This window comes from Nansenia antarctica (genome assembly GCF_963989245.1).
Source record: "Nansenia antarctica genome assembly, chromosome: 2".
In the NCBI taxonomy this organism is placed as follows: domain Eukaryota; kingdom Metazoa; phylum Chordata; class Actinopteri; order Argentiniformes; family Microstomatidae; genus Nansenia; species Nansenia antarctica.
Genome location: NC_137675.1, coordinates 76538261 through 76600081, shown reverse-complemented (window position 1 = coordinate 76600081; position 61821 = coordinate 76538261). Strand labels below are relative to the sequence as shown.

The 61821-nt window shown below is 43.1% G+C and overlaps 1 protein-coding gene across 1 annotated transcript; it reads left to right on the top strand.

The window, feature by feature from the left end:
• Positions 1 to 10729: 10729 nt before the first annotated feature.
• LOC308150638 (prostaglandin E2 receptor EP1 subtype-like) lies at positions 10730 to 59977 on the top strand (the record flags this gene model as incomplete). The annotated part of the gene is made up of 3 exons (XM_080523447.1): positions 10730 to 10769; positions 57042 to 57958; positions 59720 to 59977. 3 exons carry the CDS (start codon positions 10730 to 10732, stop codon positions 59975 to 59977), a joined length of 1215 nt encoding a protein of 404 aa, XP_080379573.1.
• Positions 59978 to 61821: the final 1844 nt, after the last annotated feature.

Genomic DNA, 61821 nt, shown 5'->3' with positions numbered 1-61821 from the left:
CGGCAGCTGCGTTGCCGTGGGAACTGGAACTCCCCACTCCCGGCCTATCTCATGACCAGCGGTGGGCCATGGCGACTGTCCCGAGCTTCAGGGTTCACCGTTTCTTTTCATGTTCTGCCGTGTTTCAACAGAATGTCAAGGTTTTCATGTTGACAGTTGCATTCCCTGCCATTTAGCTGTTGAAGTAGGGTTTAATCTAAACCCTAATGAACTTTGACCCCCCCCCCCCCTTCACCTTGGACAGCAGTCACCCCACATGGTGCTTTTCTAACACCAGGGAGGCTCCACCCATTTCTATCGGAAGCACTTAAGAGGAGCCGATTGGCTGCTCCAGTTTTAACCTTTCACCCAAAGGTCCGGAGTTTTAAATTATGTATTTATATGTACTCATGCTTTTAGTCTATGGTTCAGACCGAAAACGCGTGTTAACACTTTTGATTTTGATACGGCACTTTTACGTAGACGACGTCACAGAGCACTTAAACATAATGCCCCACGTGATTAGGGCAGAAATGTCAACGTTAGTCCCCATCAGTTGAGAGAACAGGAAGAGGAAGGAACCTGGAGAGAAAGCACACCCTTAAAGGGAAGTCCTTCCCTAGTCACCTTAGTGTTCGACTGACCGGTGCAGTCACACATGAATAACTGTCCCCCCACTTAATGTGTCTGAATGTAGCTCAGGCACATACAGTACTCTTACACACATACACGGATACACACACACACATGCACACACACACACACACACACACACACACACAGACACACTTTCCTACAGACAACCGTGCCATTGAAATAATCATTATGTCATTGCATAGTTTGCTGTCTTCAGCTCTACACCCACATCAGCACGACGCTGGCTGCTGCTAACAGCTGTCGCTGAAACTGGCATTGTGGTTGCAGATGACGGGCCGCAGAGCTGTCGAACGTTACCTTTTTCAAGTTTGGATTGTCTGTATTTACAGTGTTGCCATTTTCTGTTCCTGCCTTGTCATTGAAACCCAAGACTTTGTTTTCTATTTATTATACATTTGAATGTGATGAACTAGGTCATTTTACAAGTTAAACGTTGGAATGTGTGAAATGTAGGTCAATGCACTTTTAAAGTGTGTGTGTGTGTGTGTGTGTGTGTGTGTGTGTGTGTGTGTGTGTGTGTGTGTGTGTGTGGTTTATTTGCATACATCCGTCTGGTAGCGATTCTAAGTGCGAGACAAAGTAAACACTAACACACGACCCCTCCGTAGCTATAATCTAGCTAATAGTGGGATCTGGTCTGTAATCAGTCTGGTCAGGACTTGATTGCATCTGCCATTCTCTTAAGGATGTGCCAAAGACTGTGTTTACTCCCTTCTCCTCCTCGCCTCGCCTCTGTAAGGGCTGACCAGCAAACCCATGTTGAAATTTCCGAATTGGTGAACATTTGGTCAGGGTCAAATGTTAGGGCTAGTTTTAGGTTCGGACCTGGTCACACTGTCCATGGGAGGCTGGTCAGGAAGGTCCCTTTGAGTCTCTCCCGCTCTGAACGGTTGTTTACACAGGGTCTGATCTCGAGGGTCTCAGCTCTGCACGCTATTGGACGAGGGACATATCGTATCGGTGCAGATCCACACCTACGTCCAGTGTCTCCCAGTATGAGAGCCACGCAGTTGACTGTTGAAGGGCTGACATACTTTATAGTACCAGAGCAGAGCTGGGTGTCCTCTGACAGGTACTAAGCGGCCTTGGCTATCGGCTCCCTCTGACTATGTATGCCCAGTATACAAGGATCACTCACAGCTAGCCGCTGTCAATCAGAGCTCTTTGAGATGCAGTACTTGCTGTTGGTGACCCACATCCAGACGCACGCACACCTTCTATGACCTCTCTGGCTGACCTAGGAACAGTTTGAGTTGCTATGGTCTGTTCTGAAGGTGTGTGTGTGTGTGTGTGTGTGTGTGTGTGTGTGTGTGTGTGTGTGTGTGTGTGTGAGAGTGTGTGTGAGAGAGTGACTCCAGTGTGTCTTCACATTGCTTCTGATAAGTGTTCAGACGACATCACCAGCAAAGTGAAGCAATAACTGAAAGGGTCCATATGAAAACATTCAAAAGTTTGTTCTAGCGTTGATATTATGTTGAAAACATGACTGTTCGAACATAACAATACCCCCCCCCCCCCTTATTGAATATACATATATACTATAACTATATGTACTTATGAAACTGTTGATACTATTAGAGGGATTGACAGTTATATTAACAAGCTAGTTACAAAACAAATGTGATCTTAATTCCTTTATCGTGATATCAGTTCAACCTTCTATGCTATGTATTTTTTTATTGCTCTGTGCATTTCCGTATTTGCAGTCCAAGAAGGTGGTGAAATCTAGATGATGAGTATTTTTTATTTTATCCGTTAGCTAGCTAGCTAGTAGTCTCCCTAAGCTGAAACATTGGTGCTCGTGAGAATGGGTTGGCGAGGTTGGGAGTGAGTGACTGAGTGAAGTGAGGAGAAACACTTTGTGATTGTCATGTCCTAAGATCTAAAATGGACTCTAAAAATACTGGGTCTTAAAGGGGACCACTTTTGCACTCAGATTGTTTCTGGACCAGTGTTCACATCGTGATGGGGTTAGCCGCTGGCAGGTTTGTGACTGTGTTACTGTATGAGATGTGAGTAACCGCAGGTGGTAATAGTCCCCTTTAAGATTGTGTGTGTATAGTGTACGCCACACAGCTGGTATAACTGGCTGCCGTGGTTGGTGTGTGTGTGTGTGTGTGTGTGTGTGTGTGTGTGTGTGTGTGTGTGTGTGTGTGCGCGTGCATGCGTCTGTGAGCGTGTGAAGCAAAGACAGTGATGAGATGGTGAAGTAAATATGAAAAAGTTGTTCTGTACACATAGGATTTGAGGTTCATGTGAATCAGCTCCTGAACAAACATTAAATGTGATTTGAAACTCAGCCACTTGTGGATTGAGTCTTTGTTGTCTTGTGTATAATCAGTAGTTGTTTCCAAACAAATTATTGGGGGAGAAATCATTTTGCTTTACTTTTAACATATAAGTTTACATTACAATTACATATTATTTCTTTTATACTTGTACTTTTATATATTATAGTATTTATATACTTATTTTCCAATATACATCTTTCTTTACTCTGTTTGGCCAGCAGGTGGCGCAAGATGACAGGTCATTCATTCATCCATAGTCCCCATCCTCTGGTCATCCACTGTTCCCTCTCTGGACTCACTGCAGATAGAATATCAAGAAACAGGTAACAGGAAAATGAACATAAAAGTGAATGATATACAAGACATTTGGATTAGATTCAACTTTATTGTCATTGCAGAGTACAAGTACCAGACAACGAAATGCAGTTAAAAAATTAGAACACTGTCTCATGCCATTTATTCAAAGAAACATTTTTGGTTGCTTGAATTATAAACATCTGATTCATTCATCCATGACTTTACCTCCTGGCTGGTGAAGTTATTTTCTGCTCCCAGAGACCATGGGAACCACACTTCCTGGATCAATTCCTATTAACCTCCATAACGACCCACCACCTTCACGTCAATGAGACCATGTACGAGATCGATGAACAAAGTAATAAGCTGCCCTACAGTACAGTGCATTCGGAAAGTATTCAGACCCCTTCACTTTTTCCAAATGCAAATGTTGCAGCCTTATTCTAAATTTTTAAAAGATCTGCATGAATCTACATGATACCCCATAATGACAAAACCAAAACAAGTTTTTCAACATTTCTGAAAATGTATTGAAACTAAACGTGTTCAAGTCGCGCAACTAGTTGAATTGAGTCCTTCTCAATGCAAGGATAGTTTATGTGATTTCGGAATGATCTCTGATTTGCATAGGAATCAATTACACACTGGATTGATGGCCAAAAGAAAAAGAAAAATGTAATTCAATCTATAACTTGAATTACATTTACACAACAAAATGTGGAAAAGGTGAAGGGGTCTGAATGCTTTCCAAATGCACTGTATATGACTGCACATGACAGCTGATAGATACTGTAGAGACTGTAGAGAGGCTGGTGGAGGCAGAAATCTGAGAATGGGCACATTGTAATCAGGGCCCCTGATTTCTATCTCCACCACCCTCCTCTGAGAGACATTCTGCAAATCTACTGTATCATGGTGTCCTGCAGGTTCTGCTCGTTTCTGTCCCCATGCCCCTGTAGTCGAGGAGGTTCCCCAAATGATGTATGTGATGTAGCTGTAAGACTCAACCTCCATTAGGCCACCGAGCTAAAGCCCAGGGCAGATATGCACCACCCTCCCCCCCCCTTCCTGTGGCTCTGCTAAAATGATCTCAGATGCAAACTTTGGGCTACCGGTTGGTTACTGTTGGTTTTGTTACATGGTGTGTGCGATCTTTTGTTTTCTTATTTGTCCGCTTATTTGTTGGCTTACTGACATTCCCTTCTGTGTTTACAATACATCAGAGCGTTCAGGTCAAAAAAATAAATCCATTGAGGAAATGCAAAACATTGAGACAGATGGAAAGCATCTTTTATAAATTTTTTATGGTTAGTGTTTACATGAAAATATTACTTTGTAGCTTCAGACTAAACATTTTTCAATGACAATCGCGTCAACTCTACCCTCTAACTCGTCTGTTGAGAGCAGTGTTTCCCACTAGATGAAGTGTAAGGAACTCAAGGAACGACCCCATGGGATGGGGACTGGAGACTGTTTCAAATAAAAAATGAAAGGGTCACTGACCTCGCAATTAATAGAAGTGGTTGAACCAAACAAAATGGGAGCCAAAACATTGAGCTGGGGGGTGTATGAAACAGGGTTACTGAGGCGATGCGTTGTGGCGTCACGATGGAAAAAGAACACTGTTATCCGTCCGCGGCACCCGCCCACACAAACACAGAACCCATGGAGACTCAAAGGGCAGGGGTCGTACTTTGAAATCTGAATCATACTAGGGGTTATTGTTAGTGTTAGGCCCACTCCAGTGGAGGCTGGTGGATGTTTGATACCATTCCTTATTCCATTCCATGCATTACAATTAGAGCCCGTCCTCCGATTTCTTCCTCCACCAGCCTCCGCTGCTGTTAGCGTGAGGCCTACTCCATAAAAAACATATTTAGTCATTGCGTAGGTAGCACCGATTTTCAGAATCATAATATTTATATATAATATTTATAATAATATTTATGAATCCTATATCATTAATCTGTTGACACATACCAGAATAAACGCTTGTATACACAGACAGCAACATATACAGTATCAGAATCAGAATCAGTATAAACACAAACGCCAAATGCATAAAAAACATGCAGTCACGGAATATGATTAATGCATACAATACAGTTTGCTTGTATAACACGTAGGGTTTGAACCTTTGAAAGAAGTGCCTACCATTAGGCCAAGTGGACATACTCAGAAGTATGATGGTTACCAACACACCAAGGCCGCCGTGGTAGGGGGCGCCATCTTGTATACACATGATATTTCATGTCTCCGTCAGGGCTACAATACATCACAAGAACATGACCCCAAAGCACCTCTGCTACTCTTGATATTGATATATGTTTCACCTAGAACATACAGTATGTATGTATGTATGTACTTTCTCACACAAGCAACCAGTGTTCATCATACTTAAAATCCATAGTGATATATCAGTTTGGCTATGACTTGGCTATTTTCAAATCCCTCTGCTATCATTGATGCTATGGATGACAGCTGTTACATGTCCTCCTATTTAAAGGGGAAATGTATGAAGTGTTTTTAGATTGAGTGCAAATTTAAAGACTTTCTAATGACTTTCAGATTTTTGTAAACCTCTGCATCAATGACACGTTTTTAAACGTATTTGTATTCTTTAGCGTTTCCTTAAAGTGTTTTTATTGATTTGTTGTTCTTTTTGTACTTTTCTGTATGTCTTTGTGCTTTGCGTTGTTATGATTGTGTATTTTGATTTTATTGCCTTTTATTTATTCTGATCTTAATCCATGTACAGCACTTTGGTCAGCGAAAGTTGTTTTAAATGTGCTTTATAAATAAACTTGACTTGACTTGACTTGAAGTAATTTCCATATCTAGGACGAGTCGAAAGTTGTTTACTAGAAACATTGGATACAGAGAGCTCTGCTTCGATGAACCTTCAGCCAAACTGCCACAACAGCCAAAGCTCACAAGTTGGAAGAATATTGAAAAAACTTGAGCGATTTCGTCATTATTCCAGATAATCATGGCCTTACTTTATTCCACAGCCATCTCGGGTGAGGAACATTACATCTCGTCAGTTTGAGTTTAAACCCCTACAACTGTTTTCTAGCACGCAACCATTGTCCAAGGTCAGGGGAGATTATGTGTATCTACTGATAGTCCAAATGTTTCAATAAAGCTAATAAGTTTCAGCAGCTTGTTTTGGTCCCTTTACCTTGATCCTCAGTCTCACTCTGACATTTGGTTCTAATCCTGAGGGAAACAAAATGTTTTCATCCTCATTTTAAATAACCGAGAGGGGGTGGAAAACAGGAAATGTGTGTCTTTGACCCGATAACACTGATCTGAGGACCCCTGGGGTATCACAGGGCTTCCCATCTGGTCCTATTGTTGAGTCGCACCATGACCAAGAAAAGAAGCTGGCATACACACTCACAACACCGCCTCCACATAAACAGAGAGGAGACAGCATCAGGGTGTTGGGTCTAAAAAAGACTCTTTGTATAATGAAAGACTTTTGATTGAACGCTTTCGGTGTCTTAGTGGTCTTAGTGGGGTTGTTTTTGCCATCATGAATTGTCTCTAATCGTAGTTACCGAATAACGCAGCCCCTTGGATTATTTCCTTGCGTCGTTGTGTGTTGTTTTTGTATTTATTTGCAGAATGCACAACACACGCTGTCTGGAGTAGACTCCTCTAGGCCATGTATATAAAACTGATAGTTAGTATTGTAGTTAAAATCATAATACAACTGTTACAGTGGGGGTACAACTTATTCAGCTGAACAACTAATTCAGTATCAATATCCAAGGCGAGGTTCAGTGAGATTCCTCAAAATGTTATTATGACATCATTCAGGTAACCATGATGAGGTCAAAGGGTTATTATGACATCATTCAGGTAACCATGATGAGGTCAAAGTGCTATTATGACATCATTCAGGTAACCATGATGAGGTCAAAGTGTTATTATGACATCATTCAGGTAACCATGATGAGGTCAAAGTGTTATTATGACATCATTCAGGTAACCATGATGAGGTCAAAGGGTTATTATGACATCATTCAGGTAACCATGATGAGGTCAAAGGGTTCCACTCTTGAGAGGATGTTGTTCACTCGTGGGGGGGCTACTCACATTTCTCAGTATAACATAATATAAAACCACTACACTAGTGATGGGGAGCGCTGGAGGCTGGTGGAGGTAGAAATCGGAGGACGGGCTCATTGCAATGCATGGAATGGAATGAGAAATGGTATCAAACACAGGTGGTGGAGACCACACAGTCTCTACAGGGCTGCTGGGGCATGTCTGCACACTCCACAATCTGACATTGAAGGAATTTTTTGTTCAGCACTGGACTTAACTATGCTCTCCCCTTACCTGTGTGTGTGTGTGTGTGTGTGTGTGTGTGTGTGTGTGTGTGTGTGTGTGTGTGTGTGTGTGTGTGTGTGTGTGTGTGTGTGTGTGTGTGTGTGTGTGTGTGTGTGTGTGTGTGTGTGTGTGTGTGTGTGTGTGTGTGTGTGTGTGTGTGTGTGTGTGTGTGTGTGTGTGTGTGTGTGTGTGTGTGTGTGTGTGTGTGTGTGTGTGTGTGTGTGTGTGTGTGTGTGTGTGTGTGTGTGTGTGTGTGTGTGTGTGTGTGTGTGTGTGTGTGTGTGTGTGAGCGTGAGCGTGCGTGCGTGTGTGCAACCGTGCGTGCCTGTATGCCTGTCTCTATACCAGCCTGACAGCACTCAGACCATGAATGATTGATGCAGAACAACTCTCCCAGTTCCTGTAAGTTCCTCTCCTCCCATATCCCTCTTTTTCCCCACTGTTAAAATGGTCTGAGTGCCAGATGGTCTTCATACTTCATTTCTATTGAATCAAGGAACATGGATGCAAGTCCTGGCTAATGATTGATGAAAGCAACTTGGAGGAAGATGTCAGCAGTGTTGGTAAATCTATTCATAAAATGTATTAATTACCATTACTACTTACAATGGAAGAAGCTGAACACCACACTACACTAAAGCTTCCTTTGAGATAGTATGTCAAACTAAAGCTACTTTGACAAAGTAGTTCACTACATTACATTGAAACTACTTCATCCAACACAACAGTTTTTACGACTTTGGAAACATTGAGGGAGTAAATAGTAGGGACATTTGTAGTTCAACGGCAGAAAAAAATCACAATGCTACGTGGCAAAAAAAAGTATTTAACTACTGAAAAGCTACAGCAAGCTACAGCAAAATGTAGTTAAACTAATAGTCTGATCTACATGTAAAGCATACCAGACTGGGTCTTGTAAGGATCAGGTTTTGTTTTGAATGAATATAGTTGTCTATTCATCAGACAGTTTTTATTATATATAATTATATAATTATTATATCATATAATTAAAACAACAGCAACAGACATTATCAACAACATTGGAACACCCACGACTTAGGTCAAAGTGGGCAGTGGAAGTGCTTCTGCAAGTAGAGTTTGAAATGGTTGATTGATGTTGCTTCCCTTCTACAATCAATGACAGCATTAGACTGGTGTTTCAAACATCATCCCTTTGCCAGAACAACTTTTTAAACTTTTGTAACTATTATCTCGAGAGAGAGAGAGAGAGAGAGAGAGAGAGAGAGAGAGAGAGAGAGAGAGAGAGAGAGAGAGAGAGAGAAATTCATTTGTTGCCCATGTGTGTGTGCAGATGTGGAGAATGTAGGAGGGTTGGTTTTAATTAAGAGATGTCAAGAGTTGTGGAAAATCATGAGGGATTTCCAGTCATTCATTTGGTGTCATTTTGGGGGGGAATCCAGAATTCCCCCCTTTGCTTATAGATGCTTATGAAATCTAGCTTCTAGGCTTTTAATCATAACAATATGAATGGAGGAAACTCTTTGTTTGCCTGTGTCTGACCACATGTAGATTGATTTTGACATGTTGACAGTGAGTCACAAGAAAAAATCACAAAGACACGGTCCACAGTCACTTCAAATTAAAGAGTTTATTCCATTAGGACAAACACAAGACATAAGGCAAACCCACACAGGCTTCACCCGTGTCATAGATGAAAATCGAAAGGAACAAACACTCTCTTAAATAGACATGTTACATGTTTGGCATTCAGCAGATGCCTTTAGTCAGATGCAGAAAGTCAGGTCTTAAACATCTAAACAAACCGGGATTTTGCGCTGCTGTGTCTAGACAGCGCTTCTGTGTCTAGAGACAGACGACAAAGGCTACAAATCCGACGCTGCCGGATCGATGAGAAAGAGGTGATTGTACGTTGTCAGAAGATTAGAGTAAGTGCAAAACAAATAAACTGTAATGTTGATACTCGAAGTACAGAAAGGCTGTAAGGTAGGGAGATGAAATTAAATGGATAGGGAAAGCTATTCTGCTGATGATAAGATCAGGATAGCTGTTACTAAACGTTAAGGCAGAGGTTGTACATTGTTTCCCTTTTTTACATTTATTTTTATTGTATTTTATCTTTACCTTTTATTTTTTACTGTTTTCCCCAGCTTTTATATTTATTCTATGCTTGTATATGTTTTTATATATGTTTTTATGTTCACTTTATGTTCTTATTCCTGTTGTTTTGATTGATTGATTGATTGATTGTACTTTATTGTCCCCGAGGGGAAATTTGTCTTGGGCATGGTACTTTCATGCTTCAAGTGCAACAGTGACGATACATACAACATACAGTAGACAAAGTAAACAACAGGACAGCAACAAACATTGAGTGACATTGGCAGCAGTTTCCACCTGGACATGGCATCATTTGGTATAAATATATATTGCACATAACCCTTCAAGTGGTGTTTTCGAATATTGCACATGGCCCTTCAAGTGGTGTCTAAGATAAAGTGCAGGTGCTGGTGATCATGTCCTAATCATCGTTTCTGCTTGAGAGAATTGATTAGTTTAATGGAGAATGGGACAAATGATAGTTTTAAGAGCTTATAGTTACATCTTGGCATGCGAAGCCTTCTACCTAGGGGGAGAACTTCGTATTCTGTGGAGAGCGGATGTTGGGGGTCTGCGATTATCTTGTTAGCCTTGTCCAGGACAGCTTTTTCATATAGTTTATTTAGGATCACATAGTCTCTTTCACCTACAATTTTCATAGCTGTTTTGTGAATGCTGACTAGTCTGTTTTTTTGTTGTACAGTTAAGTTGCCAAACCACACAATTATTCCATATCTGATTACACTTTCAACAATGGACTGATAGAAAATTCTCATGATCTGCTTTCTCACCCCATAAAGTCTGAGTCGCCTCAGGTTGTAAAGCACTTTAAGCTGCATTTCTTGCATGAAAGGTGCTATATAAATAAAGCTTTACTTACTTACTTATCCAAAGCAACTTAAAACAAATACATTTGTCTCAGTAAGTGAATCATCTATCCATCAGTCATCACAAGAAAAAGTAATCTATGCTCGGGCCAGGGGCAGTCATAATGCTAGAAGAATGAAGAATTGTATTTACAGTATTGAAGCTGTACAGGGGGGCAGAGGGGATGAAGAGGGACACTCAAGGTGTAGCCTGAAGACATGGGTCTTCCGTCTAGCGCTGGGGTGGAGAGGACCGGAGGTAAGAGCGTGAGCCAGTCTGGGCCTGGCACAGGTCCCTCCAGACGCCCCATGGAGAGCATTCATCAAGCAGGATTATTTCAGTGGGCTGGGCGACAAGGATCTGTAAACAGAGGGAGTGTGAAGATGTGACCCTCTACAGTTCCTCCAACTGTCTTTGATGTGGAGCGCTTTAGAGTCATAGTTCCCCGGGGAGAAGGCCTGCTCTCTGTCACACAAACACACACTCTTGACCCCTCAAACAAAGAATGTTTGAAGTAGAATAATGATGTAAGATCTTTTGAGAAGTAATATTTTGAGAACTAATTCTGGACACACAAACACACACCCACACGCAAGCACACACGCTCACACACACTTACACATGCACGCACGCACGCACACACACACACACACACACACACACACGCACACACACACACACACACACACACACACACACACACACATACGCACACACACACACACTGCCTCCATCCTCTTTTTTTGTTAAGATTTTATTTTCCATTTTCTTTTTACACAAAACATTATACACACCACATCCTAACCTAAATACACCACAACATTTATACGCACCCATTACTTGACAAACATCACAATACATCACAGCTTGACAAACATCACAACACACCTCAACTTGACATACATCACAACGCATCACAGCTTGACATACATCACCACACATCACAGCTTGACATACATCACAACACATCACAACTTGACATACATCACAACACATCACAACTTGACATACATCACCACACATCACACCTTGATATACATCACAACACATCACAACTTGACAAACATCACAACACATCACACCTTGACAAACATCACAACACATCCTAACATCCCAAAGCCCCACTTTTTTTAAACCGTCTAAAGTTTATCCCAGTTTACCCCCTATACTTATCTAACTAATATTTCTAATGCATAATCTAATTAATCTCTTAGTACTATGTTTCTTGCACTATCTCCACACTGCCTCCATCCTCAGCCTGCATGACTTTAACAAGATGTCTGGTCCTCTCCCCAGCATCCTCTCTCCAACAGAACATCTACTTGCTTTGTAGCAAATTGCGTGTACACACACTCACACAAAACACACATAGCTTTATCTGACGATCTCCTTCAATCTCTTCGTGCCAAGACTCCCATTCGGTCTGAAATGCACATAAGAGCAACAAGGCTGGCTGCCCAGAGTTCAGGACTGCGAGCTCACTGGCAAGGTGAGTAACCTGTAACTGGAAACAGGCCGCCCAGTCCCTGAGACTGGACTCATGCCCATGCCGGCCATCAACCTTTCAACCCCATAACCCAGAGCAGCAACTGAGCCCAGCAGAGATAACGCAGATCAAATGTCTCAGATCAAATGTCTCAATCAATGTCTCAATGACCTGGCTAGACCTGGCTCATCTCTCTCTCTCTCTCTCTCTCTCTCTCTCTCTCTCTCTCTCTCTCTCTCTCTCTCTCTCTCTCTCTCTCTCTCTCTCTCGCTCTCTCTCTCTCTCTCTCTCTCTCTCTCTTTCCCTCTTTTTCTCTCTCTTTATCTCTCCCTCAATCCCCAGGAGTTTGGCTGAGGGGAACTGTGTTTATGCTGGCCACATGCTGGGCCTGTGACTGATGCTGAAAACACCACTTTTTGTTTACAGAGAAACACACTGAGGACGCTTTCTGTGTCTCAGGGGAGAACATTTGTTTAGAGAGGATTTCAGTATCTAAACAAACTTGACAAGTTCTCATCTCTAATGATGTGCTTTTAGAGCTCCCTCACTTTCGTACATTTTCAGGTTGTAGGTCTTAATAGTGCTCTTGCCTGCTAATAAAATGTACTATTTAAGTAATCTGGGCGCCACCCGTATATGTTCTTCACACCTTCTACATTTGTGTGCTGAGAGCACTTGTTATGTCATAGGTGCGTTGGTGTGTGTTAGTGCATTCTTTGGTAACAAAAGAAGATGGATTATGGAAAAAAAGTTTCATTGGCCAAACATGATTGCGTAATCCTCTCGTGTCTCTATCTGAGAAAATGGCAAGAGATTGTATTTATGAATCCCAGGATAGAGTACACAAATAATTCCCAGGTTACCATGGCCATGTCCAAAAGTACTGCCTGCTGTTTACTAGAAGTATCTACTACATAACCATACTACATACTATTTAGAGCAGCCTGCTGTTTAGTCAAATGTATTCAGTAAGTGACACACCTCACTCATCCTGAGAAAAGCTCACCTGTAGCTCAACCATGTTCTTCATGGTAATTGGTTCAGTTTCGCTAATGCCCGCCTCCCTTACCTGCTCCATTGAACTGTGGGACTAAAATTGGAAAGGACCTCCTATATCAGTGGTTCTCAACCCTCTCCTCGGGGTTGAGAACCCCGAGGAGCAACCATAATTGCAACCATAATTGCTTTATACTTGATCAGTTAAATCAGGTGTGCTGGTGGTGGAACAGATCAAATATGTGGAGCGGCTGGGGGTCCCAGAGGAGAGGGTTGAGAACCTCTGTGACCTATATAGTGTTCAGTAACTTCATGCCACATGGGAAGACATGTTTTGAATGATGTCCTGGCGTTGTGACATACTACATTTTGGTACATTTTGCATCCTGCAAAACTTTATAATCGTGTGTACTGAAAATGCTTACTAAATAGGTAGCCGTATGAACGTTCAGGCCTAAACATGACCTGGGATAATTGTGACACAAATAATTGTAACGAATGATGTATGACAGGTGAAAACGATAGTGATGGAGATGAAGATATCTAATCAAATTGAATGCGTTCGGAATACTTCCTAATATGTAGAGGAAAAACATAATGTCAGCAGCAAAACAACACACCACACACTTACCCATAAATGCACTACACTGATTGTGATGAATGCATGTCCATTATCAGCCTCATAATTGCAAATAATCAGCCCCTTGATTGCTAATCTCAATCAGAAGCAGCTTACTGCTGTTGTTCACCAATATGAAGCACATGCTTTCTATTCCAACCATTAAACTAAACTGGCCTCTCCCGAACCACTGAGGGTTTAAACACCATCTGGTCTAAACGGGAGACAGAAAGAGAGAGAGAGAGAGAGAGAGAGAGAGAGAGAGAGATAGGGAGAGAGGGAGAGAGAGAGGGAGAGAACCCCAAAAGGCCTGGCAGCCAAGGCTTTGATCACTCGTGCAGGACATTAGTGCAACACATTAGCCGCTCAAACGAGCTTTTATGGTTCCGTCAGTTGTTCCATCGAGTGCAACAAAGTTCAGACCTCTTTCTCGTAACTCACTGATTCATTCTCTTAGCTGCCAGCCTTGGGAGGAGGTAGACGGGGGTCCCTCTTGCTCTCTCTTCTTCTTTGATAACCATTTTCCAGAAAACACTATCGAAATAGGACTAGGCTGGACGTTTTAAATCATTATGTTCTCTACCCTATCTGGTCTGCTTCATTGTTGTATATGTGAGGATGTAAAGATGTGTCATACATACTTCGACTGCATCTGGAGTGTGTGTGTTGTACATTGGCTACTGGTATGTCTGGTAAGCTGCTCCAGTCATCACTATTAGGAGAGAGTTCAACATCTGTGTTCCGTGTCAGCAGCGGATACATGTGTATATAACCATCTCAATACGGATGTACAGTACTGTAGAGTATGTTTATAGCATAATGTCACACTTCAATGCAACACAATGCGCTTTGCGGGAAAAACACACAGTACCAAGCTGAATCCAAGATGCGCTCGCTCCATTCAGATGTCCAAGTAATATGAAAGCTAACGATTCCCTCAAAGTTGTTATTTTAAACATCGTTGCTGCTTCTTTCAAAATGTGACGGTTTGAACATTTGGCTTCTGGGAGGGGTATTTCAGAGAAAGTGTGGCTTCTGAAAGGAGCACACACCAGAGAACTTCCATTGAATCTGCTGTCATGCTGTGACAGTCTCACAGTGGAGATCTACTCAAATTGTTTTTTTTTTTATAATAGAAAGATTTCTTTGAATGGAATGATTCCCTGTTAGGTTCTCCTTGAATCTCCTCTTTGTTTGTCTTCACACCCCACTGGCAGTAAATCCACCATGGGATATATAATATTCTGCGGAACATGAATATTGCAATGAAGCAAATGTTTCAAGAGAGATTATCTAAACACCACGTCTGTGAGGTTAAAAACTGTCTGTTTTTCCACTGAACTCTTGGAGAACCTCCATTTCTGACAGGAACGGAAGAGGGGAAGAGGAGAGAGGGAAGAAATATATTTCTGTGTACAGTACAGTACTGTGATTTTACAGGCTTTCAGGGGTTATGGATTGTTTGTATGCATTGTATCAGTGGAGGCTGGTGGAGGTAGAAATTGGAGGACGAGCTAAGGAATAAGGAATGGTATCAAACGTGTGTGTGTTGTTCGATACCGTTCCCCTTATTCCGTTCCATACATTACAATGAGTCCGTCCTCCGATTTCTACCTCCACCAGCCTCCCCTGCGTTACTGTAAATATAGCACAACAGTATTGATGGAATGTGTTGCGTTAAGAACAGCACACTATTGATCAAGTCAATAAACACTCATCCATTTTTTAACCAATCAGCAGTTATCTTAGCTGAGCAGACAGGCAACTGTGGTAATGAGTTTTTCTATAAACGGCTATTGACAACTAGATGAATTCCCTAATCTGATCTGCGTCCTTTGTGTCATGGAAGACCTTGTCAAACATACAGTATGTTTATCATCAGAAGTGAGTAAGTCTCCTCTGATTTGATGGCGGCTTCGGCCTTTACAGAGATCAAACTACATGATGGTGCCATAGTAAGTGATGATGTATTATTGTAATGCAGGGGAGGCTGGAGGAGGTAGAATACCTTACCTCATTCCGCTCCATGCATTACAATGAGCCCGTCCTCCGATTTCCACCTCCACCAGCCTCCCTTGGTGCCTGTAAAGCTGCTCTTCTTAGCAGTGAGGCATTACAACAACAATTACAACAACAGCAGCAACAACTACAACAGCAACATGAATATATGGTACTGTCTGTGTATGTACAGTACATAAATGTGTACTCTTGAACCCACTATTGTACCATCAGAATAGAAAGGAGGATCCAGCACACATTGTTCAGATGTTCCTTCCCCGTGACCTGTGGCAAGATGTTCTGAACACACGCCACCCTGCCTGCTGCCTATTCTGGGAAAAGCCCTGGAACTGGGTTTGATTATTTGCTCAGTTGTGTCCTCCACGCCTTTCCCCTCCCTCCCTCCCTCCCTCCCTCCCCCCCTCCCCTGCTCCCTCCCTCCATGCCGGATCCTGTCTTAATTGCTGTCTGGGAGGAAGACCATCTCTTATTTATGGGCTCCTCCGTTTCCTCCTGGCTGCTCTGCTGTTCAGGGAATCAATCAGACAAGGGTTGAAATAGTATTTGAAATCTTTTAAAATTATAGTCTGTAGTCTCAGAGTTAGTCCCAGAGTTAGTCCCAGAGTTATTCCCAGAGGTACAAAGCTCCACTGTTTGGTGGATCAATCAGACAAGAGGGTTCAAATAGTATTAAATAGTATCAAATAGTATAAATACTTACTAGCTGTGTCTGACTAGCTGTGCCTGACTAGCTGTGTCTGACTAGCTGTGTGTCTGACTAGCTGTGCCTGACTAGCTGTGCCTTGATTGCGTTCGCCTGACACAATGGAACCAGTGCATCAATGGATTATTGCAGTTCCAGAGGTGAAACCCCATCAAGCTGTCATTCAAGGCAGGCTACGATCAATGAAGCACTAGCTTGTGCCCCGCGGTGATCTCACTTCTAATAAACTCTTGGTATTCTACGTCAGTGTTCCCGTTAGGCTGATGCCCTCACGAGAGCGTGTAACACATCTCATCACTCAAGACTTTAATTATTGATGGTGTGAAGAATTCGGTAACTCCTTTTTTTAAACATGAAGAACGGGGCATTTCAATGCTCGATCGTTTTCGAGAAATTGAACGATCAATTGACATGACCGATGGGCAATTGGGGGCTGAGTATTTGTCCAATGTGCTCTCTCTTCCTCTCCCGATATTTCTCTCTATATGTCTTTCTCTCTCTTACAATACCATGTGTTTATTTGATTCGGTTTTGATTATAACAGCATGTGGGTGTATTTACAACAAATATAATCACTGTAATAAATACACAGCCACATGGGCCTCTCTCTTTCCCCACGCCCTTTGACCACCATATTGCCTCACCACACAGTCTTTCCCCATACCTGTGATTTACAGTACTATAAATACTATAAATCCTTACAGCGTCCTTGGGTTTTTGAAAGGCGTTATATAAATTAAAGTTAAATTATTATTATTATTATTATTATTATTACTATATCTAAACCCCTGAGGGCACATTCCTCTCCCTCACTATATTAAAAAACTGTTGCAGTCAATAGGCTCTATAATGAATAAAGAAACAGGTCGAGTTTCAACCATAAACCTTCCAGAGTTCTCTTTTCTACTGCGCCAAGTGAGAGAAGTTGGTAGACGTTACGACTGCCGGATGTTGGTTTGTATCGAGGCGTTTTCTTGTGTTTTCTTGTGTTTTCTCGTGTTTTCTCATGCTCTCACTGACTGACAATCTGTCTGTCTTAGTCATGATATTATCCTGTTTGATTGCTATGTGTTTGATCTCTATCTTTCATTTAGATGCGATGTGATGAATGTGATACATTTTTGTGTGTTTAGTCAAATGAGTGAGTGACGTCAGTCCCTGCAGTCCTCTCTGTCTCCCTCATTGGACGGGGGTGTCAGTGAGTCAGAGGCATTGTTATTGTAAGTGGGGAAAATAGTGTTCAGTGTGTGTGTGTGTGTGTGTGTGTGTGTGTGTGTGTGTGTGTGTGTGTGTGTGTGTGTGTGTGCCATGTGCCTGTGTGTGTGTGTGTGTGTGTGTGTTTGTTTGTGTGTGTGTATGTGTGTGTATGTGTGTGTGTGTGTGTGTGTGTGTGTGCGTGCGTGTGTGTGTGTGTGTGTGTGTGTGTGCCATGTGCCTGTGTGTGCGTGTGTGTGTGTGTGCCATGTGCCTGTGTGTGTGTGTGAGTGTGTGTGTGTGTGTGTGTGTGTGTGTGTGTGTGTGTGTGTGTGTGTGTGTGAGTGTGAGTGTGAGTGTGAGTGTGTGTGTGTGTGTGTGTGTGTGTGTGTGTGTGTGTCCAGAATCTCTTGAGAGTCAAGGGTTCGGTGAGATAAAGTGAGAATTTCAACATGCAGTGTTTACAGTGTTTTTAGTAAAAAAGAAAAGAAAAAAAAAAAAACTATTAAAAACTAAAACTAACTATGACCTTACTTGAACTGAAACCTTTTCCAGAGAAAAGAATAGAAGCAAGATTGTGAGGAATTGCTGGTAATAACAAATGACGTAACCCTAAACTCCTCCATAATGGACTGCTACGTCACAGCGCTGCGGCTCATAGTGGATGCTTTGCCTGCCTTAGTTGTGACCTTAAACAGGACTGTGCCGTTTTAAACAGAGAGTGTAAAAATAAAACCAGTGAAGGGCCGGGGCCCGGGGGTGATAAAAACACTTCCGCAGGGCGGTGTATGTCTGGGTGTGTTGACATGATGTTTACACAGTATCTGTTGCAACATTCAGACAGGTACAGTAGAGTAGCTTGATGATGGGTACTTAAAAATACAGATAGAAAGCTTTGTGGAGTCCAATGGCAATTGCAGTGTTAAATGGACTGACTTACTGTATAAAGCGCCTTATTACAAAGCCTCTCATTCACCCATTCACACACACATTCACAGCAAACTACCTACTGCTCATTGGGGTTTAGTGTCATGCCCAAGGACACCTCGACATGCGGCCAGCCGAGATTCAAACCTCCGATCTGCCAATCTTGCGATCATTAGATGCCGGTTCTACCTCCTGCGCCACAGCCGCCCCCAGTGTTACACAGACAGAAGAAAGAAAGAAAGAAAGAAAGAAAGAAAGAAAGAAAGAACCCCAGAAGATCAATGACAAGTGTTCTACCACTCAGTGTTCTACCCCTCACCTTTCTGTCACTCAGTGTTCTGTCACTTAAACCTTTAAAACTGCAGCCAGCTCGATTGGCTTACTGCTGTGACAGACAGGTGTAATGGCAGTCGATATATTTTAATGAGAGGAAAACCGATTGTGCTGTGGATCGGGAATTACGTGACTAGACAGAGAAAAGCCAGCAAATTGAGGGTCATGTTTTCAGGACCAGTGGAACTAACATTCGTCCAATATATCGAGAAAGCACATCCAAATTCATACAGTATGCTGCTCTTTGTTGAGCACATCAATCCAGACCAGTGGAGGCTGGTGGAGGTAGAAATCGGAGGACGGGCTCATTTATGCATAATGCATGGAATGGAATCAGCAAGGGTATCAAACACACATGTGCATGGAAGAGAACATGTTTGATACCAATCCTCATTGCGTTCCATGCATTTACAAGGAGCCCGTCCTCCAATTTCTACCTCCACCAGCCTCCACTGATCACAACCTAAATAACTTCAGAAGAGAGCAACAATGCTTTTAACTTATCCTCAAGATCCAAATAACCCGGTTCGATAACGAAAACAGCCCTAAAAAGCATCCTTCCGCTTCCAGCACAACCCAGATCTCTCCGCTCTCTTCAACCAGCGGATGGTGGCTGTCAGATGACCCTTCCAGCCTCCCATAAAAGGCAGTGCAGGAAACGTTTGATTCGACGATTGTCTCTGTGTTCCTCCGCCTGTCCTCCCCCGCGGGAGACAGCGGAGCTGTGTGACCGTCTGGTGATGATGCAGACCCGAGCCCTCTCCTGCCCTCTCTTTTACTCTGTGACATTCTTTATGTTCCGTTGCACGGGAGTCAGCTGGGATGAGACTATCCAGCTGTGTGGATTAGCGGGGAAGCTCTGGGCTGACCTCTGCCTGACCACAAAAGGGAAAATAAATGGGAAACAAAATAGTCAAAAATGAGAGTGGAGGAGAATGGCTGACCGCTGTACAGCAGGGGAGGCTGGTGGAGGTGGAAATCGGAGGATCATTCTAATGCACGGAATGAGGAATGGTATTAAACATAGCCTACATCTGTTGTGTGGTCCAGTGTGGTCTGTACGCACATCAGGACTGGGTCCAAAAGATAAGATATACTGTGACGTAATGAGTTCTTTAAAGAACTGTCTGTGTGTCCCAATTAGGGGCCTTTAGGGGCGATGTACAGTTGGGTCTCAGTCATATATGAGGTCCATGCCGAGGTTCGAACCTCCGATCTGCCGACCTTGCGATCATTAGATGCCAGTTCTACCTCCTGCGCCACAGCCGCCCCCAGTGTTACTACACAGACAGAATAAAGAAAGAAAGAAAGAAAGAAAGAAAGAAAGAAAGAAAGAAAGAAAGAAAGAAAGAAAGAAAGAAAGAAAGAAAGAAAGAAAGAAAGAAAGAAAGATGTGCTACATTGTGGTCCATACACCCATGGGTCCAAAGATTAGCCCTTGGCTAGTTTCCCGACCCCCCCAGATCCCCATGGGGGATGTTAGGACTGTGTGTGTTTTCTGCAAGGAGCCTTGACTGATTCAACCTGATCCCATTGCTCATACCTAAGAATGTTCCGGTTGTTCATCCCTCGGAATACGACCTATGTTTATGTAGGCCTATACTTGACTATACTTGACTTGCGTGGTCAGTTTAGTAGTATTACGCATTAACTTCGAGTGGTTGAGGTTACGGTAAGTTGCCAGGGGAAGGTCGTAACATAGCATAAGCGACAAGAATTAGCAACAATTAGCACAAAACAACAGCGGCGTTCGGGCAAATCGGACAGTTCGTGCCTCCACCATCCCGCCAACCTCCTTATGCAGAGTACTCGCTGCAGCTCCCCTCAGCTGAAGGAGGCAGACATAAATCACACGTAAACATCGGTCGTTTTCTGAAGATGCATCCGTATCTCAGGGTGAGCAGAGGATATTCCATCAACAATCAGGAAAATCCAGGCTAATTTTTGATTAATCCAAATATTATCAAAATATGCCCAGATTACTGTAGGTAGAAAACAAACATGTAAGCTACACATTAGTGCCTGATATAAAGTGTGACATGAAGTGTGATATATACAGCACTCGAGTTGAGGGGGGATGAAGGCGGATGGCATCCCCCCTGAAATAAAAACGGTCAAAATCATCCCCCTTCTAAAACTGCCATCCCCCCTTTCTATCCGTTATGTCATTTTATCAATTAACGTGGTATTACTGCTATTTCAAAATTTAGTTTTGCGCGTATTGAGTAAAATACTGTGGGCATTTTTACCAAGTCACTGACACTGAAGTCACTGACGCTGTGAGGATGCTAAAATTGTCCCCATTATGATAAAATCCACCATCCCCCCTGATTTTCTTTTACAACTTGAGTACTGGATATATATACATGTATATATATAATATTTATGTTCATTCATATACAATTGTGTTTTACTGTAAATTGCAGGTACAGTATATCTGTTGTATCAAAAGACAACTTTATTCTTTAGACAGTTTTAAGCTGTGGCCCAGTGGTATCCTATGAACTCCAGAGAAGCACATACAGTACTATATTGTTTGGCAGGGTGGCCTTCTACATCATGCAATGCTGACTAAAGCATTTTATAATTCTTTGTTATTGACAAGGGACTTCCAGTGTCCACGGTCCTGAACGGGGAAACGGAGGCCCGCAGCTCATCAATTCAAAAGTATTGAAAACATCAAGTCATTGGGAAATATTGCTTTTTCCATAACAGTCAGATGTGAGTCTTTTCAAATGGAAAAATTCTATTAAGCGTTTCGATTTTAAAGTAGTACAAAGGGCTCCTTGTCTTTTTCCCATATCTGCGCTGCATTGATCGAATCATAAATGCATTTTGGACTTTGATTATAATGTTGTAAATGTCAAAATTGAAGTCTTTATTTGGAATTGAGATTTTTGGGATTAACATGACATAAGTTGTTGGCAGGGCTATTTTGAAACAGGTTGGAGGAGAACTTTGTAAGCGGTCTCTTTTGAAGCCATGGCCTTCCCCTCCACCCATATCCTCCATAAACTCCACGTCGACCCATAATCCTCATTCCAGAACCAGCAGGTGCTCCATTCAGAACCTGCCCAGCTTTACCGTGCATAGCTAGCCTTAGTACTGAATACTGAATGAATACTTCTCTGGACTTCAACAATTGATACATTCACATAATATAGTATTAGGGGCTGAAAATTATAGTTGTTTTTTGCATTCTGAATGTCAATAATTGGTAGGATACATTAAATGGACTGACTTATATAGCGCCTTTATCCAAAGTGCTTTACAACGGCCTCTCATTCACCCACACCAATGGCGGCAAGCTACCATGCAAGGCGCCGGCCCGCTCACTGGGAGCAATTTTTGGGGTTCAGTGTCTTGCCCAAGGACACTTCGACATTTGCCTAGCCGGGGCTCGAACCTCCGATCTGCCAACCTTGAGATCATTAGACGGCGGCTCTACCTCCTGCGCCACGGCCACCCCACATTAACTTAGGCTTAATAACAAGGCACATTTCTCATCTACATGTTTTCTGGTAGATTACATTACAAAAAGGTGCCTTTTATATGAAGAACTGTACTTTCATGACTTCCTTGGGTAACTTCATTACCCAAACTAAGTGTGTTGACGAAGGTCTGAAATACACTGGGGAGGCTCGTGGAGGCACAAATCGGAGGACCAGCTCATTGTATTGGATGTATCAACCATTCCTCATTCGATTCCATGCATTACAATGAGCCCATTATCCGATTTCTACCTCCCCCAGCCTCCCTATCTCTGTCCTTATCTCAGAGCACAGCTCACGCAATCAGCCCTAAGCGTTTCCCCTCCCTAAGACATCAAGACATTGTTACCCGGGAGACAGGAAAACAGTGGAAAGACTGAGTGAAGGCAACAGACGGATAGTAGGGAGAGCTGGGAGTAATGAAAGTATCTCAAGTGGTTTTATTGTCTTGACATAATGTCTATTGTATGGACTCTGCTAATCTGCTTCCCATCTGACTCGATGAACAGGGTCATGGGCTCACGCAGAGGGTGAACATGCATGCCTCGGACGCTGATAAAAAAAAATCAAACGCAAGTGTTATAGATCAAAATCTCTTTTTTTTTTTTTTTTACCCACAGCCTATTGGGAAGGGAGACACTGTAGGAGAGTGGGAGACAATTGAACATGAAACAGAACTTTGCAGTCTACAGCATTTACAGTCATTGCGTGGCCTACTGTATATCAAAGTAATTTCTTTATGTCCCAGGTGGGAAATCGTACCCAGGTCTCCCGAACGCGTACCGTTACACCACAGAGCATATCCCCAAGGTCTAGTAGGCTCAGACAGGGCTACCCCTCATCAGATCATGATGCCAAATCACAGACATCTTCTACATATGACAGTATGAGACATGAAACAGAACTCACTGCAGTATGCACATTGACAGTAATTGTAGGACCTAAATCAAAGTATGTTGTCTGTGATGACAGATCTCAACCACGGCCACCTGTTCTCGAACTCTATGACTGTGTGTTGAAATCAGCCACGCTGGAAGCAGTAGAGCTGTGAGGTTGGATCATTTTAATTTGGTCTGCTCCAACACCTGGCGAGTGCAGAGCAGTCCGTCTGGTGAAAGGGATGGGCTTAGAGAACCATGCACACACATAAAACCATTCCACCGCTTAGAATTTTGGCCGAGACAAGAGAGTTAAATCCTGCAGGAAATTCTTTGGTTTTTAGATTTGTTTAGTTAACTTGGTGAATAATATGATGGATGAATTCCGTGTCCACTTGCAAGCCCCGGCCTCTACACCCCTGAGTGTGAGGCAACTCTCATGTGAATCTTCTTGTAGTCTGTATATCATCTTTGTTTTTTCAGTTGTGATTTATTTAAGGATGTGTCTACATGTGTTCTTTTTTCTTTCTTGAAGGCGAGAAAGAGACACTGAATGAAAAAGCTCAACTCTAGGTCCAAGAGCCTGTCTTGGAAATCAGTTGTTTCTCACACTGGATTTTGAATTCTGAGATCTTTTCAACAGACGTGGTCTCTTGTTGCACCTGCACCTATGCTGACACACGCACACACACAGGCACGCACGCATGTACACACCTACACACACACACACACACACACACACACACACACACACAAAGTGCATGAAGACACCTGTATGACAATGTGGCAGGTTGAAGCATTAGTTTCATGCAGTTGGCACCTTACCGGGCAAATGAGCTCATCAAACCCTCCAAACCATCCACCATTTGGTGATTTACGGCTTCTCCGGGCAAACGCCAAAGCATCTAGAGGCACTGCCAATTCCCTCGGAGGACAGGCTCATTGTAATGCATGGAATAAATGGAAATGGACATGGAAAGGAATGAGGAATCGTTATCAAACATGTGTGTTTGATACCAAATCCTCATTCCGTTCCATGCATTTACAATGAGCCTGTCCTCCAATTTCCGCCTTCACCAGCCTCTCCTGACATAGTCACAGTGAGTGTGTCAGTCCCAGTGCCTTTGGACGTGGCTGTGGCTACTCAGAGTTGCGTCTCCACCAGCATCCACTGGACTACGCCAGCCATCTATCTTAATCAACGTAATGTTTCTCAGAATCTCTCCCTGGCCGCTCTCTATACAACCACTGAAGTTGTTAAGTGGTGTGTCTTAAGGGTTTAAAAGGATTGATTGCCACTATGAAGAGAATCATACACTAAATGGTACTCCACTTCACTGCAAGTCCTCTCGGACACGTAGGCCAATTCATCATGTTAGCCCTTAGCCTCACCCTGTGGTCCACTGTTGTACACCAGAGATGCTATCTGGGGACATGACTATCCATTTCATATATCCCCCCATTCCTCTATCCATCCATGCACTCAATGGTGTTTTTTTCCACAAAGGTCTTGTTATCTAGAATCTAGTCCCCAGACCCCCCTACCTCCCCACCTGCGGATTGTAATCTCTCCCCACAGGACTAACATGCTGGGTCAATGTCTACAGGACACCTGAGGGGGTTTGTTTGGGATGCTAAGTGGGGTTCAAAGCTGTGTGTGATTGCCTGATTAATTTCAGAGTCCTTTCCTCTTACACCTTCTCTGGTGGTTGCCGTAAAACAGTAATTGGTCAGTTAGGCCTCCGATGTTGATTTCAGGGTTAGGGTTGTTGATTTGGATAACATCTTGTTTACAGCAGACTGACTACTCAGGCTAGAACTGGTGAACCCCCGAGAGGGGCTCCAATCAGAGGGACTCCAAACAGAGGAGCTGCTGTTTGTTTTGTGGCTACTACTACTTACTACGCTCTGCTATGGGCCTCCCCTTGCCTGCCCTGTGCCCCTACAACACCACCCCTCCTCTAACCCTAACCCAAATCTCACCAGCCAACAAGTGTTAAACAAAGAAGTAGCCACAATAGCTTGATGAAACACAAACCCCATATCCACAAACCCCATAGAGGACATCCCGGAATCTGTCATGTGTTTGTGTGCGGGAATGATAGGAGTGTGTTCCCATGGGGATGACCCCGTGGACAAGGAAATGCTGCCAAAAACTGATAGGATGCATGATATAGAAATGGAGAGTGAGTGTAAATCATCCTACGTGCTCTCAAGGACATTGAGAAGGAAGGGATTGGGAGAATGGTGTTGTTGTTAAATGTATTGTTGAAGCACTGAGTTTGGGCCAAATATTGAAGAGCGCCAAAGAATGACCTCATCTCAGTGGCTCAATGGTGTCCAGATTCCTTTTTTTTTTTTTTTTGCTCTTAAAGGTATATCTATATGAGATTAACAGTAAACAGAGACAATAAATATGGGTGTGGCAGGCATTGTTGATTATAAACATGTATCATTGACTGTAACACATAATTTGGAACAGGGAAGGCTGGTCGAGGTAGAAATCGGTGGTGGAGGATGGGTAATGCATCGAGTGGAATGAGGAATGGTATCAAATAAATGTGTTGTCTACCTCCAGCAGCCTCCCTTGTACTGAAGGTACGCCCCAGGTTTCCTGTTGAGTCTGAAGGAGAACACTGAAATACTCTGGAGTGCGAGGGAGTGTCCTGACCCTGCCAAATGTTCAAAACAGATTCAGCCTCAGACAATCAGACAGACAATCGAACGACATAAAACAGACACTGCCCATTTCCACCATTACATCTCTCTTGGCCCGGCGTGCGGCTGTGGCTCAGGCGTCTAACGATCGCAAGGTCGGCGGTTCTGTGGTTGGATCCCCGGCTGGCCACGTGTCGAGGTGTCCGGTGGGAAAGACACTGAACCCCAAATTGCTCCCAATCAGCGGGCCGGCGCCTTGCATGGTAGCTTGCCGCCATTAGTGTGTGAATGTGTGTGTAAATGGGTGAATGGGTAAACGAGAGGCCGTTGCGCTACATAAGTGCAGTCCGTTTACTAGTGTGGACTAACACTCAGGCCCAGTGGTATGGACAGCATCCTCCAGAGACGAGAGATTAGTCAGGGTGGATGGAGGGATGGAGGGATGGAGGGGGATGGAAGGATGGGATAGAGGGACATGCTGCAGAGTGGGGAGAGCCAGAGCATCTGGTTTCAGTTGAGGCTGTCCTGTCCTGTGGAGCCTGCAGCCAGGAGGAGCCGGGCTGGCACCTAGTGAATGAGGCCATTATTGGAGGCTTGGCCCCTGTACAGCAAAAACACCCTGTTCGAGACACCCTCCGACACACGACTAAGCACCCCCTTCCATCTACACGCACGTATGTACTAGCACACATAAACACACACCAGCCACTTAAAATATATATGATACACTGTTCATCCAGTCCATGTCCAAAAAAAATGTTTAAATACATTAGGTAGGCCTACAATATATTCCTTCTATAGTAGTGCCAACCTGCTGGCAAAGAGGATGTTTAACCAGCTTGGATGCGGTCATGAATTCATATGTTGACCTTCATCTACAGTATTCTCTAATTGATGTCAAAGGTGTAGTATATTTTTACACATTAATAGCCTTCTTATATAACGTATATCTTACACATATATTCACGTATATTTTTATTACTTCATATACACTTTATTAAATACTTTTATTATTTCATTTACAAACGATCTCGGAAGATTTTCAATTGTCGCACATGCGCTGACACACACACACGAATTGTCGCACATGCGCAGTCACACACACACGCATATGCACGCCCCCGAGGGTCTAGGCCAATCAGAGGCCTAGAAGGAAGGATCATGATTGGCCAAGAACATACTGTGATGTGATTGGCTGAGGGCCGCTATAAAACTTCTGTGCAGAGGCTCGAGCGGTCTGATCTGCTGACTACCTCGAATCACGTTGTGACTGTTTCATATGCCTGTAATCTGAAGACCCGATCTTTTTTGAATAAATACTTTTAAACTTTGGCCAGGAGTTTTTTACCTCTTCTTTAATCACTGAAACAGAGAAATATTCGACATAAGTGGCGACCACGAAGGGACATTTCCATAGCTCTGGATGACCGGTCGTTTTGCAACTCTTCAGGGGAACAAAGGGTAAGTACAAGGCGAAGCTGTGCAAAATAGACTGTGAGTATCGAATGAGCTATATTTAAAACGGATCTTTAATATATAACTGGGTAGAGGTTAGTCAGAGAGAGCCGGGTTGTAAAACCTGTATTGAGAAAAGTGTTTTAATTGTACGATTTTTATCGTGTGTGTGGAAATTGTGGTATAGCAGAGAAGGAGCTGCTGTAGTCTTGTTTTGAGAACAAGGTATTAGCACATAAGCTAGGGGGAGACGTTTTCCTAGTGGGCTAATAAATGTGGTTTGTATCAGGCAATCGTCTGATGGAGTGTAAAAGCTTGGTTAATGTGGTTTGTAAGTGAGTGTTTGTCAGGAGATAGCTCTATTCAAATGGTATGGAATCGGAATTCCTAGTTTGAAAGAGCAGAGTCCGTGCTAGTGAGCAGAAAATAGCGCTATTTTAAAGGGATACATTGTTAATTTACTTGAGAAGCACGGAGGAAAAACGTGGTTTGAGTAGAAAGGGCGCCATTTTTTCTTTGTCTGAAACGCATGTCAGACCTGCGGACAAGGCCGCTGGTTGAATTGGCGCCAAATTTTTTCTTTGTGTGAATGCATGTCAGACCTGCGGACAAGGCCGCTAGTTGAATTGGCGCCAATTTTTTTCTTTGTCTGAATGGATGCAGACTCAGTGGACACACAGGGCCTAGTAGAAAGCATATGCCATTGTAGGAGTATTTGAATAAGATTATCTTGGCAAATAATACGTTGAACTGCATTGAAAGATATTCTTGAAAATTGCTGTGTCGTGGAGAATAATAATTATTGTGGAAAAGCAGTGTTGTGAAGATTAATCTTACAGTCTTGGCTTCTTTCCCCCCTGACATCCATTTTTTCAAATACACACGCGCGGGTTTGATAGATTTCAGTACTCATCTCTTAAAAGATAACGATAAAACCATACACATAGACTGGGATTGATAAAAATAGAGATATAGTGAATTGATCTCGGGGTATTTCAAATAAGTTTAAAGGTACGGTTACTCGGAAAACGGGAGGGAAAACAGGGGCCAGCACATTTCAGACACAGAGAGAGCATGCGGAGCCAATAGGCCGCTTACAGAATATTGGTGAAAGAATCTAAAAGGTTAATGCATAAATTGATGTTGTGAATGACTTTTCAGTATCACATTGATTTAACTGATTACTTATCAGTTGAATTAATTATTCAGATCATTCATTTTCTGTTTCCCAAAACAATTGATTGATTCCATAAGTTTTAAATCAATGTATATGATGATATAGTGAATAATTCTAACTAATCATTCATTCCTTTCACTTAACAATTGATTTAGGTATAGATTGTAAAAGTAAAAAAGATAGATTGAGAGTTTTAGGTAAGATATAGTCATTCTGTAAGACATCTTCGGTGTGGCGGCCTCTACTGGTCGAAACACGATGGGATGTTTTTAATTATTGACTGCCATCTAGTGGAAGAGACACGATAGGACGTTTTTAATTATTTACTGCCCTCTGGTGGATGAAACAAGATAGGACGTTTTTAATTATTTACTGCCCTCTGGTGGATGAAACAAGATAGGACGTTTTTAATTATTTACTGCCCTCTGGTGGATGAAACAAGATAGGACGTTTTTAATTATTTACTGCCCTCTAGTGGATGAAACACTATAAGACATTTTTAATTGTTTGCTGCTCTCCAGTGGACGGAATACGATAAGACACTTTGGAACACTGGTCCTCCATCAGTGCATCCGCCTGAGGTCGACGACATAGTCTTTTACAATGATAGATGGATGGTTACTTCAATTAATTTAAGTAATTACAAATTGATTGAATTAATTATTCAGATTATTTCATTTTCAGTTTTCACAAAACTTTGATCAATTGGTTTATAGTGGTCTAGGGATGACGTTTTCTTCCACAGGATTACATCAATGAAGTGTAAATGACTAAGTCTAGTTGATTGTGCATTCCTTCCGAGTAGCAGGTCGATTTCCTTACAGATTGTAATTGATAATTGATCATTTTGTTCCTTTCAAATAACAAGTCGATTTCCTTACAGATTGTAATGAATAATTAATCATTTTATTCCTTCCCAATGACAAGTCGATTTCTTTACAGGTTGTGATTAATATTCGTGTTTTACATCTTTTTATTTGAAGTTAAGTTCTTTTTTCACAGTTCTTGATTAAAGAATAGCAGAACAGTTTCTATCTGAGGATTGATCAAGCAAGGGGTTGTGGATCAGAAAGACTTAAAGCGTGACCTGCTTTTGTAATTTGATAATTGTGTTGAACAGCCTTTGTAGTTTAATAATTAAGTTGACCTGAACTATAATTAATATTGATTGAGCAATTAACTGACACACATTCATACATAATAAGGGAAAAAACATTTAGATTAAAACACACACACATAGATTACATTTAAGTCAATAATACACAATACCACTGAAACAATCCGTTGTTCTGGAATTGTAGTGTTCTGTGTGGACAGTTGACACAGTTAAGAGTTGGGCTAGCATCTGTTTAGCAGATACAGCAACAGAAGGTGGGTTGTAAGAAAAGTACACCTTATAGCATATTTTCAGCATATTAAGCAGTATAAATATTTCAGACATGGGAGCCAAACCCAGTAACATTGTGAGGGCTGTTAATACAGACAAGGGAATATTAGCAAATTCATCCCCTGTGGCTATAGTGGAAAAAATGAATCCTCTTGTTAAGGAGATTAGCGAGATATCAACGAAATGGAATATTCGTTGGGCAGACATTGAACAACCATGGCCAGCAGAGGGCACCTTTGATTTACAATTAATTGCAACATTGGAGATACTTATCAATGCACATAAGGCGCATCAAAAAGGAAAGATTAGATCAGAGAAACGCAGGTTAGAGTTAGCTATTTTAGACCTCTTCAAGGTAGAGGGGCAGAAAGTAGCATTAGCTTGGAATGAGAAAACAGCTCACATGGATCCAGAAAAAAGAGATGAATTGGCCAAAGCAATGGAAGAGAAAGTGAACATTCCATTCTCACACACAGCTCCAATCTCCAGTCCTCCTCCCTATGCCAAGAGACTGGAGGACAATTCTCAGCGGATCTACCCTCAGGTCCCTGTCCTAAGTACGAGTGGAACCTTCACTATCCAAGATAAGGATGAAAATGTACTAGAGAGGGGAAGAGCGAGAGTGACCGTGGACTTCGAACCAGAGAACAGGTCAGGTGCCAAACAGAAAAAGAAGGAGGAGCCGAGGGGAAAAGGGGACGACAGGAGGGACAAGACGGATGACGGTGAAGATGGCAGTGGAGGTGATAGCAAAGATTCCAGTGATGACAGCAATGCACAAGGAGGCTACAGTGCTCCGATAAGAAAACTACTAGCCAGGGCCGAAAAGCAGGGAGGGAAAATACGCTATAAGAAAGGAAAAGAAGAAAATAGTTCTGAAGATGAGCAGAAGTCTCTGAAAGCAGGGAAGAGAAGAGAGAGCTTAAAGCAAAAGAAGAAGAAGCTGCAGGAAGACAGGGATGAAGAGGAGGGAGAAAGGAGGGCAAGAAAACTCCGTGCGAAAATCCTAAGAAACGAAGAGGACTACAGACAACAGCTGCAGGACCTAGACGTAGAGAGAGAAACGTGTCGTCAATCTCAAGCGGCAGCATCACCTGCATCCCGGTTGAACTCCCCAAGGTCCGGAGCGACACCAAGGCGGGAAGTAAAAACGGAGCCACAAGTAAGCGATTATGAAACAGCATCGGAAGAAGAGGAAACTCAGGGGAACTTCCCAGTGCTGATTCGAGGTAACCAGATGGAATATCGTCCTTGGAATCATACGGATCTGTCAGAAGTGATCGAAAAACTCCCAGTCCTGGAAGATGGAGGCCACCCTTGGACGACGCAAGTCGACGTGAGATTGACAGGAACGCACGCTGCTATGGGGGATTTGAAAAGACTCTTAGCTACCATTACAGGATTGGACACCATGCAGGAAATATTGATGAAGGCGGGACTTCATAGATATATCGATACATCCGTTTATGATCCAGAACTCTTCGCAGCAAACAGAGGCAAGCTGTGGAAGGCAATCAGAGAAACATACCCTACTCACATTCACCCAGACAATGTCATTGTGAAGCCACTGGGGGGAGATGAAAATCCCCGGGGGTTCGTTGCCCGTGTGCACTCTCAATGGAGAAGTGTGACAGGGAAGGATGCCGAAGATAACCCGTTAGAAAAAGCCATAATCAGGGAAAAGATTCAACAAGGTCTCCCTACCCCAGTTAAGAACAAGTTAGCAGAAGTGGTGGGCCTACGACACATGAGCAAGGCTGTTTATATAGACAACATAGCACACCAAGTAGAATTATTTAGAAAGAAGATTCAGGCACAGAAGGCACAAGACGAGGACTCACTCAGAAAACTAACTCAAGTGCAATTGACAGAAGGCAAGAAAACCAGAGAGAGAGAGCAGACTATAGCCCTACAGGTCCCATCTCAGCCACAGCAACTGCAAATTGTCCCTCCCCAGTCATACCCACAGGGGCCACAAGGGGGGAATCCATACCCACAGGGGCCACCAGGGGTGCAAGTGGTTCCATACAACCAGCCTGGCCAAGGACCACCACAAGAGGGATGGACCGCAGCACCGAGGAAGGTACTAGGACCATGTTTCGTATGCGGCCAGTATGGACACTTAAAACGTACCTGCTTTAAGAAGAACCAGGGGGGCGCAGGGGGGAAACAGAAAGGAGGATATAAGCCCCCTGCTGCACCGGCTCCAGGAGTGGTGAACCCCTATGGAGGCCCAGCAGCTGCGATATAGGGGTGCCCAGAAGATCCGAAAGGGGGGTGCCAGCTGGTGGTGACAAACAGGCCTGAAGATGAACCTACAATATGGGTGTCGGTCAACCAACGTCCATTAGAATTGATGGTGGACAGTGGAGCAGCCTACACCTGTCTGAAGCCTGAAGACGCCACGCACCTTCCTATGTCTGGGAAATATGTGAAGACAATCGGATTCGAGGGAATTAAACAGCTGATCCCTACCACTGAGCTTGTAAGCTTAGAGTACAAAGGACAGAGAGCAGATCTGTCAATACTTGTATCAGAACACACGCCAATAGGGCTACTAGGGAGAGATGCACTATGCCAGTTAAATTGTACCGTGAAATGCACACCGGACGGCTGTCAGGTGACAGTGCCACAAGAGAACAGACAACTGTCTGTCATGATGGACAACAACGCATCTATGGTATATTGGGTGGGAGGGCTTAGCCCAGACCTAATGAAACCAGCAAGGATGTGGGACAATTATATCCTGGCACACATGGCAGAGGCCAGAAGGCCTACTGATCCATTGCATTGTACACTCCAGTATTTTAGAGAAGTTGCAGATGCAACCCCAGATGAGTGGCTGAAGCATCAGCCCAAACAGGTACAGCTTAGTGCAAGTTGTATAATCCTAGGCCCTCAGGGAGTGGCTATGAAGATAAACAGTGACACTTATCTAGATCAGGAGCATAAGATTGAGGGTAGCATCCCTCATGTGACACTTATGATATCTGAACACTATAAGCAGAAGCATTTAGGGGCAATGATGGCAGACTCAGAAAAAGCCAGATTTGTAACGACAAAAGAAAACCCTGCTATCTGGAGGAGCATTGATGGACAGTTCACAAAACTGATGATCTCTGCTCAAGGAATAGGACATCCGCAGACTGTGAAGCTAATGAACCAGCTAATCCTTCCTGTACAAGCTGACAGAGACCTCAGAGAAGAAATGATGCAGAATGTGCCAGCCGACCTGTGGGCAAAGAACAGTACAGACATTGGATTTGTGAAATCAGCTCGTCCATTGAGAGTTGAACTCATACCGGGTGCAGAACCCCCTTGGAAAAACCAATACCCATTGAAACAGGAAGCAATTGATGGAATTGAGCCACAGATCAAAGGACTGTTAGAGGCAGGAGTCCTGAAGATAACTCAATATCCGTTAAGCAATACACCTCTTCTGCCAGTGACGAAACCTGATGGTTCATATCGTCTGGTACATGACCTACGGGCTGTGAATGAGGTAGTCGTCAGCTATCCAGCTGAAGTTCCTGATCCTCATGTGCTGTTGACTCAGATTCCATCTACAGCCAAAGTGTTTACAGTGATTGATTTATGCGGGGCTTTCTTTTCTATACCTCTTAGTGTAGAAAGTCAAGGGTTATTTGGGTTTACCTACAAAGGTCAGCATTATCAATATACCAGAATGCCACAGGGGTACAAACACAGTCCTCATGTTTTTAATCAGGTCTTAAGGGAGGACTTAGACGGGTTAGAACAGATGATAAGTAGTACTGCCATTCAGTACATGGATGACATACTCCTTTGTGCCCCAGATGAAGAAACATGTCACAGGGATTCCGTTAAACTGTTAAAGGTTTTGGCGGAGAAGGGACACAAGGTGTCTAAAAAGAAGCTACAGTATTGTCAGGAAAAGGTAACTTACTTAGGACAATCCATTACACAGGGACATCGCAGCGTCACAAATGAACATTTGGAAGCTATTCAGAAGGCTCCAAAACCACGAACGGTTAGGGAAATGATGATGTTTTTGGGCATTACTGGGTATAGTTCAGCATGGGTGGAGGATTACTCTAGACTAGTCGCTCCATTGAGGGGGATGATTAAGGAAACAGGTAGTGATAACCTCCGATCTTGCATTACTTGGACAAGGGAAGCTGATTTGGCGTTTGAGACAATTAAACACAAATTGCAAGAAGCGCCAGCTTTAGCGCTTCCAGATTATTCCAAAGAATTTGGATTGTATGTTTCTTCTTCAGCCGAGGGGAAGTATGCCTGCGCTGTTCTTACGCAACCAACAGGCATTGGACCTAGTCCACAGCCCATAGCCTATTACTCTGTCGCATATTCAGAGGTAGAAATGGGTTTCGCGCCATGTTACAGAGCAATGGCCGGGGCTTATCTTATGTACGAGAAGGCAACAACCTTAACAATGGGGTACCCAATTACCATTCTCTGCCACCACAGTCTAAGGAACCTCTTGAATCAAGGCAAGTACACTTTGACGATGCCTAGGATTAGGGATTATTACAGGATGTTGGAAAGGGAAGATGTAACATTACTAAGATGTAACACACTTAACCCAGCAGAGACCTTGCCAACCCCAGAAGATGGGGAACCACACGATTGTGTGAAGGAAGCTACGAGGTACTCTAAGCTTAGAGCAGATCTACTAGCTTTGCCTTTAAAGGAAGCTGACGTTGAGTATTGGACTGATGGATCTTGTTACCGGGTAGGAGAACATTTACGTGCCGGGTATGCCATAGTCCGATCCCAAAATTCGGAGTTCATTGTGGAACAAGCCGAGGCTGTTCCTCAGCCTTGTTCAGCTCAGTTGGCTGAATTGATTGCCCTCACAGAAGCATGCAATTTGGGAACCGGACAAAGAGTGACAGTATACACCGACTCTGCCTATGCCCACAATGTGTGTCATTTACATGGAGCTGTATGGAAGGGACGGGGTTTTAAGAAAACTGATGGTTCGCCTATTCAGCACCACGCTCAAATCATGAAGCTGTTACAAGCCATGATGAAACCAAGGGAATTAGCCATAGTGAAGTGTGCCGCACACAGATCTGACTCATCACATGTCACACAAGGTAACAGGGCTGCAGATGATGCAGCCAAAGCTATTACAGGAGCAGACAAAGCAGGTAAAGTTCTGCTGGTCACACATGAAGTACAGTTACAGGGCATGGTCACGCTTGAGGATTTGTTGATGTTACAGAGTGAGGCAAATGCGCTAGACAAAAACCTCTGGTTAACAAGGGGAGCTAGTCAGGATGACACAGGTCTATGGAGAAATCATGAGGGACTGGTTGTGGCACCCCCAGATTTATTGGGCGTACTGATACAGGAAGCCCATGGATTAGCACATGTGTCCAGGGGGGAGGTAAGACGCAAGATCACCAAGGAATATGGTTTTTGGGCTCCATATTTGTTGGAACAAATAGACCATGTCCTTGGTCAATGTGTGGTCTGTTTGAAGAACAATATCAGACCTGGAATACCAGTGGGAACTGGGCATATCCCTACCCCAAACGGGCCAATGAAACATTTAGTAATTGACTATGTGGACATGATTCAACCTGTTGCAGGATACAGGTACATGCTAGTTGTAGTAGACAGGTTCAGCAGATGGGTAGAAGCTTGCCCCACTCGAAGAAAGGATGCTCAGTCTGTAGCAAAATTCCTATGCAGGGAAGTCATGCCTAGGTTTGGAATTCCAGATAGGATATCGTCAGACAATGGTAAGGAATTTGTGGATAAGACGGTAAAGCTTATACTACAAAAGTTGGGAATCAAGCAGAGACTTGGGTGTATTTACTCACCTCAAAGCCAGGGGATAGTAGAGAGGATGAACGGGGTCCTTAAGAACCGTCTTTCTAAGGTCTGTAAGCATACAGGTCTTAATTGGTTGGAAGGACTCCCTCTTGCATTGATGGCCTGTCGTTCCAGTGAGATTCGAGGGCTGCACTTGACTCCCCATGAACTGGTAATGGGGAGGATAATGACAGCTCCCTGTGTACGAACCAGTGGGAAAGGGCCAAGTTTGGCTCTCCTGGAGAGTGACATGAAAGCCTATGTACAGTACATGACTAACCGGCAAAAGAGTATCTCTTCTTATGTGCTCCACAAACAGGAACGTGAAGAGGAGGTGAACGCACAGGAGAGGAAGGACGCGTTGCAACCGGGTGACAAAGTATACGTGAAGGTCTACAGACGGAAGTGGCATGAGGCTCGACGGGAAGGACCATACGAGGTCGTTCGGTGCACTGGGACTGCCCTCCAAATCAAGGGGTCCCCCACCTGGTATCACGTTCATCACTGCATCAAGGCACCCAATGAGGACGATGAGGGAGAACCTCAGCAGGATGGTGAGGAGACCCCTGGGGACGAGGAAGTCCACAGCTTGGACATCCAGGCTGACGAAGATGTTGGTGAGTATCTGCGCCATGATGCAGATGATGCCGGGGGCCTCGTCCCAGACCCTGTCCAGCCCACTGATGAGTGGGTCAACGGAGACCGTGAAGGATCCAGTGACTGCGACACCCCTCTTGGGGGTTCTACCGAGCCTGGTGTTGCCCCTGTTGTCACCCCTTCCGACCCTGACAATGCTCCAGACGGAGATGTCAGCAACCCGGGCGGATGCCCGGACCGAGGTACCATTGAGAGACACAGACCTGTCAGTGATACACCTCAACCAGACAGACCCCGTAAAACACCAAGGCCAATTAGGAGGAAACTCAAGCCATGCCGTTTCAGAGACTAATATACCCCTTAGTGTTCCTACCCCATTGACTTCTTTGGACAATGTTACACTTTACTCACACACTGTTATGCCTGGACGTCAGAGAAGAATGATCATAGCAAGTAGAGCTTTTGCTTGCCCACATTCACGTTGTACTATTGATGATTGTTTGATCTATACCGCCGAAGAGAGCGAGTGGTATGTATTGGATACTACATATGTTACACTTGATCAATACTCAAGCAACATGCAAGAAACTCGTGTGACATTAACTAATGTTGACCAGGAGTTGAGCTCGTATTGGTGTGCTAGACGTGATATCGGTGAACCGGTGTCTAGTAAATCCAACAATTTCAAGGACAAAATTTGTAGGACCAGGCCTGACTATCCACACCACTATAGGTTGGACTGTGAGACATTGGTGCATAAATATGTTCACGATGAGTTACCAGGAAAGGTTGAAAATGTTGCTGTGAAGGCTCCTACGAAGGCGATTGTAGTCGCTACTGACGATTATTTGTTGTATGATTCTAATCACCTGGGGACACGGTCCCACCCTAATTCTGCCACTAGTATCATGAAAGATTTTGCTTCAAAAATGAATTATTCTGATTGCTGGATTTGTCAACAGGTCCCTGTAAGTGCGTCTGCTCCTATGTTTTTCCCCATACCGTTAACTAAAGCAGAATGGCTTCATTATAATTGGCAGGGTTTAGCCCCATTTGTTTTACAGGGCAAGAACCAGAGCTCTTCTTGTCAGCCCAGCACGATTCTGGTTCCTTTAAATTCTTCCTATGCAGGTGTGGATATTGGTGTGTTGGAACGTCTGACAGCAGCGGTTAACAAACACCATAGGCCTAGCGGTGTGGGGAAGGTTATTATTGATAGGCTTACACATTTGTCACAACCAACAGGTCCGAAGAAGATATATATTATCCAAGCTATGTTCGCTCAATTAAATGGTACTGCATTGAGTCCTCATCTGTCATGTTCTGGGAGTGTGACTTCTACACGGTGGAGGGGTTCAGTTGTTATTTCTGGATTGAAATGTAAAGTTGTTGATTGTGCTATGGTGCCTCAAATGAAATTACATGATACCAATACTACCAGACGGCAGAAAGGCACCACGCAGCTTAAAGTCATGCCTCTCGTAAATATTACAACCTGTATTGACATTCAAGTACGGCCCAAGATCAGCTCGGTTCGTCAGTTAGGGGCTGCGTCTTGTATAGGTGGAACCATTTTCTCGTATCCTGGTACAGAGCTTCAACTCCCGGAACATGTGTTTCTTGTGTGTGATAATGATGCATTCTCTAAGCTTCCTGCTTTGATTGAGGGTGGTTGTTATTTGGCTCATCTGATACCTTTGATTAGGAAAGTTACTCGGGAGGAGATGTCTGTACTTCACAAACAAGCAACCCATCGTAGTCGTAGGGCGTTGTCTACCGCTCAGAAGTTTTTTGGCCTAATATTCCCAAGTTATGGTGTCTACAACTCTCAGACTGAATTAAGTGCCTTATCATCCGTTCTTGAAAAACACATTAATGCTTCGGATGCTGTAGTGTCTGCCCTGGCCACTGAATTGACTGAAACTAAGAATGTAGCTCTCCAAAATAGAATGGCTTTGGACATTATTTTGGCCAGTCAGGGTGGTACTTGTGCTTTGATAGGCGGTGAATGCTGCAGTTATATTTCGGATTCTGGTAACGCTTTGCATGATTTTCATGAATCTAACAAGAAGGGTGTAGAGGATTTACATAAAGAACACGGTTGGAATATGTTAGATTTCTTTGATTCTGCTTTTTCAGGTATTGGTAATATGATCAGGTCCGTCGCTATTATTTTTGTTGTCATTATCATCTGTATTATGTTACTTGGTATTTTGATCAAATGTTGTGGAAAGTGTATTTCTGATGTTCCTATTAATGCTTTAATGTTGACCAACGTAGCTGATGAGCAAAAGCTGGATTCTGTTTTGCTTTCTGATTTTGTTTCCTCCTTTGATGATTTGTTTATTAAGTGATGTTTTATGATTCATTGCTTCGATTACGGTTTGTTTCTTTCTATATCATGTGATTGATGTCAGTTGAGTAGTGGTGTGGTGGTTATGCAAAGAAAGGAAAGCGGTTCTGTTCCTAGCACAACGAAGAAAACACTCTTGACTGGGAAAGGATATCAATCTGAGAAAGCGGTAAAGGCTGTTCTCCAACTGGGTTCATGTGCTAGTAACCTCTGTCCCTGGCGCTTCAAGGACAAAGAAAACATCGGTCGTTGGAAGTTTCTATATTAATTTGTGCATGATGGACTGTGTTTAGTTTAATTGTGGTTGTTATTTTCAAGATTCTTTTTATTATTGGTTGGTTTCTATTTTTTGCATGATGTCTTTGGGTTCTTAATAGTTATTTTTTATTTTTTTTATTTTTTAATTTTTTATTTTTTTATTTTTTATATTTTCTTAGCTGTGATATGTGGGGTTTGTGTTTTTGTTTTGGTTTATGTGATCATTTAGTTTCGGAACACCCTCTGGGTGGTCCGAGGGGGGATGTGTAGTATATTTTTACACATTAATAGCCTTCTTATATAACGTATATCTTACACATATATTCACGTATATTTTTATTACTTCATATACACTTTATTAAATACTTTTATTATTTCATTTACAAACGATCTCGGAAGATTTTCAATTGTCGCACATGCGCTGACACACACACACGAATTGTCGCACATGCGCAGTCACACACACACGCATATGCACGCCCCCGAGGGTCTAGGCCAATCAGAGGCCTAGAAGGAAGGATCATGATTGGCCAAGAACATACTGTGATGTGATTGGCTGAGGGCCGCTATAAAACTTCTGTGCAGAGGCTCGAGCGGTCTGATCTGCTGACTACCTCGAATCACGTTGTGACTGTTTCATATGCCTGTAATCTGAAGACCCGATCTTTTTTGAATAAATACTTTTAAACTTTGGCCAGGAGTTTTTTACCTCTTCTTTAATCACTGAAACAGAGAAATATTCGACATAAGCATAACATGTTTGTCAGCTTCCGCGGGTAGTGTAGCCAAGCTAGTCTCCAAATGAATACATCCAGGGGGATGTTTTTTCTTCTTTCATTTCTCATTGCTAAGGACAGTTTTCTCTAGTGATTGTGTGCTAATGTAACTGCCTCATAGCGATAACTACGACCACCTACATAGAGCTTTGGAGATCCGTTCCAGGAAGTTACTGGAGGGTCCTATTAAGCAAAACATATACCAGAGATGATACGATGACCTCCCAGACCCCTGAGGTTGCCTTGTCCTGCGTGCGTGTCCAGTCAGAAGAGGGAGTGAAACCAGGACTTTCTCCATTCTCCAAACAAGGCGATTCTACTGAACTACTGTACATTCTGCAGAGTTTGGACACAAAGTCCTGCAATTGAAGTTTTACATCAGCATTTAACAGTGATCATGTCTGCATTACCAAACAAAGTATTCACTGTGTGTGCAATCTCCATTAGAGAGTTATTATTGCCTTGTTTAACTCTGGGTGAAAGCCAGCATTGTTAGGGTCTTGGACTTTAGGGATCCCTGTGGGAAAAATGCATTTCTGAATTCCTTCAGTGGGGGTGTTTAGTACATGTATGGGTTCACTGCAGAACATTTGAGTCAGGGAAATGTAATGGTACTAATACTAGTTGTATAGTCATAAATGCTTTAACCAGAACCACTAATACCACACAATGCCACATAATATCCATGGGAAATAAAACCACAGGACTTCCTGCAGACTTCCCTGCCAGAGACCTCCTGACCAGCTACACAACCACACAGAACCACATTGGGTCCTCTTCCACATCAAGGTTAACTACAGGATGTTGAAGGCAAGAGGTAATATGGGCATCCCAAAAGAACCTTCATAACCGGTGCTAGGTAAACAAATAATAATGTGAAGAAAGAAAAGGTATATTAATGCTCCCCAGTGCTGGTGAGAATTGATCAATGGAGACTGGTACAGGTAGAAATCGGAGGATGGGCTCATTGTAATGCATGGAACAGAATGAGGAACGGTATCAAACACACGTTTCTGTGGGCCGTTTCATTCTTAACTACACTACTATACAATAGGCACAGTCAAGGTCACTAGATAAGATAGAATAGAACAATTGAACACTTTCCTTTGGTATCAATAGGCTATGGAATATTACTAATGGGGTATTTGTGAGCGAGACAATGGCATGGCACTTCGTTGATCAATCTGATACAGCAGAACAAAGATAGTAGTCTCACCGTGGGATCAGACCCTAGGTTCCCAGAAAAAAGGGCTTACAACGTATTGTCCTCAGAAGAGCCAATATTACTATACAGACCTGGGTTCAAATAGTATTTTAAACAATTTCAAATACGTTTCCGTGCTTGATTGAGGGTGCCTTGCACAAGGGAGCCAATGGAATATTCTCAAAACTGCAAACAGCTCTCACTTTGGCATTCCAGGCAGGCTCAAGCAAACATTCAAAGTATTTCAAAGGATTGACCATGGTCTGCTATGCATAAACAATTTGTGTTCACCATGAAATGTCCAGAGCCCTGCATTTTGTTTGTTTGTTTTCTCTAAATGGTAAACGGACTGACTTATATAGCGCCTTTTTCCGAAAGCACATTACAATGGCCTCTCATTCACCCACACATTCACGGCAAGCTACCATGCAAGGCGCTGGCCCGCTCATTGGGAGCCATTTGGGGTTCAGTGTCTTGCCCAAGGACACCTCAACATGTGGCCAGCCAGGGTTTGAACCGCTGATCTACCTCCTGCTCCATAGCCGCCCCTCTATCCAGATAACATTAACAGGACTTTCTCCAGGACCCTTGCTACACAGTTTTCTGGCTTCTGTTTTGATGGAATCTTTTAAATATATAAATGACTCACTATGTTTGGCCTCTGCAAACTGATATCACCATGTTTAGAGGGTCGTTACTTGTTCGTGGATGATTAACTCGCAGAAAGATAGAATCTCTTTTTTTTTTAAGATAAAAAAGTTTATATTTAGTCTTTCTCTAGTCTTCTTTGGCAACTCAAAATATCCTGACTCATATATCAGAGGCATTAACAGCAATTATACAGCGGTGGGTGGGGGGGGGGGGGGGGGGATGGAGGATGGATGGACTGGAAGTGCGTCTATCCAATGCGGAAATTGAGAGGTTTTAGGGAGTACTCAGGGGAGGTAGTCACAGAGGCGTCGAAGAGCAAAGTACTAGGGCAGGAGGAGGAGGAGGAGGAGGAGAAGGGGGTTGTCTAAACTCAGACTCAGACACAGTCAGCCAGTAGCTCTCAGCAGCCAACTCACCCGAGGACACAAAGAAGAGTAGAGGATCTGATTGCATAACACAACAAGTCAGTAACCACAACTCACAAGATTCATGTAAACACTGTTTGGCCTTCCTATCTCTCTGTCCGTGTTGACACATAGAGTATCCGCCCAGCCTCATGTGCCTCATAGGACAGCTGCTGTGTTAAAAGGGGGCGGGGCCTGGGGAGAGATGGGGAAGAGGTGTTTGGAAATGTAATTTGAAAAACGTTTTTCGTAATCTCCCAGGTGTGTGTTTGTTGGGTAAAAATACATGAATTGGCCACTAATAAGAGGCGCAGGCACAACGGTACCATGCATAACATTCAGCGTTTAACAGGCTGTGTCTGTGCGCTGCCACTGCCGCCACCACCACCACAGTCCTCTCTGAGATCCGCCCTCTGATTGGTCGCACACAGGACAGAACTCGCTTTGTGAGTTTCCCTCATAACTGAATGGCCAGAATTATTACAGAACTAAATTACAGGAAAAGGCATAGAAAGAAAATGACTATTACCTCACTAGTATATACTGGATTGAGGTGTGTGTCCCTTTGACCCCTCCTCACTCAACCAGTACTTCTCGCAAAACCCCATTTATGCATACCATTGCCTGCCTGGCTCAGCTGTAAACTGACCAACAAGTATTTTTCTATCCCTTGAAGTCAATGGGACCTCCCCTAGTTCTCTTACTGGCACACTTTATGGACATGGAATAATTTGAGAATGCCATAATCCCAATGCCAGTTTTCTAAACCAAGTTCTAAACATTCTGGCCCTGTGTGGGTCTCTAAGTAAACCTGGCATGTTAGTAAGTAGGGTTTTTGGTCAAACCTCAACAGTTAATCTCATGGCCATTAAGCCTCTTTAATACAACTGTCCACAACTTTCTTGGACGGTGAGATGTTTTGTCAGGAATCTATCCCATGTTTGTCTCTGTCCGTTCTAAGGCAATTCAGCAGACATTGAATACCCCTACTGTGGGGTTCATGTCCCCCACCTCCCACCTCCACCCCCTCCACCCCCTCAACTGTACCAGGACTATAGTACCTCTATAGTACCACTACTAGTATGTCACTCAGTGTACTTGGTATAGTAAGAGGACCCAGGTGCGGATAAAGGGAGTCAGACGAGTAGGTAGCAATAAAAGGATCTTTACTTGGGGCGGCTGTGGCTCAGGAGCTGGTGTCTAATGATTGCAAGGTAGGTGGTTCGGTGGTTCAATCCCCGGCTGGCCACATGTCGAGGTGTCCTTGGGCAAGAAAACTTTACCCCAAATTGCTCCCAATGAGTGGGCTGGCGTGGTAGCTTGCCGCCATTGGTGTGTGAATGTATGGGTGAATGAGAGGCCAATGTAAAGCGCTTTGGAATAAGGCACTATATAAGTGCAGTCCATTTTACTTAAGGAAGTGCAGACAAAACAGAATACAAAACACAGACTTGAGATTTTAAAACTACATGTGTGTAAACACGTTACTAAGATACGTCCTCACAGTCTTATTGTCACCTTGTATCTTTATGGGCCCCGTGGTGTGGTGGCCAGACTCGGCCAGCGTCCTCTGCCATCTGGCTGGGTGTGAACTGACTATGTCATCCTGCTCCAAGTCTCTATGGGATATTAAAGGGAGTGACTCAAGCCCTTTATGATGTTTGCTAGATCATTAGTCTGAGAGCTTTATCGCTATCTGAGAGAAACACACACACACACACACACACACACACACACACACACATCAGATACGCTTTTAGCACGTGTTCGGATTACAAATGACAAATTCTTCCCATGATGTCTCTAAAATTGGCTTGATTGATATTACGAGAACTATGACAATACTTTTTACCGGAAGATTCTTTTCTTTATTGGAAATATAATAACACGTAATATGAAATATGTGCAATTTGATATTATAATGCTACTATCAGGAAATAATCGTACATTAAGCAACACCAAAACAAACACAGCTAGTCCAAATGCCAATGGGAAAGAATGAAGCCATAGCTATTATCACTTTTCCCATGACAAACTGGCCTCGACATTGTTTTCCTGACACACACAGTGGTCCAAATCTTGATATGTACATATAGTACCTCAAAATATGCCCCCATTCTCAAATAGACTGATTCATGCAAAGTCCAAAGTACACAAATGGATCTCACATTGGGATTGAGAGAAGGGTGGGTGGTTGGTGTACCGGTATGTCTTTTTCTTTAGTTTTTTAAATTGGTGTCCCTATTGAGAGTGAGACAACAGGAAGGAACGGACAGATGAAATTGTGAGCTGTTACTGTACATTAGGAGCATCATCTTGTTAGCAGCAGGGTCTGATTGATGGGGAGAGGGGTGGGGGAACAGGGCAGCAGGTCACCCCCAACAGGACACCTCCAGGAGGTCAACCCCAACAGGACACCTCCAGGACTTCACCCCCAACAGGACACCCCCAGGAGGTCACCCTCAACAGTTTGGGGTGGTTGTGCTCAGAAATGGGTGACTGGCCCTCTGTCCTGTGTAGTGGAAAGCTGGTTACAGAGACAGTGGATGTGAATGGGAACATGCACACACACATGAACATGCACACACACATACACATACACATGCACGCGCACACGCACACAAACACACACACACACACACACACACACACACACATGCATGCACATTGCACACACACACACACACACACACACACACACATACACATGCATGGACACACACACACACACACACACACACACACGTAGAGATATTTCGGTGTATTACTTTCCAATCATTCTTCATGGTTTGATTGAATCAGTGGTTCTCAACCAGCTTTGATTGAATAGATTGAGTAAAACTTATAAAGCACAAAGAGCCTAAATCAATTGTCTCCAAAGCAAAGTTACATGAGCGCGGAGAGAAGACCAATAAGCAAGAAGCAAAAGCCAAAAAGCCAAAAGCCCCCAACGATGGGTGGGACTCATATTTATAGAACTGTCCTTGGTCATGAGGTCACTATTCTTGGGAACCAATCATATTATACAAATCTGTAATTACACAAGTTATGTCCATAGTCAGAATTATTCACTGCACCACAGATCTTGGCCCATCCCTTCCAGGAAGGAAATGGGCCTTCCTTGAGTGCTAGATTCGCCAAACTGTAGAGAGACTTATATTTCTCAGTATAAAATGATATAAAACCACAACACTATCTCAACCAGGGGAGGCTGTTGAAAGTAGAAATCAGAGGATGGGCTTTGTCTCTAATCAATATTATTGATATTTATTAGTGATTTAAGTTTGTTTGTATGACTCACCAGTTTGTAATTCATCATGAATGCATTCACTGGCTCTCATGAGTTTACAATAAAAGCCTATTTACAAAGAGAGGCCATTTTCTATTCAACAGCTGACAGCAAGTCTTATGATGCACTACTGTATGTATATGACAGAGGGCACTTCAGTGCTACTGAAAGATCCTTCCTTCTACACAAGCTTTGGTGACATAGATTCAAATGTCATGCAAATGTCACTGAGTGAGCTCAGAGTGGGTGATAAATACATACGACACATCTGCCTTACGATTCATGAATCACACGTCGGTTTTGCATGCGAGTCTTTTTTCATGAACAAACTATTAAATACAACAACAAAAAACTAAATACAATTATGTGCAGATTTTTTCTTTTTTAAAACACATTGATGAAAGAAGCCCATTATATATCTCCCTTGGGCCTTTATAGCTCCTTCCTGGATCTTTGACGTCACACAATCAAACATCACTCGCCTCATAGACCGATGTTATTCCTCAGCAGCAGCAGCAGCAGCAGCAGCAGCATAGCGGAGCCAGCAGAGCGAGACAAGGTCATAATTACAGAGGGATTTAGGGCCTATCCGTCAAACCCTGGTGCCCATAGCACTTATCTCAGACCCCGACCTACAACCTTTTCCCACTCTTTCTAATGCAGTTGGAAGTTTATTTTCAGATTACCATCGTCTGATGATGACATTCCTGTTGATTTATGGCCTAATGACAGCGGGTCACGGCTCGGCATCCCTGCTATTTCACACTGCAGTGAGTCAGCAGAGCAGGTCGTTCATTACAGGTTTGGTGAAAAGAGAAAAGAATGAGAAGGTTGGCGTCTCAATAACTGCTGCATGCAGGCATCCAAGATGACATGGTTGTCATACCGACCATTTGTGGAAGACAGGCAGTGGTAGAGCACAGAGCATAGGATACAAGATACAGGAGGTTTTTGTAGAAGTTGGTGCGATTTGTTTCCAGCATGGTGGGGAGCTCTACATTCACCCATTAGAGGCTGATGGAGGTAGAAATTGGAGGACAGGCTCATTGTTGCATGGAATGAAATGAGGAACGGTATTGTGTGTGCATTCACTGACATATTAATGACACAAAACAGATAATACAACACAGTACAATACAACGTTATGTGCAATGAGTGTGCAAGGTGCAGTAAGTGCACAGTTCATAGAAGGAGAATGAAACATGTGGTTTGCTACAGTATACAGACTACACTGAATATTGTAATGACTAATATTGGAAAATAGATTCAAAACAACAGCGTTTGCTATCTGTCTTGGACAGGACTGCATTAGGCAGTTTTCTGCATACCACAGTACATTCATCTATGAGAAAATAGATTAGCAAATTGACCTTATGGTGAGGAAGAGGCACCAAAACCATGAATCCCTATTAGAGCCCCCACATTCAGACATGCAATGAATGTTAAGTACTTTATAAAGATATGGAGACCATAAATAACATTTCGCTCCCTGACAGGGCATTGATCCAGCAGAAATGAATGCATCGGATTAGCCATTAAAAGCTTCACAGAACCAGATGAATTAGAAAATGGGGCTTTTGCATTGTACAGATCTGTAATATGACACACTATGATATACAGATGACCGAATGAAAGAGACGTTGCTTTGCTTTGTGCCCATGAAGACAAATGGTGCATTCAAATGCTCCTCTGAAACTCAGAGTTTTGACCTACCAAGATTTAGTGTAGGATTTTTCATTGAGCTCCAAAAGGCTAATTCTGAGAACTCAAAAGATCTCAAAGGTACACGAGTTGCCGAATCTGAAACATCGACATTTCCTCTTTCCGAGGAAGAGCTTGCACCATGATCTTCATTTTCATTGTGGTGCAATCATTCACACTGCACATCATTTGGACTGTACTCCTAACTCACACAGTAAACAGGTTTAGTCAGGTTGGAGGAAGGTTTTAAAGGTCAAGTTTTATCCGCTTTTCATGCAAATAAATGAAATCTCGGATGTGTTCCAATAGCCACACTAGCATGCCACATAGACTAAAGCAACATGTACTGGCCAATCATCCTCAACAGTATACTAGAGTGGATATTGAAAGGTGTCCCTCGTTTAAGCTGTGTCATGGCAGAGCAGTGCATGGTGCTCCTCTTCGTCTTCTTCTTCTTCATACTCAGTCACATACTGAAGGGTTAAGATGTCCTTTCTTTGGCCTCTGACCTCTTGCTTTGTGTGCTTGTTTGCTTTTTTATGTATTTTGGCTGTTATGTTCTTGTAGATGTGGGTGTGCATGCAGGAATGTTGGTCTTTATGTGTGTGTATGTGTTTATGGGTTCATAATGTGTGACTGTCGGAGAACAATTACAGTACAGAGAGAGAAATTCATTATGACAAGAATCTAACATCCATCTGCGTAGATGTGTTTTATGGAGCATTGTTATGTAATAGAGCTGCAGCGAACCAAAAAGACATATTTTTGGTACAGAGAAGCTGCTTGACAAATCTTTGCACAAAGTTTTGACATTACACCCATATTCTCAGGGTCACCCAGAGCCTTACACTAGGTCTATGAGAACAGACATTACTGGTAGTCGACTTAGACAGCGAGATCGAATCAACACACACTCCTCCAGCCTCTCAGGACTCTTCCAGGGAGACCACCAGGGACAAATGTCTAATTTCAAGCCGCTCGTTAAAAGAGACATGTACATTTTCAGAGCAATTATTGGAATCCAATGCACAGTGAAATGGTAATGGCTGTTATTGACCAATCATCCTCAACAGTATACTAGAGTGGATATTGAAATGTGTCCCTCATTTAGCAGTGCATGGTGGGATGTGAGTGATTTTCTCTACTGTGAGGTTAAGTTCCCATGTTCCGAAGGATGAGTCGGTGGGGGCCGGAGAGGGGGGGGGGGGGGGGGGGGGGTTTACAGGTCACTGGAACCGGGACACTTTACTTTCTCATTTGTTGACTTTCATTCCCAGGATACCTTGCAGGGACAGTCTTTTTCCTCATCATCTTCTTCTTCTTCTTCTTCTTCTTCTTCTTCTTCAGGGGGGACAGGGTTCATATACTCAGTCACATACTGAAGGGTTAAGATATCCTCCGACCTCTCACTGTCTGGGGTTTGTTTGCTTGTTTCTTTTTGATCATTTTCTAATTCGGTTGTTTTGTTCTTGTCGATGTGGGCGTGCGTGCAGGAATGTTGGTGGTCTTTATGTGTGTGTGTATGTGTTTAAGGGTTCATTAGAGAGAGAGAGAAATTCATTATGACAAGAATCTAACATCCATCTGCGTAGTTGTGTTTTATGGAGCATTGTTATGTAATAGAGCTGCAGCGAACCAAAAAGACATACTTTTGGTACAGAGAAGCTGCTTGACAAATCTTTTTGCACAAAGTCTTGACATTACACCCATATTCTCAGGGTCACCCAGAGCCTTACACTAGGTCTATGAGAACGGACATTACTGGTAGGGCTCTTCCAGGGAGACCGCCAGGGACAAACGTCTCATTTCAAGCCGCCCGTTTAACTCATTAAAAGAGACATGTACATTTTCAGAGCAATTACGGAATCCAATGCACGGTGAAAAGGTTATGGCTGCCGATGAGGTTCCCATAGGAGCTCCTCATTCCGGGGAGTCTGTTGATAATTGGAGGGAAATCGGCAGGAGGGACAATTCACCGGAATGGTTAGCAGTTACACCAAAATGATCCCCCTTCCCACTCACATTCCCACTCACACACACAAACAGACATGCATACACCCCCCCCCCCCATATGTGTCCATCATGTGTTTATGCAATTACTTCCATTATCATCTGAATCACACAGACACACTACATTTAGCGGAATTATTGTTGGAGAGAATAAGGTGTCAAGCTGTCTCTCTCCCTGAATAGAAATTCAAAACATGTTTTATTTTCATGCTACTTCAAAAAGGAATATGCCACTCACTCCTGATTTCCTGACTGTCATCTTTCCATTCAGAGAAATGTTCTTCAGAAGCATCCAGCTCTCCCTCTCCAGCTTTCCACACCCCTCCCCACCCCACCCCACCCCTCCTCTCCTCTCCTCTCCTCTCCCCTCCTCTCCTCTCCTCTCCAGACCCCACAACCACATTGGCTCTCTGTCGAGGGACCACGCCGGGAAAGGGAAGGACAGACATATTTTTGTTGTGTGTGGTAAACCAACTGTGATTAGGGCAGCAGTGTCTGTGCAATTGTCAGGAATCTGAAGGGAGGAGGAGGAGAAGGAGGATCGGGGCGGCTGGGGCTCAGGAGGTAGAGCCGGCGTCTAATGATCGCAAGGACGGCGGTTCGATCTCCGGCTCCTCCTGTCGACGTGTCGAGGTGTCCTCGGGCAAGACACTGAACCCCCCAATTGCTCCGAATGAGCGGGCCGGCGCCTTGCATGGTAGCTTGCCACCATTGGCGTGTGAATGTGTGTGTGAATTGGTGAAAGAGAGGCCATTCTCAGACGCTTTGGAATAAGGCGCTATATAAGTGCAGTCCATTTACCATTTAGGAGGAGGAGGAGGAGTTGAACAGCAGTGTTAAATGCCCTCTCACCTGAATACCTACAGTACAGCTCAAGCACCTCAGGGGTGGCTGCTGGAGGCAGACATTTGAAGACAGGTTCATTGAAGACAGGTTCATTGTGATACATGGGGTGCACCTATAGCAGGGTTTAAGTGGTTGAGTTGAAGAGTTCGTGTTCCTCATGTTCCTCACACGGTTTATGCATAATGTTTGGATGCTCACAAGACGTTGGAGGCTCTTCCGACCTCGAGGCCTGATTGTCATAGTGTGTACTCCCAATGAACTGCTGATTAAATGTCAGGCTAATCTCCCCATCCAGGCGCGCCAGTATTTTCATCAGATAGTAGAAAGAGAAAAGAGTAGAAAGGCTTGAGGGGAGCGGAAATCACGTTGATTGAGTGTTTCAGTCCCTTTTTATCCCAAATCAAGCCGTTCCAGTGCTATCTTCCAGATTCCACTTTGACCACATTCCCCAATGTGAGTAAATATATGCATGGCATGAAGGAACAGGATTTGAAGAAGCAGGATTACTTAAACAGGATACAAAATCCTGAAATGTTTTGGGGATGGTTTTATATCCCTGTAATAAATATCACATTTTATGACGGTGTTTGTCAGGTGTTCTGAGATTGGGGGCAGTGGAAACTTGACAAGCTATTTAATTTGTCACCAAACCTGTTTGTCCTCCTTCTGCTTTCAAGGACTCTAAATTGTGACACTCAGGAAGAGCTGTCACAATGTAGTAAATGTTAGGTAATAACCGTGACACTATAAAATAAAATAAAAGGACAGTGCACACACCGCCTCGGAAAGGAGGAAAGTACAATGGAAATGAAATTAAAAGATATAGCTGATAAAAAAGACTTTCAAGAACACATGGCTTATTTCAAATGCTTCAGCTGCTGCCAGTGTACTCCCTCCAGGCTGGCTTGAAGTTTCTGTTGGACACTTTGTTGGGAGTTTTATGAAGCTCAAGGATGTGTCCAGCCAAGAGATCGTTGTTTTACAAGGCAGCGGACGAGGTGAGACGCCACGCTGCGTAGCCGCGGAGCCGCCGACAACCAAGTGAGGTAAGGCATTCCCCTCCAAAACCCAAACCATGTGACCTGGTCGCCGGACCTGGGCACTCTGCCTCACAGTCAGAGGTCTTCAATCCAGGGCTTGAAGAGGACTTCAGACCACAAATACAACATAAATAACACTGGCATGTTTGTCCTGTGTTTGAGAGAGCCAGAGGATGAATTTATGAATTGTTTTTTGATTTTGGCACAGTAAATTAGTTATGATCAAATTACTTGTAGCAAGGCAACCGTCCAAGAAAGGCACTATAGTACTGTCAAATCTAAATCTAAATCTAATAAGTGAAAATAACAGTAAAATCTAATCAAATCAAGTCACATTGTATTTGTCATGTACGCATACAGCTTTAATTGACATAGTGAAATGCTGTACCTAATGATTTTAGGTTGCTCCCTCCAAAAAACACATCACATACTGACATACACACTTACAACAGGGGAGGCTTGATGGAGTCAGAAGTATAGAATGAAATTAGGAATGGTATCAAATATGTGTGTCCAGTTACAGTGCAGCTAAACATCTTGGACGGTACCTGACTGGGGAAGAGTCTGGATCGTCTGAAGTGACATCCTCTCTCAGGTTTTCAGTGCTGTAGGTTGAGAATCTGAGAGAGGCTGAGTTTTATTTCTTTATTTTTTACTTCATTTTGTGGTTATTAAATGGGTATGGGGTTGGGTTCCAACCGTTCAACATGCTGGGGTTATTCGAGCCAAATGGCAATTTCTTCAATCACTAAATTGGAACAATGGCATCCTCTTCAAAACAGTGTGGAGTGGAAAAAGTTATCTGAAGCCAAATGATACTCCAGACACTAGCTTTCTTACTCTAACTGCTAGAGAGGGATTAGTGGGTCAAAGTGGCTCTGAAGCTTGTGGCGTAGGACCACAACCAGAAGAAAAAACAGCTATGTTTCAAAGGGTTCTCGCCTTGGGGTCCAACACCAACAACTAAAGACACCCAGCTCCACTCTGAGAGTAGCATCTTGAGTTAGTGATGCTTGTCTGGTGCTGGTCTCGGTGAGAGCCAGTGTCATGGGATATCTGCTTTCTCTATCAGATCCAGGTCCGCACCAAAAGACTTCAGAACCTTCTCCAGACAATTAAATAAAAACACATCAAGTTATAGAATATGAAAATAAAACAATGAAGAATAGATGACGGGTCAAACATAAGACATACATTTATTCCCAATGATTATTCCTAACAGTCATGGACATGATCAAACGAACAACTAACACAAGTTAACATTACGTTATATCTGACTCCAAAAGACATTTCATGGTTAATAATGATTGACAATGATTTGCTCATCCCTGTGTGACAGACAATCGATCATATCGGATCCTAGATTCCATTAAGAATACCCCAAATGCTATTTCAGGAGTTTACGCTCAGGCTAATAACTGAAGCTGATGACTCTCTCTCCAGGTCTCATTAACAATGCATGTGAACATTAGACATTGATGGTAAACTCTGTGATAACCTGGTCATGATTATGTTGTGCTGTTTTGATGAGAATAGAGATAGAATATCAACAAAATAACCAATTTAACAGTTTCAAAGCTACATATAACTGTAGGTTTCAACCATACGTTGATGTGCGTCAAGGACAACACCGGAGAATGGACAGGCCTAACCCAAAACTCAAAGAATAACTGAAATATCTTGCTGTCCTCCATATATCATTCCCAACAAAGGACAAGGTGTGAGATACATTACAATCGCAAAGGAGGGGTGCGTTTTCCTCAGGCACATTACAAAGGAAAGGAATAGACAAATAATGAGGGTGTAACGTCTTCAGGATGTCAGCGAGATTCATTCAACTGCAAATAGATTGAAATCAAGGCTCACGCCCCAAATCCCTCATCAAAGTAACAAGATAAACAAAGCCTCAAAGAAACAAGAATTGTATAGAAACAAATACATATTTTGACTTCATAAGCTAACATTGGTTCAGCTGGCTGGTCAAGGCCTTATCATGGCAGATTTACTTAGGTCGACATGTAGAAGAGAAGGAAGGGTGTTTTGTCTGACGCTAATAGGTGTTAGCTTTTTCCCCACCTGCCTTAAGCTTGGATCCTGAGCTGTCGTAGTCTACCTCACCAGAATCCTGTTTCTCTAGCTGTGTCAATAGTACAGCGTGGTAAATGCTTAATAAGCATTCTTTGGACTTGCATTTTGTAGAGTAGAGCACTTTTGAGAACTAGAGCAACAGTACTCCTCACTTTTCTCTCAATGTAACTGTCCTTCTCCACCCTCTCTCCATCCTATTCCCCTCCTCCCTTCCCTTCATGACCACAGGGCTACCTCCTAGCGTATAAACTGTTGATCTTAGCCAGGTTCCAGGTTCTATGCTGCAGCTACCTGTCAGTTCCATGGGCAGCTTAAGCCAAGCAAACACCTGCACCTGTCTCTGATGTGGGTCTGTGGAGTAGGGTAGCAGGCTGGCTGCCTGGTTGGCAGACTAACTGGTTGGCAGACTGACTGGATTCCATTGCTTGCTTCATTAGGCTGTCAGTCAAGGGAAGTATTTCCTCTGCATGATTTTGTAAAGCCCATGAAAGGGCCATACTGTAGGTTAGGAGATCCCCCTATACGCGGGCCTCGGCTCATCGACCATCATTGTTAAGGCTGCTGAGGAACTCTGGCAGTGTGGCCTAGTAGTACACCTGAATGATGACATAGTTGGTCAAATTCCTCCTGCTTCTCACTAAAAGGATCATGTGTAGCAGAGGTGATTCTTCTCACTAAAAGGATCATGTGTAGCAGAGGTCATTTGGAAGCATGCAGTTGTGATGACCACCACTTTATTACTTTATTACTCATTTATTACTTAACTTATTATTATTATTGTGATTTTGTATCTGAATGCTGCAATGCCAATGTTGAGGAACCCAACCAAATAATTTTACTCTTGTGTACTTTTACATTGAGATGTAATAAAAGCGATTCTGATTCTGGATTCTGATTGTGATTGTGATTCTGATTGTGATTCTGGATTCTGATTGTGATTGTGATTCTGATGAGGTAGCCCTTGGCCTGTGTTGCCCTTGGACCTTGCTCATTGCAGGTTTACACATGCAAAGGTCTTTCAAGGTCAAATTTGCTCTAGGGGCAGAAATCATTTGATTGGCTTTATTAAAGGTTGGGCGGAGCCCTAGGTTCAAACCCTGAGCATCACAAGAGCAGCATACTTTAATCCCCTTGATAGTTATAGATCAGTGTCCACCAGGGTCTCCTTATGGATATTGTCATTGCTTATATAACATCTTGAAAAACAAGTCCTCGTACAAATCGTTCAACTTGAGTACGGCAGCTCTTCCCCCACACAACTGTGTCAGTTGTAATCCAAACGTGCTGCAGGGTGTATAAATACAGAGCTTATAGCTGGTCTTGTGTATTGTGTATTGCCCTAATGTCCTAAAGTCCCTGCCGAGGTCAACACTGTGTCGAGTACGCAGATTACAGCTGTAGCTACAGGCTAGACTTGCCTCAGGGTTGTTTATGGAGGCGGGGGGCAGATCTGGTTTGCATTGATGTCATGATGATCCTCTTCACCCTCTGTATGGCGGATATCCAATAAAATAAATAAATAAATAAATAAAAAACATCCCAAAGACACAGAGGGTGATCATGGTATCAACAGAATTGCATTAGCACAGGTTTACTAAAGCTAGATGGAGGTCAAGCTGTTTATGGTGGCGTAGAGGGTATTTGGAATGGGTTTTTCCACTGCTTGACAGAACACCTGAATTACATAATTTTATAGATTATGACAATTGTAATCTGTGTGTCCATCTTAAGTGTCATATTTTGTAAACTGTGTTACAGGCAACACCTGAAAATGTGGAAAGCTTGTTGCCATAATCTGCAACACACAGGCCAGGTGAAGGGTAGGGCAGAAAAAGCCTTTAAAAAGATTACCCTACATTTTAAGAAGGAAAAAAAATTGTGATTGTTTAGATGATGTTTCTAAACTGACACGTGTCTCTAATTATTGGGTAGCCAACCCACAATTCGATTTCACAGCTTTGATTACATGTTTTTCACGGACTCACAGAGACGCCCAAGTATGCAGACGCTGCGCAGTCACGGTACAAGCCCACCATATAAAAACGGGTTGAATAGCAAAAGTTCTGCGATCTAGAAGGGACTGGGAGACTATCCATTTGAGCGGTTGACTTGCTGCATTCTCACATGTTTTTTTACAGGGAGAGTGTGGCACACTTGCAACTCTCCGTTAATGATTTTCTCCTTGGAATACACGTTTTCAACTTTTATTGGATTTATCTCGAGTTTTAAGAACTTATACATTTCGTGCCAAAAGAAAAAATTATTTGACGTCTGAAACTAAAGGAGGTTAAGGTTTTATTTGTCACATGGACTTGCTGTCTGAAAAGGTAATAATATCATTATAATTTTACCATTATCTTTGTATTTTTTTCTATTCTTTTTGACACACTTCATAAGAGTGTATAGTATTTTGCTCTGTCAATATGCAACTTAATCACCCAATAATCACAATCATAATCGCAATTATAACCATAATTTAATATTATAGTCGTTTTCCATCGTCAAGCCATCACAGTCTGTATTTAATGAAATGTACAATTGTGAAAGGGTATGTTTTTTATCTCTTGTTTTTTTATAAACAAATGACAGTTGACATTTTTATGTTGTTTGATGCGGTTTAGGCTGCCACTTCATCAATCAACGGTCAGGTTTCTCTCAGTTTGATGACATGTAATACTATATGATTATTATATCTTATTATATTCGAAAAAGTTAAATGATTAAGATTATAAAGACATCTTCAACTGTCATTCATCATAGTGAAGTGTATGCAGCTCTGATTTTGGATGGGAAAAGCACAGCATGGTCTGCAAATTCGTCCTATAAAATTGTAGTATGTAATGTTTGGCTTGACAGCGGCATTCCCTACTGTGTGTGTGTGTGTGTGTGTGTGTGTGTGTGTGTGTGTGTGTGTGTGTGTGTGTGTGTGTGTGTGTGTGTGTGTGTGTGTGTGTGTGTGTGAGAGAGAGATGAACAATAAGGTTTCTCTGCTCCAATCAATAACAAATCATTGCTATAGATTCTGACAGTGACAAGAGCCATTCATCCTGCTGCATGAGTAGAGATGAGTAGAGTAGAGTACAGTACAGTATAGATGAGTAGAGTACAGTACAGTAGAGCAGAGATGAGATGAGTACAGTAGAATAGAGTACAGTACAGGTGAGTAGAGTAGATGATACTACGTTATGAATAGAGACACACACATCACTAGACCATACACGCCCATACACCACTGTGCAAAACCACAGAAAGTGTATAACCATATCATACAGTGATATGACAACAGTGTACACACTGTACGCATAGGATGTTTACATTAGAGGGATCAAGCAAGGTAGCAAGGCAGTTATGAGGCAACATTGTGACTCATTACCTGCTTTTTTGCAGTATGAATAAGACCAGTCTGATTGGGTAGCACCTTCTGTGCCCAGAGACTACGCCTAGATATCATGACAGAGCACTTTTCTATTCATTCAGGCAATGTTGGCTGCTCTGTACGGGTCTGTCAACAGTAACTGTCATAACTTGTCCTGCGTTGCATTCCCAACATTGCAAAGCACATTGAGATGAAACCTGAGAGGATTTTGTATCCAGTACCTAAAGGATGATGACAGTGATATAGTCTGACCATTGGAGGCTGGTGGCAGTTGAAATTCCTCATATCATTCCATGCAATACAATGCAATGGATACTCCATCAGGTGTGCCCATTATCCATTGTCCATTATCCATTATCCATTAGGTGTGTCCTTTGTTTTCTATCTCCACCAGCCAGTCTGACATAATGGAGAACAAATAAGATTAAGATAAGGTTATTTGGGAGAAACTGAATGCTGAATGAATATCCATTAGGTGTGTCTCTTCTATCTCTACTATGCATCTATAGAGCACTACAGTTTTGGCTATGAAATACTATTTATTTGTATATTGTTTTTTTGGGGATTCCCATTAGCTGTTAAAATTGCAACAGCCATTCCTGTGGTCCATATACTTCTTATTCAAGGAAGGACCCATTCTGAATGTTGCAGTGGGCTCAGTATATTCATCTAAGCTCCTCTCCTCCAATTAAGTGTATTCATCTAAGCTCCTCTCCTCCTATTAAGTGTGTTCATAAGCTCCTCTCCTCCAATTAAGTGTACTAATTGAAGCGTCTCTACTTCCTTATCAGTGCCCACCCAGAGGTCTCACCCAGAGGATCCCCATGACAACCAGAGCCCTGCAGTGAGGTTGGCCATGCAGCACTACAACTCCTCCCACCTGGCTGCTGCCCTGCCCCCATCCAATCACACTTGGGGGGACGATAAGGTGCAGGCCATGGTCCGAATGGAGAACGGGACGGCCAAGAGCAAGCCGAGCAGCGCCGCGGGTGCGGGCCTCTCCATGACCCTAGGCATCCTCTCTAACATCGTAGCCCTGGTCATCCTGGCCAAGGCCTACAAGCGGCTGCGTCGGCGCTCCAAGGCCACCTTCCTGCTCTTCGCTAGCTCCCTGGTGGTCACAGACTTCGCTGGCCACGTCATCCCCGGCGCCCTGGTGCTGAGGCTGTACACGGCCGGGACCGGGCCCGAGGCCCGTGCCGTCACCCACGCCACCTGCCAGTTCCTGGGGGGCAGCATGGTGTTCTTCGGCCTGTGCCCGATCTTCCTGGGCTGCGCCATGGCGACCGAGCGCTGTTTGGGGGTGACGCAGCCCCTGCTCCACACCTCACTAGTCACCACGGCGCGCACCAAGATGGCGGTGGCTCTCATCTTGCTACTGGCTCTGTGTGTGGCCCTGTTGCCTTTCTTCAGGCTGGGGGCCTACACCTACCAGTACCCCGGGACCTGGTGCTTCATCAGGGTGCTGGGGGACATACAGGGGACGGACGTGGCCTTTGTCATGCTGTTCTCTGGACTGGGCTTGGCCTCCCTGGCTGTGGCTCTGGTGTGCAACACCATCAGCGGGCTCACGCTCGTCATGGCCAGGCTGCGGAGGAAGACCTGTCGTCACGGCCACCGCCGCTCAGCCAAGTCACATGACATCGAGATGGTGGCTCAGCTAGTGGGAATCATGGTCACTTCATGCATCTGCTGGAGCCCCCTGCTGGTGAGTTTGAGAAGGTTCAGGTCAATGAGAGTCATGATGCACAGGCATGTTAGGGAGAAATCTATCTAAATGTCATTATTGAAAGAAAATTCTATATCCACTGTAGGGCATTGAAGCAGAATAGACTGCAACTCTGGAAATTACAGTTTTATTAAGTACAGCTCATTAAAACAACCTTGGCATCACTCTCCATTGACTAGCTGTAGGCATGACAACAGAAGATGGTATTCTCAGGCCTTTCTAAAAATATTGTTGCGCCAAATAAGAAGCTTGCATGTCAGATACATTCTATACGATAATAAACTCTAAAGGTTATAACTCTTCTAAGGTTGGCAGGAATGTGAGTCTCCAAATATTCAGCATAATAAATTCATGGGCATGAAATAACATTGTAACTTTTATCTGCTAACAATAACAAATCACCCTGCTGTTAAACCCTATTTTAAAAAAAATAACTTTCTAGTTGATACTTATACACACAACACATCAGATCTCCCCATTTGAGAGTAATGTAGAAACAGGATTTTTCTAGGTGAAATGAATGAGAATTGATTGAGGCAGTTAACGCAAGTTATGAAGGACTTCAAGCGCTCCTGCAGGGAATTAGTTTAGGGTGTTTGAGTTTTAGTTATTTCTGAGATTCAGTGGTGCGTCCTGACGAATGTTAGGGAAAGAATAAATATTAGCCAAATAAAAGAATTTTATGCTGAGCAGAGTGATGATTTATGATTTTCAATCATAGATCATTTTAACAATTCCAACACCAAAACGTCTTTATGAACTGTTAATATGTCACATTAATTACTCAAGTGAGGCATTGAAATTATTTTCCATCCTGATACCTCGCACCCCAGGTACCCCAGGTGTTTACAATACTACCGTTGCACATACCGTATGCTCATACCCCTTTGATATAGCCTCTTTTATACATCATTACATACTGCACACAAGCTAACTTAACTGTATATAGCTCATAACTGTATATACTGTACCTTTAATCTACCGTACTTGCCATTGTCATGTTTTCATCTCATGTTTTTATATCATGTTCTTACAGTATATTACTATTTGCACTTCTGGTTAGATGCTAAACTGCATTTCGTTGTCTGGTAGGGTAGGTGTACTCTGCAATGACAATAAAGTTTAATCTAATGTAATCTAATCTAATACTTAAAATATGAGGAATGAAAGAGAACAAGGCGCTGGTGTGAGTTAAAAACGTTGCTATAAATTACAGCTGGCAATGGCAGCCTATTGCTTGTCATCGCTGCTTCTGTTCAGAATGGAAAAAGTCCCCCTCCCCCCTTCAAAAGAATAGCATTGAAGTAATCCATTGTTCTTTATTAAAAACATGATGTGCATTGCAATTGGTTAAATTATGGCTTTATTTCCTCACCTGGAAGACATTATTCTCAGTACCTTTTGATTTGCAGCTCAAATATTCAAACAAAAACAGCCAACCTGTAATTATGCCTACTTAACTGATGTGTGAACTAAACAGGCACAGCTTAGCATTTTTTAATGTTGTTAGGGAAACATTAGAACTAGTAATAAGGAACCGTTTGTGCTCATTGTTATTTGTAGCAAAGATTGCAATAAAGATTTGCCAGAGCACAATTTTGATTTAAGAGCCTGTGAACGCTTACATCAATAAAGCTATTCATAGCTATATCTATGAAGTTTACATTTCCACATATAGTCAAACTACATTCTGGGTTCCAAGGTGACCTCTATCACAATTTCATCATCTGTGTTCCTCAGATCTTTGGCCTGATCTCCGTCAGCGGCTCCCTAGGGAGTGACCAGACCACCTACAGCAACCTGATGATGATAGGCGTTCGCATGGCCTCGTGGAACCAGATCCTGGACCCCTGGGTCTACATCCTGCTCCGCAGAGCCGTCCTGAGGAAGATCTATCGCATCACCAAGCGCCGGGCCAGCATACACACAAGCACCTTCCGTGGCTGGGACATCAGCTCCTTCATCGGCTCTGAGAAGAAGTCTGTCAGCCGGATCTGATGGAGAGAGGGAGGGAGGGAGGGAGAGAGAGAGGGGCCAGTATGTGTTTTCTTGTTTGGCCATTGTAAAAGAAGAAGGAGAGAGAAAGTGAGAGAGAGTGAGAGAGAGAAAGGGAGAGAGCGAGAGAGGCATTTTAGGGATCTTTTCAAGGTCCGAATAGGAATGTCTGGGATTCAGATGGAACTCTCATCCACCAGATGGAGTATATCACCAATGTAATCGGCCAGTCAATCCATCAATTAATGAATGAGTTCGTTCAAGACCGAGTAAAGACTATTGTGTTGGTGGCTGTCGCGTGGAGCAGTCGGACACTTTTATGATGAACATTCCTGTTATGCTCAAACAAAAGAAAAGTCCTATAATATTGTGTGGATTCATATTGAATCTGACTGAGGGAATGACAGTATGCCTCAAGGGGATACTGGACACTGTAGCACAGTAGCCTCCCGGTCTCCTCCTGGCTTTGATCCACCAGCTTCTCCCAGAGCTACAGCACAGGGTCCGGCCACGGAGAGTCTCTGGTCTGGTTTGTCGCCCCACAGAGCAACGTGAGACTCTGTGGATATACATATACGTTCATGTGCTATTCAAGCTATCTATAAGATTTGACCAGGTCTCTTTTTGAAGACCAGGTCTCTCTTGAAATAGAGATTGTATCTCAATGAGACTAACCTGGATACAATGGGTTAAATAAATAAGTAAAAATAAGTGCTCAACAACAAACATCTCAATTATAGATATGTATGAATATAGCTTTCAGTGTTTGTTTGATTTTTTTTTTTTTTTTTTTTTGGGGGGGGGGGGTTCCATACTTTGATCTGCATGTGTATGTGGAATTTTGGTTTTGTACTTTCAAAGAGTGCACTCTGACACAACATATTAAGTCAGTGACTTATGTAAATATACTGCTACGCCAAAGCTAAGTAAAGGCTGTGCTTTTACCAGTGCTTGAAGATGTGAAAAATATACAGTTTGTGTCAAATATGTAATGCCATTGACATGATTGTGGATTGTGTGAACGTACTATGTGTGTGTATTTATTGCCTTTATTGTTTTCCCCAATTCTCTGGGGACTTAAAAAAAGAAGCTACCTGTATGTGTGGCATTGAATGTACTGTTTCCCAATAAACGTCATGTTGCCTGATACCCTTTTCCACTCTTGAGTTTTAATTGGAGGAAAAACACAACATTTGATTTTGTGGTCTTTGGTTTAAAACCAGAAATTGGACTTACAGTTGGGGGCAGTGGCACCATACTGTTAAACCTGCTGGACAATAAGAGTTGGATGGAAATTTCCTGTGACAAGGTGAAAAAGCACCGAAATTACCTCAGCAGGTAGGAATTGATGCTTGTTTGCTTTTCTTGTTTTTTTTCACTCCATCAGCTGCAATTATTGTAATGAAAAACAGTTAGCTGGGCGAAAGCTCCCTACAAGACTGTCTGATTCACTTTCTTTAGAGTATATGTTTTTCAGGGCCTGTGTATTCTCAGAGTAGGAGTGCTGATTCACCTAGCCATAAAATATAATCTTATTCATTATGATCCAAAAGGCAAAACTGATCCTAGATCAGAACTCCTGCTCATGCAAGAATCATGCTAGGCCAAACAAAAATGTATAGCTTTCCTGTAGGGTAAAAGGCAGAGCCTGCATAAATGAACATTTTTGGCCTCCTCCCTTTCTTGGAACAGACCTCCATCTCACCTTAATCATCACTGACAAGTAGCACTCAGTTGGAGTCGGACACAGTTCATTAGACGCTAGAATGTTCGCAGCAAGTCAGCATTCATTAAGACAACTGAAATGGAGGTGGATCGAGAGTTTCGCAGATTTCAGAGCCACAACA